Source organism: Physcomitrium patens, chromosome 19, assembly GCF_059467195.1.
Source record: "Physcomitrium patens ecotype Gransden chromosome 19, ASM5946719v1, whole genome shotgun sequence".
In the NCBI taxonomy this organism is placed as follows: domain Eukaryota; kingdom Viridiplantae; phylum Streptophyta; class Bryopsida; order Funariales; family Funariaceae; genus Physcomitrium; species Physcomitrium patens.
This window is the reverse complement of record NC_143428.1, coordinates 3,385,806-3,457,746: the sequence shown is the minus strand read 5'-3', so window position 1 is coordinate 3,457,746 and position 71,941 is coordinate 3,385,806. Positions and strand designations below refer to the sequence as shown.

Below are 71,941 nucleotides of genomic sequence, written 5' to 3'. Positions count from 1 at the left end.
CATACAATTGAAGAAGAGTCGAGAAGGTTCTAGGAGATTTAGAAGGTTCTAAGAAGATTCTTGTAGATCCTAAAAGATTCCAAAAGATTCTAAAAGTTTCCAATAGGCTCTAAGAAGGTTCCAAAAGTTTCTAGTAGATGCTAAGAAAGTTCTAGAAGGTCGTAGGAGAACCTAAAAGGTTCTAGGAGGCTTTAGATGATTTAGGAAGTTCCCAAAGAAGGATCTTAGGCTTGCTTTGTTTCCAAGCCTCATCAAAACTTCTTAAGAAGCTTCTTAGGATCTACTATATATAAGAATCAAGGTTGAGGGGATCTTTAATCTCAACAACTCACTTCTTGTAGTCTAGTTAGGATCTTCTTGCCTTGTATCTTATTATTATTCTAATATTGAGCTAAATTCATTTCTTGGTCTTAAATCCTTATCTTATATATATTTTCTAATAATTTATTGAGATTGCCTTAAAAAAATATTAAAAGCTTAGACTTTCTCGACAAAGAGTGGATTATCTTTCTTTTTGAAAATACTATAGCATTCTAGAGATTACGGATTATCCTCCTTTAGACTAATATTGTTCTTTTCTTAATATTCTTTTGGTTTTTTTTCTTTCTATCATAGATCAGTTTTTTTTTTTTTTTTTTTTTTTTTTTTTTTCCTTTAAATACGTATATTTCTCTGATTTTCTATAGCAAAAGGTAGAAAAGTCAATATGACAAATTCTTAAGACATCAAGCTAGATTCTATTATTAATACTCTTGAAGCATTGAAGATTAGGATAGAGACTTTATCAAAGTAGAATAAAGAACTATATATGACCACACATAATGGTCAAGGAGCCATAGTGCCTCAACTACTATATCAAATGGCAATAAAGGTTCCAAATTTTTAAATAATTATATTTTTTTCAACAAAAATGGGAGGTCCATCTACTTAAAGCAATGATCTGACAACAATAATAGCAAAAGAACTAAGGATTAGCCTTCTGAAAAATTTTGATGGCACCCGCTTAAAATTTTATCGCTTTATAAATCAAGTACGACTAATCACCTTACTTCAACTTCAATAATATTCCACTAAAGCATCTTGTGTTGATTTGGTTGGAACCTTGCTTTCAAATGAAGCTTTATCTTAGTTCACTCCATTACTTGAAAAGAATTCCTTTATATTGCACAATTTTGAAGCATTTTTGACAATATTTGTGGAAGCATTTGGTGAACATGATAAGGTTTTTTCTTCAACAAATAAAATTCAAAGCCTTCAATAAAGAATGTGTTCTACATTAACATATGCCTCAAATTTTTTACAATTAGCATTTGATATAAATTGGAGAGAAGATGCATTGATGAGCCAATTTTATTGGGAATTAAGAGAGAATATTAAGTACTTATTTTTGTCTATGCCAAATCCTCAAATATTCAATGAAGCCATTAATCAAGTTATAAAGTATAATAACCATTTATTTTAATGATAACAACATAAATATTCTTTAATTATGCTATATATATATATATATATCAATTATTCTCTATCTTCTTCACTATCAAATTTTAATGAATATTTGGAAGCAAAAGATATAAAGATTGATGTAGTTTGCTTTAAACTTCTTTTTTTTAAAAAAAAAAACATCAAAGAAAACTTGGCCTATGCGTATATTGTGGAAAATCTGGCCACAAGATTAATAATTGTTCAGAGAAATGCTAGCATACATAATGAATAAGGAATGCAATCACATCATCAAAAGCTTTGCAGGAAAATAAGAGCATCTAGTCATAGTAGGGATTGTGCAGCTGGATTCTTTACTATCACAAAGCAAAAAAGATCATGTACTCTTTGCTAGCCTTTTCCATTTTTCTACTATACATGTATAGTAAAGAGAGACAAAACTATATAGTCATACATTACTTGACTTGGGAGCCTCTACATGTTTTATTGATGAAGAATTTTTTTAGATCACACAAAAGCTGTACAATCAAAAAATCCAAAGTTGTACATGTAGAAGTAATAGATGGTTGATCTTTATTCTCAAGAGATATCATTCATGAAATGATTCTATTAGAAATAACCTTTGACAATGATAGCAAGTAAGTAGTATTCAATGTCATTAGATCACTATTAAGTCCAATCATTTTAGAACTCTCATGGCTTAAAAAATACAATCCATAGATAGATTGGATGTCTTAAAAGTTATAATTTCTTCTTATAGATCATAGAACTTTCAAATCTATAAAAAAGCTTCTAATACCTAACAAGCCAAAATTTAAATAATATTTATTTATTGAAACTAGAATATTTGTGAAGGCGGCCAAATATGATACTACATTTGTTGTCTACGTAAATCCATAATTAGAGCATGTGGTTGCTACAATAACAATTTCAAAGGCATATAAGGATTTTACAAATATATTTGAAAAGAAAAATGTGGACAACTTGCCAAAGCATTGCCTTTATGATTGTGCAATTGACCTTCAAGAAGGTGCTCAATGCCCATTTAGATCCATCTATAATTTATTCCACAATGAGCTTACGACTTTAAAGGAGTATTTTGAAAGAAATTTGGCTAAGAATTTTATTCGACATTCCAAGTCACCAACTGATGCTTCGATATTATTTGTGAAGACGAAAGATGGATCTTTACAGATGTGTGTCAATTATCACGATCTTAATAAAATCACAATAAAGAATCAATATCCATTGCCGTTAATATCCAGACTTCTTGATTAATTTAGCCAAGTAAAGATCTTTATGAAGATTGAGCTATGAGGCGTGTATAATTTGGTATGCATTAAGGAGGGAGATGAATGGAAGACAACATTTTGCACCAAGTATGGACATTTTGAATATAATGTCATGCCTTTTGGACTTACCAATGCATCAGCCATATTCCAATATTTAATGAATGATATATTTTGTAAGTATTTCAATAACTTTGTTGTCATATATTTGGATGATATTCTAATCTTTTCTAAGAATCTGAAAGACCACAAAAAACATGTCAGCCTTGTGTTGAAAAAGCTACAAAATATTGGGCTATATGTAAAATTAAAAAAATATATATTTCATATATTTCAAGTTGAATTTTTGTGATATATTATTTCTAACAAGAGCCTTTTATAGATCCAAAGAAGGTACAAGCAATCATCAATTGGACAAAGCCAAAAACTATACGTGATGTTCAATACTTTCTTATATTTACAAACTTCTACAAGATTTTTGTTAGAAATTACTCCAAAGTCGCTACTCTACTTACGTGGTTGATATGCAAGGACAAGCTAGACTAAGGTCCCAAAGTAAAAAAAGCTTTTTAAAGCTTAAAAGATGCTTTCACAATAGCTCCAATTTTGATACATCCAGATTTCAACAAGCCATATTTTATGGAGCTTGATGCCTCAAAATGTGTATTGGAAGACTTGTCATAATATGGAGAAGATGGAAAATTTCATCTAATTTCATTCCATTCTAAAAAATTCTTAGCGACAAAAATCAACTACAAAATTCACAATGAAGAATTTCTTGCCATTGTAGATTCTTTCCAAAAATGGTGCCATTTTCTTGAAAGTACCTCTCATCATGTAATTGTATATATAGATCACAAGAATCTTAAATACTTCATATCAGCTCAAGTCTTGAATCGTTACCAAGTACATTGGAATATATCTTTATCATGATTTGGCTTTTATATCATATATTGATCTGGGAGCTAATAAGGGTTATCAGATGTATTATCAAGACATTCTTACTTTAAAACAAAAGTAGATGAGGCAACATATGATCAATAATAGGCAACCTTATTAAAGCCTAAGCAATTTTATCTTTGAGCAACCAATGTATCAATGCCTATGGATTTGTCATTTCTTGATTAGATTTAAAAAGCCTCAAACATAGACCTTCTTGTTCTTAATATCAAGTGTCTTGCCAAAAATCTTTTTGAAGAATCTTCTAAATTCAAGTATGAAGACAAATTTTTATTTTTTAAAGAATATTTGTTTATTTCTAAAAAGCCAACTTGCCTACGAGTCCTTCAAACATGCCATGACTTCCCTACAACTAGATATTTTGGATTCAATAAGTCTTAGGAACTTCTATCTAGAAACTTTTTGTGGCCTAAAATGTGGAAGGAGGTTAAAAAATTTATACTATCATGTGATACTTATTTAAGGCCAAAGAATCCTTGACATCAATTATGTGGACTTCTTCAATCCCTTCCTATTTCAAGACAACCATGGTCATTTATTTCTATGAATTTCATTACAGATCTTCTACCATCAAGCTCATTTGACACTATCTTTGTAGTTGTTGATCTATTGAGCAAGATGATATATATTATACCTTGCAAGAAGTCAATTATTGGTAAAGAGATAGCAAGACTCTTTATTGACAATGTCTATCATTACAATGGATTGTTAAATGACATTAAATCGGATTGTGGGCCACAATTTGTATCAAGGTTTTAGAAGGCATTCTTCAAGATTCTTAAGATTGACATCAACCTTTCTTCTACCTTCTACTCTCAAATTGATGGCCAAACAAAACAGAGTAACTATATTCTTGAGCAATATTTGAGGTGCACTATCGATTATCAACAAGACGATTAGACTTCCTACTTGTCATTGGCAAAATTTGTATATAACAAAATAATCTATGTATCTATGTAATAAATGCCATTCTACTCAAATTAAAATCATCATCCAAAGTTGGATATGCTAGAGCCTTCAAAGTCAACAAATCTAGCAATAGAAGAGCTTGCTACGAAGATGGCCGAACTTCAAGCAACCACAAAGACTCACCTAGAAAGGGCTCAACAATGTTGTTGTGTTGTAACATGACTATATAGTGAAAGATGATAATATGGATCTTATTATAGAAGAGCCAAGTTAAAAGAAAAAGTAGAAAAATATGGATAAAAGATAAGAAGGTAGTAAAACTATTAGTAGCAATACTACCTTTTTAGAAAGGTGACTTCTACTTACTTTGTAGGGCCATAAATAAGGCAAAACAAGGTAGATTGGAAAAATAAATAATATAGACATCTTTAGGAAGAAGTTAAGAGTAAATTCCAGTAAAAATTACTTAGAAAAACTAGATATTGATACCCAGAGAGGGCTGGTTATGAACTAGGGTCGAAATCAGATCCTGGGGCACAAAACCGAGTCTCAACAACGACTCCAGGACTCTTTGGAAGATCGGAGAGTGGGATTTGATAGAAGATTAGATAAGGTTTTTATAGGCATTGATTTTGGGTGATTTAGAGTTGTTATGACTTTGTAAGAGCTTTGGAAAGTCAAGATTTTTTTTGGATGACTTGGATTTTATGAAATAAAATAGGGTTTATATTTTAGGTGATTTCGAGAGTTTTGTAGCAAATCTATGGATGAAATTTTGTAGGTTTATGGTTATAGATGTGTTCAATATGTGTTGTAAATTTGAGCTTGATCTAATAGTTGAATTGAAGAATATTGAGGTTTAAGTGGGTCAAGGTCTCAAAAAGTAGAATTTTAGGTCTAGTGAGGATTTTTAAGATTTCTTGCAATCTACTACTTGGATTGAAGTGAAACTTATGTGAGAGGATATAAGACTTATTTTCCTATGTGCATGAAAATTTTGAAATCACTCAAACGGTGTAAAAAAGAGATATCAGCTCTGGAAGATTGGCATCAAGATTGGAGAAGGAGGCCAGCCAATAACTGAGCACATTTTTGAAGTTATCATCAATTTGGTAACTTTGATTCTTTTCAATTTTTTTTGTGCTTGTTTTTAATTTAATTTTTAAGTAGTGTGAAAATTTTGAGTTAAGATCAATGATTTATTTATTAGTTATTAAGGTTTAAATCTATTGTAGGAATTACTAGGATTTGATTTAGGATTTGATTAGAGTTTGATTTAGGATTTAGGATTTGGATTAGGGTTTGATTTTGGGTATAAGATTTGGTTAGGATTTGATTCAGGATTTAGGATTTGGTTAGGATTTAGTTTAGGGTTTAGGATTTGTATCAAGATTTGGTTAGGATTTAGTTAGGGTTTGATTTAAGATTTGGTTGGAGTTTGGTTTAAGATTTGTTTAGGATTTGATTTAGGATTTAATTTAGGGTTTGATTAGGGTTTTATTTAGGATTTGGTTTAAGGTTTAGGATTTGGATTAGGATTTGGTTAAGGTTTGATTTAAAGTTAGGATTTGGATTAGGATTTGGTTAAGGTTTGATTTAAAGTTAGGATTTGATTTAGGCTTTAGGGTTTGGATTAGGATTTGATTTAGGATTTAGTTAGGATTTAATTTAGGATTCAGGATTTGGATTACAATTTGATTTAGGATTTAGGATTTGGATTAGGATTTGGTTTAAGATTTGGTTTAGGGTTTGATTAGGATTTTATTTAGGATTTGGATTATGATTTGATTTAGGGTTTAGGATTTGGATTAGGATTTGATTAGGATTTGATTAGGATTTTGTTTAAGATTTGTTTAGGGTTTGATTTAGGATTTAGGATTTTATTAGGATTTAAGATTTAATTAGGTTTGGCCTAAAGTTTTAATGAAGTTCAATAGAATTTTAACTAGAATTAAATTAAGATTGAATTGAGATGTATTTGAGTGATATTTGTGATCCTTCTAATATTTCTTTAAGAATTTTTATTATTTGTTTGAAATTTCTTGAGTTTTTTTTGAATTTGATTAAGCTTGTTTAACATTATTATGGTCTAATTAGAGCATTATTAGTATTCTATTAGAATTAGGACTTTATTATTGTAATTTCTATTCTTTTTTCCACAGTCAGGTACCCGAAGCATTTTCAAGCAAGACTTCATGTATTACGACAACATTATAATCTACTCATGAATGAATTGAGAAAGGAACATCTCCATTCTAAATTTGTATCAAAGTGTGGCTTCTTTGGCGCAATATTAAAACCAACAGGCTATATGATAAGTTAGACTACTGAAAGTTGGCACCATTTGTGATTTAGAAATAAATCAATAACATAACTTATCACTTGGAGTTATCTTCATTCATGAAGATTCATCTAATCTTTCATGTTTTACTTTTGGAAAGGTATAAAGAACTGAATATACTAGGATAAAGACAACCACCACCTCTTATGGTTGAAATCAATGATCATATTGAATTTGAGGTAGAAGAGATATTACATACAAGGATACGATATAGAAGGCTTGAATATCTAGTCTATGGGTGTACATATAATATCAACAATCATACGTAGGAACTAGCTAGCAACCTTATAAATGTACAAATAAAGATTCAAAAGTTCCATCAATGACATCCATCCAGATCAAAAGCACCAAAATGAAGAACAATAGCTTAGTAAGATTGCTTCAGCATGAAGATTCTTAATTCTTGGCCTCATAAAAAAAAGGAGGGAGCAACCTCTGAAGAGACAATTTTTTCAAACATTTAGAATAATATAAGTCAATAGTTCGAGTTCACAATCATAGCTTGTTTATATTCTTTTGGTCTTGTCTATTTTATATGATATGAATAGGCCAGAGATAGATGCCCTGCATGTCATACTATCTCAACCAAGTAGCTTGCGAAGACAATTCTGAGATGAAGAGTGGCTTGAATTATGAAGACATTGAAAGATACCAAGTAATAGATCATTGGTAATTGTATTTGAGGTAGAACCTGCCTATGAAGGACATCCAAAAAGAGTGTTTGTAGAATAATTCCATAACAAAAATACCAAAGTTCATGCTTGATCACAAATAAAAGACTTGAGGTACTATCAATGGCTACAGGGGCCTAAAAATCATTTGCATTGCGAAAAACAACTAGAATATATAGCAGACACCATGCAACAAATCTTTAACTTCTTGTGCATATACTGACTTGTAGCAACATTACTTCTTAGAGACCTCAAAATTAGATGAGGAGGTGATGTCACAGACATACAACTGAGGAAGAGTCGAGAAGATTCTAAGAGGTTCCAATAGGCTCTAAGAATGTTCTAAAAGATTTCGAAAGGTTCCAATAGGCTCTAAGAAGGTTCAAGAAGATTCCAATAGATTTTAAGAAAGTTCTAAAAGATCATAAAAGAACCTAGAAGGTTCTTGGAGGCTTTAGATAATTTAGGAAGTTGCCAAAGAAGGATCTTAAGCTTGTTTTGTTTCCAAGCCTCATGAAAACTTCTTAAGAAGCTTCCTAGGATCTAATATACATAAGAGTTGATATTGAGGGGATCCTTAGTCTCGACAACTCACTTCTTGTCGTTTAGCTAGGACCTTCTTGTCTTATGTCCTATTATTATTCTAATGTTGAGCTAATTCTATTTTTTGATCTTGAATCCTTATCTTGTATATGGTCCCTAACGTAGATTAGTGATGAGATCTATTGATATTGAAGACTATAGTTGATTTGAGATTGGTAGTGGCTGTAGAAGTCTATAAGAATTATGTTAAGAATTTTTGGATCATGAACAAATTTCACTTAAGAAAACAAAGTCTTTTATATTCTTCTATATTTGAAGCCACCATAAATCTTGAGAAATAAGCTCAAATATTTTATTAAACCAAAATATCGTATCATTGAAAAATCTTCATGAAATTGAAGAACACAAAGTCACATTGGTCTTTTTAGAATATATAAACAATCTTCATAATATAAAATATCTTCTACAAACTTAAACTTTTTATTATCAAGGCATTGCATAATATTACAAATTAATAAATCTTTATCTAATACTACATAAATTTGTTCAAAAAAACTTAAATCAATAGGTATAACTATAGAAGTAGCATAAAGATGAAATTATTTTGGCTTCAAGAGAGTCGTATATTGGTGATCAAATGTTGTTTTTGTAATCTTTGGAGCAAGATATGATTTCTTTGATAAAGCTTTTGATAGTCTTTGTTGCTTTCTTGGTTGATATATAATCACAAAATTAAAATGAAATAATGATATATTTAAAAAAGTTTGGTATTGATTCAAAATTTGAGGTAACATGAAATATTCTAATTTTTTTTTATCTATGTATATAGTCACAAGATATATAGCATCTTCTAATAAATAATGCCATCATTATAAAAAATCTATAATCATAAGAAGCACTTTATTGTGAATGTTGTAATTGATCTCTACAATTGAATTTTTTTTTAGAATAGAATACAATTAGGTGGAGCTTTCTATCTTTTCTATTTATGATAATGTAGCTCCTAATGCAAAGTCAAAAGCATCGATTTCCAAATAAAAAGTCTTATTAAAATTTAGATGCAATAATAATGGAGTTGTAATAAAAGATATCTTCAAATCTTGAAAAGTCTTTTGTGCTTGACATCCCCATTTCAATTTGTCTTTGAACATCAATTGAGTGAGAAGAGCAGCAACTTGGGAATTGTTCTTGATAAATATTCAATAGAAATTTACAAAACTAAAGAAAAATTATACATCCCATGTTGCGTTTGGAGTTTTCCTCTCTATTATAACTTAAATTTCCTTTGGATCCATCAACAAGCCTTCAATGGATATAATACAATGAAGAAATTTTACTTTTAATTGATGGAATACACATTTCTTTAATTTGGTATATAATCTTGTATTTTGTAATTTTTGTAAGACTAATCTTACATATTCTTCATATTCTTCAGGACTCTTGGAGTAGATTAAGATATCATCAAAATAATAGATAATAAATTTATCTAAGAATTCTTAAAAAACATCATTTATCAAATGTTGGAATATAGTTGGAGCATTTGTCAATCCAAAAGGCATGACATTATATTCATAGTTTTTGTACTTTGTTATGAGTTGTTTAAATTATATTGCATCAATTTACATATCCTTAGCTTAAAAGTGTAGAAATAATGTATTTATTAAAAGAACAAAGTATAAATTTCTAATATATTTTTTTATCAAAGTTTATGAATGTTGATCTTGATGGCATTGAAATAATCAATTATTGCACTTCATAGCTTGGTTGATAATTTCATTGAATATTTAAGGATTAAATAATGATAGTAATAGATCTTTTATCTTATTCTTTAGTTTCCAATAGAATTGAGTTATAAGAGCTTCTTCATCTCAATTGATGTCACAAGCCAATTACACAAAATCAAATGCATAAACTAATGCACATCATGATTCTTAATGTAATAAGCAAGTCTTTGTTGTTGCTCATTGAGTCTTATCATGTTTTTCAAGTTCCTCTACAAATACTTCTAAAAAAGCTTTAAAGTTGCTCAAGATTAGAGATCTCTTTTCAAATAAAAGAGCAAACTAAAATAAGGCTTGAGTTGTGAACAAGATTCCAACTAAATCAACTTATAATTTTTTTGTTGGATAGTGCTCACATTGTAGAAAAGTTACCAAGTGAATTTGGTTAACAAATCCTTGAAACTTCAAGCGTCTACTATTAAATTTTTCTAAAAGAATAATCTAAGGTTCTTTATGTTATTGAATAGGTGAATTTTCTTCTTGAAGTATAAGTGCCACTGCCTCCTTGGATGTAGAAGCTTAAGATAGTGGTTGAATCACAAGTTGATCTACTTCAAGTCTTGCATCACCATAAAAACTTGCAAAAAATCCCTAAATTTTAGTAGTTCTACAAACTAAAGCATTCAATGTAATTATAATAACATCGAACTTGGACTTAGGAGACTCAACCATACTAACATCTTTACGTCTACCTATCTTGGGAAAAATAATAATAATAATAATAATAATAATAATAATAATCTAAAATAATATCAGTTTAGAAGAAGGTATTTCATAAATTTTAAAAGACTTAAATGCCTTCAAGAAGAGAGGTAATCCACTCTCTATGAAGAAGGATCAAGCTTTAGTATTGATAAGATAGAAGTCTTGAAAAACTATTATAGATATATTATATAAGAGACTAAACAAGAAGTTAAATGGAAGAGTTTCAACTAGAAAACTAATAGGAACTTAATCAAATGAGTATAAGATCAATACCAAGAAAAGTGAGCTAGAGCGCCAAAAAATATGTTGTTGAGACTAAGTATCTCCATTGCTTTGATTCCAATATATACTAGGTATTACGAAGCTTCTCAAGAAATTTTCATGTTGCTTGAAGATGAAGCAACCTTAGGAAGCTTCTCAAAAAAATTCCATGTTACGTGAAGATGAAGTAAGTCTAGGAAGCTTTTTAAACAACTTCCTTAATCTTTTTAGAACTTTTTAGAATCCACTAGAATATTTTAAGAACCTTCTAAAATCTAATATAATATTCTAAAAATATTTCTATAATCTTTTTATTGGATATCTATAATTTATATGATCTTATTCAAATATTCTTCTTTAGATTTTGTTTTTAATTTCAAATTAAATTTTTAGATATTATTTAATTTAAATTTGTAAATATTTATAAAAAAATGTATATACAACCAAATCTACAAACAATCATTAGATTATTGAATTTAATTCTATCAAATGCTTTGAGACTTTATTCACTATATTAGATCTAATTAAAAAAAAATTAAAACAAATACTTTATGAAATATAAATATAATTTTATAATTTATTTTTAAAATAATATCATAATATTATTACTATTTTCATAGTCTTTGTATATAATGAATTTCAATTATTTAATATTTTTCTTATTATATATCTTTTTAAATCTTTCAATATATTTTATAAAAAATATATCATGCATAAATTTAAACATTGTATTACTAGCTATTATTTCAAGTCACTAGAATCTTACACAAGTAACTTTTATCTTTATAGAACTTAAAATGAGATGCAAAAATAACTTTGTCCTTACATTTGTTAAACATTCTTTTAGATCTTTTGTTTCTTGTGGCTTCTCAATCTTTATAAATTTAATATAATTATATGATTAGTTAATTTTTATTTTAATGTATTTTTAAGTATATTTTAAAAATAACTATACATGTATAAATATATGTGTATATAGACATACATATATACATATAAAAAAAAAGTTTTAAAATCAACTTCTATATTATAAACTAGTGTCTTCTTATTATAAAAAAATGTTATAATGAGATGATAAATAAAAATATGTAAATATTTAATAATGGTTTTGTTATAAAATATGGATTATGTTCATTGCATTAAAAATTACAAGGTTATCTATGTGTTAATCAATATTTACTTTTACATGTTTAAAATAATATAATTGAATTAAGTTAAGCACACAATTTTTTAGTCCTCTTGATATTTTACTAAGTCATTTTACTTTTTAGCTCTAAAAATGTGGGGAATATATTTATTTATATATATATACCAACAATGGTTTTATTACCAACATTCATGCCTTTCATCATGTTGGGATGAAAAAAAAAATCTTAAGCTTTAAGTAATGTGCAGCAAGTATGAATAAATACAGCATTAGGTGGCCACGCAAGAGGGTCAATAAAAGCCAGAAAATCGAAACAATAAGCCTAGCGGGAACCACAACTGCCTACGTGGACACGAGCAACATATCATACACAAACACAATGCACAATATGCAAATACGACATACCTAGTATAAAGTACAAGATACTATATGGATACAAAGCCAACCGCGAGCGATCATTTCCGGTAAGTCCCACAAACTCCGTTGCAGCGAAGCGCAGTGACTCTGAACTTGCGCTCGCGCTCAGACACAGCATCACGCAGACACACGTATTTGCGAAGAGCGAGGGACGGGGAGGGGGTTTGCAGAGATTGAAGGAAGAGGGTGCTGGGGTCATGGAGACCTAGGGCATCGGAGCTTGGCGTGTCGGAGCGGCTTGGCTGGGTGCATCACTTGGAGAGCCGCTCGCTCGAATGCAATACCTCTTCAGATTTTCTTCCTTTACAAATTTAGAGGCTTGATTGGCGTGGTTGTCGAGGTGGGAAGATGGTGCAGGAGGTGAGTGACTATTTTGATTTTTTAAATGCCTTCTGTGTGTGTGTGTGTGTGTGTGTTTTTTTTTTTTTTTTGGGTTCTCTGGTGTCGTGAGCTCATGGTGGGGTTGTTACTTGGGTGAGTGTTGAGTGGTTTACGGTATGCTGGAGCGGAGAGGGTTAGGAGGATTGGAGGTTGTGTGTGGGTTTGGATGGAGAAAGTGGGGTTGTGATGTGATCAGGGATGTTTTGTCCGTAATTTTTTGGGAAAAAAATTGCAAGGAACTTAGTGACACGATTTGGTGAATTTGGTGTGTGTTTGAGAAGGAGGAGATTAGGGCACCAGCCAACGTGGGTCAGACGGGGCCGACTAGTGCGGCGGGCGCGACGTTGAATCGTTCTTTGTCGGGGCAGAGACTGCCGCAGTACCCGCAAACGCCTGGGATGCCAATGGGTGCACGTCCACCTTCTGCAGGGGTGACAACTCCTCATTACAATCCTCAGTTTCTGCCCACTAATGCAGCTGCGGCATCACCAGGGACTAACACGTCCCCAATGATGATGCAGCAGAGGCCAGGCCAGATGCAACAACAGCGACCCACCACAGCAACACAAGCAAGTCAAATCCGGGCAGGGGGTTACTTGCAGCAAACGCAGCAGTTTCCACACCCTCAATATGTGCATCATATGACTTCTCTTCCCATGAATGCTGCCAGACCTGGGGTACAAGGAGCTATTTCGCCAGCTGCAGGCACGCAGCAATATGGAAATATGCAAAACATGGCTTCGGTGCAACAACATAACACACAGGCATGTTCCCTCTTCGTTTTAGGGTTTAGGGTTTTGAAGTATTTTTAATTTATGTTGCGCCAGAGTTTGGGTTATACGCGACAAGTTTCAGCTTCGGTGTGCTGGGAGGTCAAGCTACATTTCTGTTTAGTGTGTATTGCTCGGAATGCGGGTTTTACAAACACAATTTTGAGTCCTGTTGCAATCATGCCTACAAGTATTATTTTCATGCTAATTATTAGTCGTTGAATTTCAACATTTGAATTATACGTGACTTGGGCGACTCATTTTTTTTGACTTGGATGCTGAAGGTCCTCAAGTATGTTGATGAGAGGATCATGTGTATTGCTGAGTCTCTTTGTCCGACGCCCCGGAGATATGTTCAGTGTGCCCAGTGTGTGCGTGCTAGGCAGTTTCCCTAACAGCGTTGGCTGCTTTGAAGATATGTTTCTAAGATGTGTCATGCTGACCTGAGTTTCGTTCGCAGGTTAGACAGCAGCAGCAGAAGCAGGGGCAAACACCTGGAACCCAATATATAGGCGCTGCTACAGCTGGTCAGCAACAAACGCCTGGTTCTGCTGGGCTTGCCTCGCTCCAGCAGCAGCAGCAGCAGCGGCAACAACAGCAAACAAATCAGCAACTAAGTGCTCAACGGCTAGGGTCACAACAGCAGCAGGCAATGGCTCGACAGGCTCAAGGCGCGCCGATGATGCAGAATCAAGGAAACACCATGCTGGGAAGGGGGGCTACAACAGGCGCTCAAGTGCAAGGTCTTGCAGCTGGAGGCCAGCAGCAACAGTTATGGCAGGGGAAACCTGCTCAGTATCAACAACAGCAGCAGCAACAACAACAACAACAACAACAACAACAGGCACAGCAACAGGCACAACGGTCACAGCTGGCCGGCTCATCCTTGGTCGCTAACCAAGCGAGGCCTTCCACACCTGGGGCAGCTCAGGCAAACAACGCACTTCCTTCTCCTGCTGCTGCAACGAACCCTCATACCGAGCCACTTAATACGTCGGGAAGTATTCTCAGAAAGCGCAGTATCCAAGATTTAGTTGCACAGATTGACCCTAAAGAACGGCTTGATCCTGATGTGGAAGACGTGCTTCTTGAGATTGCAGATGATTTTATTGAGAGTGTGGCTTCATTCGCTTGTAAACTAGCAAAGCACCGCAAATCAGCTGTACTTGAAGCAAAAGATGTGTTGCTCCACCTCGACAAGCAATGGAACATAACCGTTCCGGGTTTTGGTGGAGAGGAGATTCGTTCTTACAAACGTCCCCAGATCAGTGAGTCACACAAACAGCGTCTTGCTGTGGTGAGGAAATCTGCAGCAGCTGGACAGGCTGCAGCAGAGACGAAAGTTGCTACTTTACCTGCTGCAGCGCCCGCTACGAACCTCTCCACGCCTGTCAAAGCTGGGGTTTCAGGTCCAGCAACCTCTCCTACGCCGTCTCCAGGCATGCCAAGAATACCACGGGTGTAGCAGTTCACACTTTTTCTTTGGTACGACTCTTTTGCATTTTGTGTATGGAGAATATACCTCAACAATTTCAGCTATTAAGTAATATTCATATCTCGTACAGCAGTTTAGACTCTGTTGCATTTGATTATGTTGGACTTAGTTGTGCTGTTAACTTGTTTGATTCTATTTCTGGGTGCCTAATTGAAAGCATATCGATCAAGGTTTCTGACGAGATAACTGAACAAAAGTGAAACTCAGATGGTAATCTGGGTGTTTCATTGCTAGCAACATAATCAATTCATACTTGTGAATGGGACAGATACTTTTACATTCATCAACCTAGTTGAGATTTCTTACACATGTGATAACTATGATCGCTGAATTCAATCCTTAGTTCAGTTCTTTCTTCGTGTTCAATTGTAACCAGTGTCGTGGAAATTGCAGCTGGAGATGTCACGCTTGTTTTTATTGGCTGGTCTTCCAACGAGTTGGATTCATTTCGAATGTTCCGGGTGCACCGAAGTTCCCCCCCTCAGCCAGCCTCTTTTAATACGCTCACTGAAGATACTTCCACGCCACCTTTGGACCTGAGTCTGTTGAGAGCCACCTCAACCTTCTCAAACCATCAGCTGCACAGCATGCATCAACTTCTGTGGCTCTTCGCATCATCTGGGATGGACCCTAAGTTCCAGCCATACATTTTTTTTCCCCTTGTATTTATATTCACCAATGTCCACTTGCTTGCACCAGGGCAGTTTTACAGACCCAGAATTACCCACTGCCTGTGAGGGGAAGTACCTCGCAGGACACCGGGTTATCTACCTATCGTTTTGATATTGTTGGCAGCGGCGACCAGGAGTAATAGTTGAACTAACCTTACTATGGTTTCGAACAAGTCAGAGGTACACGTTGCCCCTAAGGTAACCGTGATTCTTTCTTAGCCTTCAGTGCACATACTTCGCAACATGTCGATATGCCACCCACCCCTTTGATGCCAAAATGTGTCTATCATTTGGTCAAAATGAGTCACTATGTGTAGGAAGTGTGTACGTTTTGGGAATAATTTGCTTTGACAATGATGGTGTTGTGCATGCTGTGCTCATTGTTAAAATGTTTAGAAACGTCTCCTGATTAAATTCGAGTGTTATTGGTGCAATAAATCTAATTCATTTTATTTACGGTGTGAAGCAAAACTGAGTCAAACTCTTTTATTTCCTAATTCAATCAACAATGTAGGATATTGACAATAGATCATTACAAACTATAAACTGTGCATTACATTTTAGTACAGTTTGAGTACATTACATTTTGATGGGAAGTAATGTTTCTTTTACAATAATATGAATAAGAAAATACATTTAATGCAAACTATGTTTCTTGACTTCACTTTGGCATGTTCTTATACAACCTTTTTATACTTCAGTGGAATGGAGGTTCAATATTCTTCAATAAGTTCCTACAACTTTGAAATTCCTAATGGAGCACTTTATTGGTTGAGATGACATTTTAGTCCTATTCAAAGATGTTCAATTAAATCTAGACTAAGAGACTATGCATGCTACTTAAAAGTATTCAACTTCATGTAATTGTCAAGGACAAAGACTCGATGAGGGAAAATATACACAAAAAGGCTATCTCGATATAATAAGTCAAAATATAAACAAGTAGGTATATTAAAAGGAAACTGGAATGGCTATTGCTACAAGACAAGAAACTAAAGACTCTTGAACCTGGACTAGAAGCAAGAAAGGAGTTGACAAGAGTGAAGAAGCCTTCACTCTTGTCTCTATATATACTATCTAACTAGGGGCTACGTGGCGACGTTCTATAGGACCTCCAATATGTGTTGACTTTGTAGGACACATGCCTTGACTTACAAGGCAAGTTTTTCTACGTGTGGACCACATAGTTAGCTTGATCTTCAAGCTAACAACATGTGTGGCACATGGCCAACTTGTTGACCACGTTTCTAATCCAAAAAGTCAATTAAAGACACCTATGAAGTCAAAGCAGCGTCTAGGAAGTTTCTATGAAGCTTCTATATTAAATATTATAGAATTAACTTACTTTTATCTACTTTTACTTACTTCTACCTATTTCTATATGTAATTATTAGCTTACATGATTATGGCCGTGACAGTAATCCTACACCATTATCAAACCACCACCAAAATTTATTATCTATTGAAATTGTCTTTAGTTGTAAGATTATTTATTATAAATCCATCACCAACAACAACTATATGAGCAAAATTGGTTTACTTTTGTTTTATTATAGAAGATAACTCACTCTTAGTCACAAATAGTCCAATGTTCATGGCATTTAGTAAATTCAAGTCACTCCTTCATGTAAATTTGGTTCAATTTTTGCTTCTTATGTTTCACTTTTGATATGAGCCGTGCAATATATAAAATTCCTCTCATTATATCATTATTTATAGTAACTTGGCATTCTTTATAATTATGTTGAATAACCTTTGTCAAAACATCAATATCTCCTAATATAGTAACTTAGACATATACTTTCATTTGTGTATTTGTGAGCACTTGTGATCTACCATCACTATAAACTCAAAGATTAATCAATTTCTTTTTTCTAATTTGTATAACATAGCTTTGAGTCTCATATAACTAATTTGCTACATCCCTTATAGAACTATTAACTTGTAACTTCATAAAAATAGAGTTATTAAGATCTATTCTAGCACTAGCAGAAAGCTCATTTAGATATACCATGATTATTGAATAAGATCTATAGAAAACATTTAGAGAGCTTTGAGCTAAAGTATAGTCCAAATGTATATGTGCATATGAGTTTTGCAATGTTCAATTCCTCTTCTTCAACTTCATTGTGTTAGATAAGAAGATGCATCTAAAACTAAGTCATGACATGTATTAAAGCTGAAATAGCAATTTCTGATCACAACTTATGTATCTATCAATATTGGTTGAGTACTAGGTAGAAGACATAGAATAATATCTTTTGACAATGGAAATATAAAAACTCATTCATTGAATTTTCAATAAGTGAAGGTTTAATTTTTGTTTCTATATGGTTGACTCAATGTCATTGTACATTGTATCTATTTGGTAGAATATTAGAAATAGGGTAGTTAAAGTAATAAGATGTTAAACAATTGATATGTGTCATGGACATACATTGGAAGATTCTTCGAATATTCTTTTAGAATATTCTCTAAAGATTCTCTAAAGATTCCTTTAGAAGGTTCTAGAAGATTCTTAGAATATTCCCTAAAGATTCTCTTAGAAGGTTCTAGAATATTCTTAGAAGGTTCTAGAATATTCTGATAGATTCTAGGAAGTTGCTCGAGAAGTTTCCTAATTAGTAGAAGTTGTTGGAGAAGCGTCCTAGTTAGCGGAAGTAGCTCGAGAAGCTTCCTATTCAGTAGTATATATAGGAGTCGAGGCTGAAGAGTTCTTCAGTCTCGACAACACATCTCTTGGAGTTCTAGCTCACCTTTCTGGTGTTGTTCTTGTACTCATCTGTTTAATCTAGTTCTGCCACTTCTTCTTGAACTTCTTGTTAGATTTCAAGTCTGTATTTTGTGTCCGTGACAGTTTGTTGAGACTCCATTTTCACTGGTATCAGAGCTAGTTCCTTCTTGTTAGAGAGTGGATTACCCCTCTTCTTGAACGTGTGCTAGTGTTTTAGAGGTTGCGGATTACCCTCCTCTAAACTGATATCTCTTCTTTCTCAATATTGGAGCCTTATTCTTCTTGGAGAGAGTGGATTACCCCTCATCTTGGAGTCTTAAGGCATTTTAGAGGTTGCGGAGTAATCTCCTCTGAACCAATATTGTCCTCTTGTCAAAACTCTTTTTTCTTCTTTCTGAAGCTTAGCCGAAGGTTAAGACGTTAAAATGGCTGAAAGTTTGGAATCCAAACTAGACGCCATCATAAATGCTCTTGCCTCGTTGTCACATAGGACAACAGAGATCGAAGGAGTCATGGTAGGACTCCATAACAATGGAGCATCTGGAATAGCGCCATCTAAAGCATATCAGCCTCAAACTTCTGCGCCAGAAGAAGCAGTTCTACCTCCATTTCAACAAGATCGAGTAGTCCTACAACGAAAGGAGCCTCGAGTTAGTCTTCCGGATAAGTTTGATGGAACTCGTTCCAAGTTTCGAGGTTTTGTCAACCAAATCAGGTTGATAACAATTTTACAGCCCGAACGTTATCCGACGGAGGAAGCGCGTGTTGGGCTTGTTGGAACCTTGCTTACAGCACAAGCTCTGTCTTGGTTTACTCCCTTGTTTGAGAAGCGATCGCCAATCCTGAGCAACTTTGAAACGTTCTTGGAGGCGTTTGCAGAAGCATTTGGCGAGCATGATAAAGTTCGATGGGCTACAACAAAGATCCGATCGCTACGACAAGGAACACGCTCTGCATCAGTCTATGCCTCGGATTTCAGACAATTGGCAAGTGACATTAATTGGGGTGAAGAGGCGTTGGTGAGTCAGTTTTATTGGGGCTTGAAGGATGATGTGAAGGACTTGCTGTTATCTCTTCCTGATCCTCAAACGCTCAACGAAGCTATTAGTCAAGCTGTAAAGTGTGACAACCGCCTATTCCAGCGTCGCCAAGACCAACGTCCAAGACACCAAATGACTCGTTACGACGTGACTATGTCTGCAAATAGCTTAAACTCACATTCGGAGGCAACAGACATGCAAATCGACACGGCGCGTGTCCGATCTCTTACTCCAACAGAGAAGAAACGGCGTATGGAGGAAGGGTTATGTTTGTACTGTGGAGAAGAAGGTCACAAGGTTGGAAATTATCCAAAGAAGCAAAATTGGCACCCTGTCAAGACTAGAAGTGCGATGATTCCGGAAAACGACGACGCCCAGCGACAGTAGGAATTGTGCGACTGGACAATCTAATATCACGACAACAATCAGGTTCCTCCTTCTCTGTCCAACCTGCCCGTTGTTTTACAATTCCTTTGTTTTTAGGCCCTCAAAAACAAAAAACTTTAGCTTTATTGGATTCGGGGGCATCTACTTGTTTTTTAGATGAAGAGTTTGCTAAACGCCACAAGATCCGTTTAGTACAGAAGTCCAAACCTGTTCACGTAGAGGTGATAGATGGACGACCCTTATTGTCAGGCAACGTTACCCACGAATCAGAACCTATAGAAGTGGTGTTTAAGGACCATAGTAGTCACGTTATTTTTAATATTATTAGAACCCCATCAAGCCCTGTTATCCTTGGTCTTTCTTGGTTAGAAGATCATAATCCGTCCATTGATTGGAGGCTACGAAGGATAACATTTCCTGAAAAAAATAATAATAAACCTGTTGGTAGAACCTACATGAAGAAATCCATGTTTATTGGAGCGAGAGCGTTCCTAAGATCGTCCAAGGAAAGCGCACCATTTGTCATTTATGCAGCTCCAACTAGCGGCGAGAATATCTCAACATCGAATATACCAGAGCAATATAGGGATTTTGAAGACGTGTTTCAGAAGAAGAACGTCGATATACTGCCGGAACATCGACCATATGATTGCGCCATAGACTTAGAGGAAGGAGCGCAACCACCTTTTGGTCCAATATACAACCTATCGCAGACAGAGTTGGCAGAATTGCGGAAGTACATCGATGAGAATCTAGCCAAGAATTTTATTCGACATTCAAAGTCGCCAGCTGGAGCACCAATCCTATTCGTGAAGAAAAAGGATGGCTCACTGCGGATGTGCGTGGACTACCGAGGACTCAACAAGGTGACCAAGAAAAATCGCTATCCCTTACCTTTGATCTCCGGCCTCTTAGATCAACTTGGACGTGCAAGGATTTTTACAAAGATTGATTTAAGAGGAGCCTACAACCTTGTGCGAATCAAAGAAGGAGATGAATGGAAGACAGCCTTTCGTACAAGGTATGGCCATTTTGAGTACAATGTCATGCCTTTTGGTCTTACCAATGCTCCAGCGGTCTTTCAGCATATGATGAACGACATCTTTTGGGAGTACCTCGATGACTTTGTTGTCATCTATCTGGATGATATTTTGATATTTTCCAAGAATGAAGAAGAACATGAGAAGCACGTTTGTTTGGTTCTTGAAAAACTACGCGAACGAGGACTCTACGCCAAGTTGGAGAAGTGTCAATTTCACCAGAATGAGATGGAATTTTTGGGCTTCATTGCGACTACAGAGGGCTTGAAGATGGATCCAAAAAAGGTAGAAGCAATTATATCTTGGGAAGTTCCGAAGACGGTTAGAGATGTTCAGTGTTTTCTTGGATTTGCTAACTTCTATCGGATCTTCATCAAGAATTATTCTCAAGTTGCTGCACCACTCACGCGTCTAACAAGCAAAGACAAGCTCGAATGGGGATCACAAGCAGCAAAAGCATTTCAAGATCTCAAGACGGCATTCACTACGGCTCCAATCTTGGTACACCCTGACTTTGCAAAGGCTTTCTATTTAGAGACCGATGCTTCAGATTTTGCTTTGGGAGCTGTGCTTTCACAGATGGGCATAGACAAGAAGCTTCACCCAGTTGCGTTCTATTCACGAAAGTTCTCTGCTGCTGAGATCAACTACGAGATCCACGACAAAGAGCTGCTTGCTATAGTGGATGCCTTCCAAGAGTGGCGTCACTTCCTCGAAGGAGCTGCACATCTAGTGACTGTTTATACGGACCACAAGAATTTGGAGTACTTCATGACAGCTCGAATTTTGAATCGTCGTCAAGCTCGATGGAATATGTCTCTATCACGATTTGACTTTATTATCACCTACCGCCCTGGAAAACAGCAAGGATTATCTGACGCATTATCGAGGAGATCGTATCTTGCGCCAAAGGCTGGAGAAGCAGCGTTTGATCAACAATGTACAACATTGTTGAAACCAGAAAAATTCAGGATTTTTGCTACTGTTGCAACTATCGAAGACGGCTTCCTCAACGAGATACGTACTGCGACCATTGAGGATTCTATAGCTCTTGACATCAAACAACGTGTCGATAATGACAAGTTTAAGGTGGAGGGAGATCTTCTGTATTTTGAGGAGCGGTTGTATATCCCGAAAGGACCAACTCGACTCCGAGTACTTCAATCTCGCCACGACTTTCCAGCTGCGGGACATTTTGGATTCAACAAGACTTTGGAGCTCATTTCACGAGATTTTTGGTGGCCCCAAATGTGGAAGGATGTGAAGGAATTTGTCCTTTCTTGTGATGTTTGTTCAAGATCCAAGATCCCTCGACATCGTCCATATGGACTTCTCCAGCTATTGCCTATTCCGCACCGACCATGGTCTTCAATTTCTATGGACTTCATTACGGACCTACCACCATCGAATTCATTTGACAGCATCTTTGTTGTGGTGGATCGATTTACAAAGATGGCGCATTTCGTGCCTTGCAAGAAAACATCGTCAAGTGAAGACACCGCAAGACTCTTTCTTGATAACATATATCGTTATCATGGCCTACCAGATGATATCGTGTCGGATCGAGGTACTCAGTTTGTATCCAAGTTTTGGAGGTCCCTCTTTGACATATTGAAGGTGGATATTAAGCTCTCTTCGGCTTTTCATCCTCAAACTGACGGTCAAACGGAGCGGGTGAATCAAGTTTTGGAGCAATATTTACGATGCACCATCAACTATCAACAAGATGATTGGACTGCATATCTACCGCTTGCTGAGTTCGCATACAACAACACTCTTCATGCGTCAACTCAACAAACACCATTCTTCTCCAAATACGGATACCACCCCAAGCTCGATTTATTGAGTTCTTCAACAAATAACAACCTAGCAGCTGAAGGATTTGTGAAGCAACTATCGGAGCTTCAAGCGACGTTGAAGCTTCAATTGCAATCTGCCCAAGAGAGTTACAAGGCATCTGCAGATAAATATCGAAATGAGGCGCCTACTTTTAAAGTTGGAAGTAAAGTATGGCTTCTTCGACGGAATATCAAGACCAAGCGACCATGTGACAAATTGGACTATCGGAGATTAGGGCCATTTGTTATCGGGAAGCAGATCAATCCGGTGGCATATCGTCTGGAGTTACCAGCTACTATGAAGGTACATCCAGTCTTTCACGTGTCTTTGTTGGAACCTTATCGAGAGTCAGCTTTTCCCCAAAGAGTACAAAGTCCGCCACCAAGTATCGAAATTGAAAACCATGAGGAATACGAGGTGGAAAAGGTACTAGATTCACGGCGTAATAGAAGAAAATTGGAGTATTTAGTGCATTGGAGTGGATACGACATCAATGAACGAACGTGGGAGCGTGCCGAAAATCTTGCCAATGCACCAAAAAAGGTACAAGAATTTCATCAACGATATCCTCATAAACCTAAGCCGATTCAACGATAGCTTCTTGCTGAAGCTTGCTCATCAAGTAGCATAAAAAGGGAGGAGGGCACCTCCAAAACCCATAGTTCGATAGTGTAGAACTTTGTTAGCAACTATAGTTTGCTCTCATCATTTTAGCCTTTAGACATGGATAGTCAAGATACTACACTTGTTATGTCATCTCAAGCGACTAGCTCACGAAGACGACCGCGAGATGAAGAACCGCCTGCACCACGACGACGTCGGAGGATACCGAGCAACAGATCGCTAGTAATTGTATTTGAGGTCGAGCCTGCCTACGACGGTCAGCCAGAAGGTGTGTTTGGAGGACAGTTTCACAATGAAGACACAGAAGTCCACGCTTGGTCAGAGGTTGAAGGTGTTGGTCACTATCGTTGGCTCCAAGAGCCGATGAATCATTTGCCTCGTGAACAACAATTGGAATTCATAGCGGATGTGATGCGACAGATTTTCATTTTCTTGCGTTGGTATTGACTGATAACAACATTGCTTCTCGGAGACCTCGAAGCTAGAAGAGGAGGTGATGTCATGGACATACATTGGAAGATTTTTCGAATATTCTTCTAGAATATTCTCTAAAGATTCTCTAAAGATTCCTTTAGAAGGTTCTAGAAGATTCTTAGAATATTCTCTAAAGATTCTCTTAGAAGGTTCTAGAATATTCTGATAGATTCTAGGAAGTTGCTCGAGAAGTTTCCTAATTAGTAGAAGTTGTTGGAGAAGCGTCCTAGTTAGCGGAAGTAGCTCGAGAAGCTTCCTATTCAGTAGTATATATAGGAGTCGAGGCTGAAGAGTTCTTCAGTCTCGACAACACATCTCTTGGAGTTCTAGCTCACCTTTCTAGTGTTGTTCTTGTACTCATCTGTTTAATCTAGTTCTGCCACTTCTTCTTGAACTTCTTGTTAGATTTCAAGTCTGTATTTTGTGTCCGTGACAATATGGGGATAAAAGAATTTTTTGTAGAGTAGCAATTTTAAAAACTAAATTAGTCTTGCATACACCTATACCTGTTTTATTGGATTTTTAATCTTATTATTTTAGTTTTTTTGATTTAAAAATTAATTGTAATATCTAAATGCTTTTTGGATATTAAATTAATTACTTAATTGACATATATGAAGCATTTGTACCATTAATAAAGTTTGGTTTTGAAAAAAAAATCACCAAATAATTAATTGGAACAATCTTTTATATTTATATTATAATTTTTAAAATTAACATTATTATCATCTAAAATTTTATTAATTTTTAACATGATTTATTGCATTAAAAACATGAAATCGATTCATCTATAGTAAAGATGTTATTTTTATTCTTCTTATAAAGTTGCCAATTTTGTATATGTGTGTATAAATATATATATATATATATATATATATACATATATATGATTCTTCAAAATATACAATATACATATATATATATATATATATATATATATATATATATATATATATATATACACATATATAAAATTTAAATGATATTTTGTTATAATATGATGTATTAAATTTAAGGCAAAGTATGTTTTGGAGTTTGCAACCATTTAACTAGATTATGAAATATTTTAAAGATAATTATTATTTTTAAAATATTTCTATTATATAAAAATTTAAAATTTTGTAATAGCTTCTTAAAACTTTATAATTAAAATTCCATCAATAAGTTTAATAAGAAATATTTTTTTAAAATTCTTTGTAGTAGCTAATATGATAAGTCATTGTAAACTTAGACAAATAACTTTTGCTTAGAGAAGTAATATAAATATTTAAAGATATATTAAAATTATTACTACAATCATGAATTCTATCATTTATTATTTTCTACTTTATAGCATGCAAACCATCTTCCACTTCTCTTGCCATAACAAATCTTGTCCCTTGATATATTTTTACATATTTAATCCTTGTTACCACTCTTCATTCTTTTAGATGAAGTTATCCATTCATGTCAATTTATTCAACTACATCCCTTTTAACAATTGATTCAATAATCTATTCAGTAAAAAAACAAAGAAAATTAATGTCATATTTCAATTGTAGTTTTATATTTAAAAGCCATGTAAGAAAGGGGTTGTAGTATGCTAATCTTTGACTTAAGTATGCACTGTATTAAATATGTACTTAGTTTAAGTATGAAAAATAAACGTCTAGAAGTATAGTTCAAATTGATATTACTTTATTAATAAAATATTATTTCTACCTTGAAATATGTTGAAATATCAAGAATATCCTTGTATTTTTTATAACAGTAAATCTAACCCATTTTTTCGATAATATCAAACTTACCCTTCAATCCAATGAGCTATTACAATTCTTCTTTATTTAAGTGCAATTGGGACCCAACTTGTGTGCTACAGGGCCTCTTCCGCACTTTTTGGGGAACTTTTTGGGGCATAGTACAAGGATGTTAAGTTCTTGGTGTTCATAATTGGTGAGTGAAGGGAAAATATACACCCAATTTTGAGATCTTGTGTGTTTAATGAATGCTTTGAAATCTGGCTCGTGTGCACTTATTTTTATGGTAAGATCTTTTGATGTGATGTTTTTTGAGTGCCTCTTGCAAGTGCTTAAAGGAGTGTTGCTTCGTGCGGCCTTGTTTTTGTATGTGGTCTATCATTGCTTTCGTCTACAGTATGGCTTTGAGGGAGATAGTATGTTTGCTAATTGCATGTTTTCCCTGTCTCTTCTCCGTGAGTTGTCCAATTTTCTAGAGAGAATCTGCTCATGCTCATCTTTGATTGAATAGTAGTATCGGAAGTGAAGGAGTCGCAGCGAGCATCCATGACAGTGGATATGGACTTGGCGTCTTGGAAGCAGCTGCCCTCAGATGTGCAGGTGTTCACATTGGCTATGCTGCCTCTGCGGCAGTTAGTTAGCTCCCGCTGCGTGAGTAAAGAGTTGCGAGCTTCGCGAACGATGAAGACACCCTGGCTTTCTCGCGGTCATTGGTAACGCCTCTCATGGAAAAACCGATGCTAGCTATGGGTTACGATGGTAAAGAATTAGAGGTGAGTCGCGGCTAACAAAGCCCTGGTGGGGCTGGATCGAAGCAGGAGCAATGGCTGAATTGATTGACCACGTAGGTGATGGAAGAATCGAAGCAGGCGCAATGTTGCGGGGATCTCCTTCTAGAAAACTCCTCTACTACTGAACCCAGATATCTATAATGTGGAAAATTGCTGCGTATGTGATTGCGCTACCTGATTTTATTTTGACATATTCATTTGCATCGAACAAATTGATGATGTTGCCAATCGAGGGGTTGACCACGGATTCAAATTCCCTGGTCCTCATCGTGTAGCGACAAGTCGGTGTAGACTTCCTGTCTAATAAGATTAAGTGTGTCTACTAAGGCTGAGTGGGAGGCCCTCTCCGGCCTGAAATCCATGCACCGAGCTCATTCTTTGCCACACTGATCCCCAAGAACAGAGAAGTCCACATAATTGCAACCATGAGGATTCGGCACAATAATTTTGTCCTCTGAACAGACTCAGTCCATAATTCTGCAGCTCCCAAACCAGGCACCACAAGTAGAAGGAAAATTCACGAAGATGAGTCACAAACCACGCAATCTCAGTTAGTGCTTATGAATATGGTGCACTGCACATAGATCTCAAGAGAGTCTGAACAGATTGCTCTGGCCCCTCAGCTCGCGGAAATTTATTTATTTGTCAAAAATGGCTGCACAGTAGTGTATGTGGCACTAGAGGCAAATTGTGTCTCCAAACGTGCAGAAGAGGCCCAGCGGCACACAGGTTGGGCTCGAATTGCACTTAAAAAAAAAAAAAAAAAAAAAAAAAGTGCTTATTGGGTTGAAGGATAAGTTTGATATTATCAAAAAAGTGAGGGGTAGATTTGCTATTATCAAGGATACATGGATATTTTTGATATTTCAACATATTTCAGGGGTAGAAATGATATTTTCCCTACTTTATTTTGTTTTAAATGTGTCAAACACTGTTAGTTGTATATGATTTTTGTTTCTTTATATGTCTTTTGACAATCTTGTCAAGTATCATTAAAAATCTCTAATGCTTGAGAAAAAATTATCAACTAAAGCTACTTCAACAACTTCAATGAACTCATCAAATCTCAATTGTGGCTCTATCTCAATAAGACATTTTTGTAATTTGCTAATACCCATAAATTCATATTTTTGTTGATATTGTTGAACTATATTGTTTCTTAAAGCATCTAACTTGTTTTGTTTAATTGTCTCATTTTTTTGGATTATATTAATATTTTTTAAATTTTTCTCAAAGAAAACATTATTAAATAGATTATCTTGATACTTCTTGCTAGTTTTATCATCTATTGCAAAATACTTATTTATCTCTTCATTTTGGAATTGTCACATTTGTTTTTTTTTAAATTAATTTATTATTTTGTCAATTATTACAAACTTTAGAATCTACTAGTTTCTTTGACAAACTAACATTAGATACTTCTTACTATTTGATGATATCCACTTTTCATTTGCAACTTAGAATACTTTTTAATGATACTTTGTTCTAGATTCTTATAACATATTTTGCAACAATTAAAAAATTAGCATGTTATACTTGTAGCATTTTTTTTAGTATTGCAATGATTTCTAAATGCATTGGTTATTTCCACATTATTAGAATTTGAAAGAAAAAAAAAAAAAAACTACACTACTTTCATATTTTTCAAATGCTTTATTGTGCCTAGAACCATTACCAAATAATAAGAAGACTTTCCTACTTAAAAAAAAAAAACAAAAAAACAAAAAAATATTAAACTATGAATTAAATATAATTATATTATTTAGTTATTGATTTTTAAAATAAGAAATTGGCCAAAAATGTCCCACAATGCATGCTAGTGTGACTATCTTCTCAATCATTATGCATGGCAACTTGTGATTACTAATTGCAAAAGTGTAAAAGGCTAAAGTCATTCTCTCTTCAAATTTCTTTTTACCGCAAGTAGTTGATTTATCTTTTGTAAGAAGTAGAACCAAGTACTTAGAAAAAAAAATCTAAAACACAATTTAATCTTACCCATATTATAAATGTTCTTTAATTTTTTATTATAATAATGGCTTAAAGATTGTCCAAAGAATCTAGTAAATATAAATTGTCTTTGTCAACTTCGGCATCTATACCATGAAGAAGCATTAAGTCAAGTCCTTACAATTCTTAAATGTTGAAAACCACCTCTAATCTCACAAAATCATGCAACCTTAGTTCAATCGCAAAATTCATTGTTTTGGGAATTACATGGGAAAGTGGCAAATTTATTTTTGATCATTGAATTGCTTCAATTTACAAATTAAGTTGTTTCTTAAGAACTTCATATGAGGGCTTAGAAATTCTTCATTGCATACTTTAATTTTTTGGAAAATCAAACAAAATATGTAGTTTTATCTCATCTTTCTTCTTCCAAATAGTCTTTTTCTTACTCCATTTAGCCTTGGAAGTGAATACATTAAGGGAGGCTTTCGATTTTCTTAGGCACTAATAATCTCCATTCAATGGATATATGTCAATTGCTACAACCACTTCTTGTTGTGAAATTAACAACTACATCTTGTTATTATTAGAGAGAGCTAAATTAATTGAATGAATTTACAACAAGAAGTGGTTGTGCCCCGCCTTTAGGGAACCCTATGCATCACATTCAAGCCCTTCTACAAAATATTGCTACAGGACAACTACAACACTTTCCACCACCACTATTACATACAATCACAAATCACAAAACTTTCTTCCAATTGATTTGCACGTTATGAAAACCTGTAAAATATTCAAAAAAAAACCAAGTTCAAAATAAATACGCATAGGATTGAGTACTCAATTTTTGGCCCAGTTCAGTCAGCTGGGACTACCATATAATTGCTTGTGGATGACACTGGGCCGGAGATCATTGCCTTGGCAATGGACAGGCTGGGCCCTGTTGGTTCCCAGTAAAGTGAGTGCTTCTGTTACAAATAACGTTGTCTTTGCGAAGTTTCTAAGCATGGCGAGTTTCCAATCTGTGGGAAGCAGTAGAGATTATTGTGCGTGTCTGCATGTGTAGATGTTAGCTTCCAATTTGCGGAGATGCTGGTGTGTGGATCACAACAGACGAGCTTGGAAGTCCTCTACCCTGAAGATGCATTGAACGCATGCCAACAATCAGATTCCATTCGTGAGTGCGTCATTTAAACTTGTTTTTGGTAACATACCCTTCCCATTGCACCTGAAATGTAACCCTATTTTCAATTTAGATGTCTTGTCACCATGCAGTATCATGAATTTCACACATGAAGCGTTGTTTCTTTTGATTAATGAAGGATCCCTGTGCAGATACAAGTGGGATAACAACTTGTATCACATGAAACCTGAGACCGGGTTGTCAGCGCTTCGTATTCTGCTCTGGGTGTTTTTGCCTACTTGCGACTCGCTGTCGTGATCTCACAGGTAAGATTTTCCATATTCCCTTCTTTTACATTGATTTCACCTGATATTCCCAAGAATATGGCAGATTATTTCAACCCCATGCATGCTGTTGTGAGTCAAACGGGCTTGTTCAATATCGAGTAGTTGTTGAAATCCGTGGTGCGTGAATGCTAAAAGTTAGATATGTGATGTAGGAATTTGTGATCACGCTCAGTTGGTAGCCTCATCAACACTGCAACATAAGGTCGCTGTGGGTGGTTGACATTTTGGTCGTGCACGAACTCACTGGAGGTCAGTATCAAGCACAATGGTGCCAGGTTTTCCTTATTTCTATCATCTCGAGAATTTCCCACGAACGGTGTCTTCTTGGGGTGCACTATTCCGGTTACTCTGTAAAGTTGGGCTCTGCCAGCGTGAAGATCGTCAAAGTATCCCTGTGACGTTCGTTAGTTATAATATAACCTTCCACTGAGGCCTTAATTGTCGTTTTTGAGTGTAGAAATCCAATTGCGATGCAGAAATACAGAGTTGCTGTTTTCTTGTTTTCTAAGCAGGGCTTTATTTTGGAAAGCCGAGGGGCTTCAATGAGACCAATGGCAAAAGTGCTGGTTACAACGCAATCGCTTACTCGGCACCAGAGGTATTTTACATTTACTGTGCTATTTCTCGGCCTTTTTTGCAGATTTCTTCGATGGCGTAGGCAGATCCATCAGAGTGTACAGAGGCGATTATTCGTTTGTTTCGTGAAAACATAGAGTTGGTAAGTTTTGAACTATCTCTAATGATGAGCAGAACTTAAGGTTTGTAGTTCAAAATCCTCATTGGTGGAATGACTTTGTTGCATATTTTAGTGTGCCTTTCCTACGAAGATATTTCAGAATCTTAATTTTGAGTTTGTTTCCTCTGCACGTTGCTAGATTGCTCGAGTTGGATATGAACTGCAAGGAATAGGAGTGGAAAACTTTATACTGTTGACATGGCTAACATTCCGAGTTAGCAATGTCTATCATACCCATCGTGTTCCAATGGCTTGCCAATGTTCAAGGGTCGGTTCCTAAATCATCGGGTCATCCCACACTACATGCAGTTGTAGAAGACGAGTCAACAGTGTCATACCTTGATTGTATAAGATTTCTCAGTTGTGGAGGAAAAGAGACAGCCATGAGCTCTGAGTACCCAGATGTGGAGTTGTCTGACATACATGTTGACAATGCAGCCACAGTTCGTTGCATGGCTGCATGAGTTGCGTTCCAATCTGACGGTCACTCCTTCGTTTATAACAGTTTGACACCATCGTCACAGGCAATATCTTTGGTGGCGTCACACTAGACAAAGCTTCAATGTTGACTCGAAGCATAGCTATGTTGCCGTCAGCTAGCACTGGAGAATCTGTAAATACCACTACCACTCAAACGACTCCTACGATTGTTATGGATTTCTTTCTGAGTTGAGTAAGCTTTTTCCAGTACAGGGTTTCTTCTACTTCGTGGAAGTTCCCAATTCCCTGACTCAAACTGTGTTGATATGTAGAGTCTTGGTGTGGACGAACCAATTCATGGATTAGCTCTTAGTATTGCTGGTCAGGTATAAATATTTGTTCTATAAATGTGTGTTACATCTTCTCTGGAAGCTTTTAGCCAAGAGAGTCAGTACAAGTTATTTGGATGGTGCGACCTATCCAACAATTTTCAGAGGCGTATGCCCCAAAATTTCTTAGTATAACCTCAAAAGACCTGTTTCCGATTGTATACCTCTTAGGGGTTTGGTCCTGCTTCTTCCAGGACAAAGCAAATATTCTTTATCAACTTCTAAGCGCAAAAGCGCTCCTACGTTAAGCTTCGGGAGAAGAAAGTGCTGCTCATATGAATAATCATGTAAATTTTGCAAGTTCTCTATTTTTGGAGCTTTGGCTGTTCAGAATTGTCAGTCGAAGGCAATGAGGGATAATTGCATGTTTAGCAAGTTTAATTTAAAACCGGCTGGTGAGAGTTCACGAGGGATTCCTTCGTGTGCGTGTTCGTTCCAGGAATACGTGGGCTGCGCGAAAGTGGCAGTTGATTTGTGGACGTTTTCGTCTCCAAGCTAGTCTATGGAACAGGTAGCGAAGCAGAGAGTTTCATAGTAATTTTCTTTTGTTGTAAAGAAGTAAAGGACTTTTGGATAACTCTTTCATGAGGCGTCTCTTTACATTTTTAAAGTAACCTGGTCAACATGGCTAGGCACCAATTTTTGATCTGCTTGATAAATGGCATACTAAGTATTTGCTGTTTCCGTGCTGTAGAAGATGATTCGTGGAAAAAGCATGAGAAACTGATGCACCTATTCAACCAACCTATTCTCCAACTCTTATTTAGTGTACTTGACAGCAAAGTAGCAAGATCATTTTAACCAAGTGTTTGCCCAGCTCTTTAGGCTTAGCTTAGTTATTCCAGTATACTAGTTTTCATTTAGGAGTGTGAAAGAGTTCCCAGCTAAGCATTCTCCAGAAAATGACTATTGTCGTACCCCACAAGAGACGCATGAAACTTCAATTGAGGCTTTACCTCAGAATGTTAATCCTACTCTCGTGCTAGTTACGTGATGTCCCTACTGATGAGGAAAGTTAGTGTACTCGCTCACGGTTTCAGCATGAAAGCAGCCTCGTTTCCAGAGGCAATCCAGCAGACGCACAAACTAACACGTGTGAATGGCACAAACATATTTTGCATTGTTTTGTATAAAATGCACAGATGGTAGAATGAAGGTCCCTCTGAAGCCTCCAAATCCAAACAAGTACAGAGACCTACGGCCTGATGGCAATTCAATCTTACAAGAACGCCCTCCTTTAGTCGCAGATTCTTAAAGAAAAAACCCCGGTTGCTGCGAAAAAGGAGGTAGTGTTTTCTTTGGATTCCAACATTAAGTTCCAGAGGGCTTTTGATTTCAATTTTGAAAATGTGCTATAGAAAACTATCTAAAATGAACTACCGAGTTCACCTTGCTTCACGCCCTTACTATGTTCGAATTGCAAGCAAGTCTTGACACAGATAATGATAAACAGTGTAAAATTTTGCGCTTTTCAAGCTGCATGATATGTTTTTGAAGCCTTGCAACCTTGATCACAGTGACGTAAAATATTGCTTCAAAGGATTAGCCATGACTACTAGAGTACAACCTTTTAGACTAAATTCAATAGGACAACCAATATCAAATGATAAAGCCAACTGTTATTGACTTTGACTACTTCCGTAATGAAAACCTCTAAAAACCGAGACTTACAGTTTAAGGATCCTCAGCTTTGCTCTGAGTAAATCCTACTAAAAGAGGATCAAAGTTGAATGACAGTATTTTGCTTAATTGATTCGTTTTATTTTCTTCTTTTTTTATTGTTGCTGTAAAAGAAAAAGAAATAGAAAAGTCCTACTTTTGTTGTCTTCAACACTCTTCCCTTTTCCCATCTTCGACTTCTTCTTTTTCAGCTTTCCTTTCTATCTACTTTTTCTGTTTAAAGTTGAGTTTATCGTTCCCCCTTCCCCTCGTTTTCTTCCTCTCTAAAACCTACCCAAACCCATTTTTTACAGATAGCTCTTCACCAAGACCCCACAAGTAGTGACAGTCATTTGTGGGCTAAAATCCGGAAGAATTACGCACAAGTATCCAACGCTGTTACCGTTAAGCAGCACGGGGAGAGAGAGAGAGAGAGAGAGAGAGAGAGAGACTTAATTTAGCAGATCAAATAACTTCCAGAATCAAAATTGCTGAAAAAGCCATTAGGTGCACCTGAGCGTTGGCCAACGAAGGTCACAGCAACACAGAGAGAGAGGTGATGGTTCAAACCCACCTTGCACAGTGGAGAGATCAGCTCAGGCGGGTCTTCATGCGGCTGTGACCAGTTACATGTGTCGGGTTTCAGCACAGTTCTCAAGGGCAGAGATCTCACAAACTCCAGGCCTACACACATATGGCTCACAGCACAGCTTCCCTTCTGACAGCACAGTGAAGGACAGGATGTGGTCCAGGTCAGGGCAAGCTCCGACGATGCCGTTATTTTCTGTAGATCAGGCAAAATCAAAAGAGAACATACAGAGGGTGTAAGTTTACTGCTAATGGAAAAAAGAAAAGCGAAGCAAAATTAAAAACTGCCAAAGAAGCTGACACTGAGAACAGATGCCAGCTTATCTTTACAGAAGAGGGGACATGAGAGCGTGAAGAAAATGTCCACGCACATGTCTGTCCTGCTCCCATGGGCTGCGAATCAGCACTCAAATCTACTGCAACACTGGTTGTGTCCTTTCCAGGTGGCTCACTCAAGCCTTCCTCTCTCTGCATCTCTTTACAAAAGGCCGTCAGCATCAAGTGCTGGATGTGGACTTTTCCAGGTAGCACATCACCCACAATCTTCCTCCTCCTTCACCATGCTTCATCTGGTTCGATTTTCAACCCACAAACACAAGCCCTAAAACCCACTTGTAAACAACTAAAATACCTAAAAACAACAAATGTAAAGAGGAGGTATTGCTGCTCTTAGCATCAGAACCTCTGCTGTTACAGAGTACCCTGATATAGTCAGCAAGGCTTCACATCTGGCCATGAAGCACCCACCTCTGCATCTGTCCAAGGTCAGAAACTCCAGGTCTGACTTTAGGGTTTGAAAGATGGAGACTGAGCCTCTGGGTCAAGCTTGGTTTCTCCCTTTTCGTGCTGCATGTCTTGGTTGTATTACATATATTCCATCCACCATATACTGTGCTTTTGTAGGCTTGTTTTTGTTCCATCTGGTAGGAGTTTTGTTTCTCTTGATTTCTGTCCTTTGTGTCCCAAAAAGAAGCATGGTGAATACTGAGGTTTGCAATTGGGAAAAGAAGAGTATGTGATCAAAACACAAAAACAAAAAAGCATAAGAATTAGAAAGCTAGTAATGGAGTGTTTTACACATTTGTTTTGGACAAGGAGTGAGCATTCTAATAAAGGAAGGAAAAATAAAATAAAACAATCTAAAATTAAATAAAATGTTTGTTGTTGCAAGAGGCTAATTCATGGGGCACATTAGACCCACCCCAATGAGCTTCTCATCAAGCTTGTCCTTTATACTAACCACAATCCCACAATGATCTACACATGATCTACAGTTGGATACCTACTCAATCTAAAAACCATACAGTACAAGCTTGAAAGAGAATCAATAGTGACTTGATTTTATGTCCTCAATATTGGAATATCCAAAACAAAAAAATATATAATAAAAATAAAACGAGCAGGATTGCAACAATATCAAATACAAAATAATGAATACTCGTATTTTCATGCTATTAATAGGTTCTAAATTATTGGTGTTGTATGCAAAGCATGTATATATTCCTTGTGATAAAGAGAACAGGTAATTACTTGGAAAGTGATGCAAAATCCTCATATCGTTCTGCATTTTTATCTTTTACATATTCTATGATTATCATCTGTTCGTAAAATATAATATGGACAATGAATATTTTATTGTTATACGTGTCACGAATAGATATATATATATATATATATATACATATATACACATGTATAACCTACTTACAAACATTGATTTTTTAATACCATGTGTGAGTGTTTTGCACAAAAAAGTTTCCAATTTTCTTATTAAAGTAGGACATTAATTCTAAATGGTTCAACATATAAATTTTCTATATTATATTTTTTGTAATTTTGATTACATTATTTTGTAACTGCTTGTAACTTCTTGTAATTTCTTATACATAATATTTGTTATTAATCACCTTTTTACCATCTTTATTTTAAATTACACACTCATCATTTCTCAACATTTTCCATACTACTTACATGTATATGCATATATGTACACACACACACACATTCTTAATATTTGAAAAATAAATAAATTAGAACTACCACATCAAATACCAAATCTCGACACATAATGAGAAAATCAGAACAAGCCATTGTAGGCACGATTTATAATTTCATCCATTATTTACACAGACACAACAAAAACACATGCAATTATGCACAATAAGAATTAAAATCCTAACGAACTTATCATAAACAGATCTCTTATACTAAGAAAACCATATATCTCTCTACATATAAATATTTCCATAACTTGCGCATGCAGTTCATTCCTTTTTATACCTATCCCATTATATAGACACCAGGCCAGCTAGTTTCAAGGAACAAAACACGTTTTCATCCAACTGAAGTTTCATTCATCCACCAATCGTTCATCCAAAGCGTTGGCATTCAAGTGTCGCGCCACGCAAAATTCCCTTCGTAGTCAGTATCCGATGTATTCCCCCACGATGTGAATTTCGAGGAAGGATCGAGCGGCGTCAGGATCCGATGCCTCCGCGGATCTATAACCGCACTTTCGGGACACATGACCGTGTCTAGACGAAGGCGTAGGAGAATGCGGCGCCTGCGAATCATCAATTTGATTATTATTAATTTTCTAGTAGGACTAGACCTCAGATCGTTCACGGTCACGTTGGAAATGTAGATTGTTGGCGGAGAGGGGCCCTATGGATAGGAAGCCAGTGTTGTTGCTTGATTGATTGCGGAGCCTGGTGGTGAATGGCTTTATTTGGCTTCGGTAACAATCTCAGCTTTTGGCTACTGTTACGGTTTTAGTTGTTGCTGTTTTTGTTGGGTTGTCGTGATAATCTTCGACTTGGGAGGTTTGCAGAATATGACGCTTGTCTCGCTGTCTGTGCCCCTAGGGTTTCTGTGGCGCAGCCAGCTCTGAGGCTGCCCTTGAAACTCTCCCCGGAGGCCACAACGGTACCTTTCCGCTTTTTCCTAGCCGTCCTAGACATCTCTCCTCTCTGCCCCTGATTCCAGTCTTGGGTAGGGCCTGGTTATTCAATTCATAAATCATCCGAGCTGCATGCTGCTCTACTAGTCATCTAGAATAGTATCGTAGCTTCCCTTGTGCGGAGTGTAGCACGGCATAATTCAAGCTGGGTTTTTGGTTGTTGGTACTGGTTAGTCCTTGGATATTGAAGCTTTGGCCCTTGAGTGTCAGTTGTATTCTGTCATTCAGTAGCCTCGTTGGGCGAGACAGATTTTCCGGTTTTGGGTGAGTTAACTGTTTTGGCGTACCCGATTCGGAATGTTGGGTTGTACTTCTGTGTCCTCTAGTCTGTGACGATTGGTTTTGGGTCAATCAACTTAAGCAGTGTGTGATTGCGGTAGCGTAAGCGAGATGGTGATGTGTCGAATGAAACGGGGTGTGTAGGAGGACGAGAGGAGGGCCAATTTTTGATTGAGATCATCGATTGCTGCTGGTGATCTTGGCAGGGCCTTGATTATGGGCAGTTGTTGAAATTGGCGGTTAGCCTCGCCCTAGTATCCAGTTTTTCAAGTCGAGGTGGTGTGTTGAATTTGTAAATCAGTCGGTAGCTATCCAGAGTGTGAAACGAATGCGACAATCTAGCACGGATACACGTGTTTCATGAATCTTCACAGGTTGCCGATCGAAGTTACCAGGAGGAGCGAGAGTTAGATGCAGCGGTGTGCAGGTGGTGAATCGCGGTGAACAGACTCGTTGAATTGTAACGCGGAGGTACCTTGGTATGGAATCCAAAGCTGGAGCCCAGGTTTGCAGAGGTGACTACACTCGATGGCTGATTTAGGGTTTAGGATAGCGTAGGAGTGCTTGAAACCGGCCATGGCGTATTACAACGACTTCGGCCCTCGCCCGTTCGACCGCCACGATGATCCTGTGAGTCTCCTTCTCGTGTGTGCAGGTTTTAGACATTTGCTTTACATTTGTCAATTTTAGAATCGGATACTGCCTCTCGATTCATTCCTGCTTGAATCCACGGAACTAAGCTGGGTTGCTGTCTGCGAACTCCGGAATGTGTATTTTGTTGCGGATAAGTTTCTCTTTGTGCTGCCTCGGTTACTCAACTTCCGTGGTCTTGAGTATCGAGATTTTAATGCACTGGGGCTCCTCGTGTGGCATGACCCTTGTTTTGTGTCACATGTACCCTCTTTCATGCTTGGCATCGTAATTTTTGATGTCACTCATCTTTGCCTGAAAGGTGCTTCAATATTTTGTCTGGAATACTCAGAGACACTTGGTCTTGCTATCAAGTGCTTATGAAGAGGCAAAGTGGACAATCTATTTCGCTTCGCCTGTCTCGATAGGGCTTCACCCTACATATAGAATCCTTCATTGAATTTTGGTTGAAGCGAGGGCTTGAAATTTTAAAAAGATCTGTATCGAATTTTAGAAAAACTATTTTTGAGCAAGAATTCCACAATAGCCAATTTTTACAGAAGCCTACACTAAAACAATGGCTTTGATTTACTCACAAGAAGCTTCCACCCAGATAGGTAGAACTGGTTCACATCCTGATCATTACTATTAAGATCATTTGTGGGCTCAAACGCTCCCGTTTGAGGACTGCAGTGAGGACTGAAGAAGTTTGGTCCAACACCCTTTCGGGAGGCTGAGATCATCGAGCTCTCTGTGTCACGTGTTGTATTGCTGAGTTTAGCTTGTCATAGCTCGCCAGAGTATAGTGCTGATGCATCAACGCTGACAGTGAATTCTATTCCCCAGCCACATGGGGCTTAGCATCTTAGACATTCCTGCGTTGCTCACTTTGACAGCAACTGGTTTGCTGCATTGCTTGCCTGCGCTAACGTGATTTCTTCCGTTTACATTATGCAGTACATCCCGCCAGACATTGATGGCCCCCCTCCTTCGAATTTCCCTTTCCGCTCCGAGTATCCTGATGACCATCAGATGTGGGATCGGCCGTCACCACCAAGTTTTAGAGGAGCACCGGATTACGAGAGAGGGCCGTACTCCTCTACCCCTGGTGACTACCATATGTACCCTCCCGGTAGTATGGGAGGAGGAATGCGCGCGGAGGACTACATCCCGCAGGTATTCCCGAGGATGGGGTCTCCTGAAGGATACCCGTCCGACTATCCTCCAGTGAGGGCCCCTCCCTTTGCCCCGGATTACGAGAGAGGGCCACCGCCAGGGGGCTATGCAGATGATTACGGTCGGCGGCCTCCGCCGGGTTATCCTGGAGGAGATTACGACAGACCTCTTCCTTACGAGTATGAAATGGTGCAAACTGATTTTGGGGGATATGAACGAAGACCCATTCTTCCAGGGTACCAGAGGGAGCGTCCTTTGGGCGGCTATCCTCCAGCAGAGCATGGCAGATGGCACGACCCACACCAAAGACACGGCCCTCCTGTCCATCTCCGAGATGGTGGCAGATATGACGCAGGTGCGGGGCATCCTCCTCGTTCTTACGAGCCTGAGGTGCGTTTCAACCGTCCGGAGTCACCCAGACGGCCCCAACCGCCAATTGTTGCATATCCTCCCGAACAAGTCAAGTCTCCTCCACGTCCCTCTGGTGGAGGCGATGGAGGTGGCCAGTTCCCTCCAATGCCATATGAGCCTGCTGTTGCCGCTGCGGATCCTCCGCCCCCGCCAATGAAACAAGACAGGGCTCCAGAGGGCGAGCCTCAATTCCCTCCCATGCCATATGAGCCCGTTCACAGATCTCCGCACCATCACCACGAGGGTCCTCCACCGCAACGTTCTCCGCGGATGAACCCTAGGGACGATGATGTTGCTGTACCATATCACGCACAAATGGGAATTCCCCCGGACCAGCCATTTCAACAAGCTCATTATGGTCATGCCACGGTCAGTCATTCCTCACAGTGTTCAAATCTAGCATTTTTGCGTGGATGTCCTGTAGCTGATCACTAGATCTCACATGGGATGGATTCACCTGATTTCAGGAACACGGGCATATTAAGAGGAAGCATTTGCAAGGCTGCAAGGATTATTGGGCTGCATTCATCTTTTTTTTCCACTTCTGGGCTGTGGTTGGTGTCTGCATATATTTGGGAGTGCGAGGTGTGATCAAAACGAATGAAAACGAAGACCTGACGCGCCATTCTATTTTTGCTCCTTCACCACCAGTTTCGGATCGGTTGTACAGCATAAAGCACTGGGCTCCCCAGCTCGCCGCTGCAGCAGGCTCAGGGTGGCTGTTTGCAATGGTGTGGCAGCATGTCGTGCGGAGTGCAACTATGATAAAGGCCTGCCTGGCTCTGGGTGCGGTGGCTACTGGTATGCGTTAATGAACAAGCGCCTTGCTTCTTATTCGTTAGTTTTGCGTAACAACTCTACACATCTGTCAATAGCTGTTCTTGAAAAGAAATTTGAGCTCCTTTACTAACTTTAAAAGTGAATGAGCTGGTTTGGGCTATTTTAGCGCTAATTGGCCAGCTGCAGAAAATGTCGAAGCTCCTCTAATGAAACAAGCCTGGAATGTTTGAGAGGTCATCGTACTTCTGCATCCTCGTCTGATTTTTATTTTCTTATCTTATTCTTGTTGGTACTTGTCCTCTCCCCTAATGGTATGTCGTGCAACAGGGCTGCTGGGCATTATACTGATCTCTACTGGAACTACCATAGGCATTGTTGGCCTTATTTTTCTGGTTTCGGCGCTTTTCCAGGGCCTCTATGTACACCTCGTCCGGGAACGGTAACCAAGCTACCAGACCTAATTTGTGTATTCCCGACCTTAAGTTTTAGGGGCTTGAAACGTGTTGATTTTCATGTTGTAAACCTTGTGGTTCAAATATACTTGGAATGTGCCTCTAAGCTTGAGTTCTAACCCTCCGTGTTCTTATGGTGTTCGATTTGCCGTCAGGATCCCGTTTGCTGCGTGCATGTATAAGAAGACACGGGATGTTTTGAGGCATTACAAGGGTCTATATATCATCTCCGCGTGGCATGTGCTGCTGGCATTGGCATGGCTTGCATTATGGATCTTCGGTGTGTCAGGAGCAGTGAGCCTGCCCCACGGCGGATGGTATGCTGCGTTGCTAGTGCTTAGCCTGGCGTGGTCCATTGAGGTCCTTCGTAATATCGTCTATGTCACTGTCGCAGGTCTTGTGGGCACATACTACTACGAGGTTCGTTCTCATCATTTACATCTTGGGTTTGTGTTTGAACTTTGTGAAACTCAGTTAAACCTGCTTTCGTTTATTCAGCAAGTAGCGAACTCGAGGTCCCCTCTCACTACTGGAGGGTCACTATTGGAAATGCCGGATGTCTGCAGGCGCGCCACATGCCACATGTGCCAACGTTAAGGGCACTCCAACGTGCTTGGACGATTTCATTTGGAAGTATATGCCTGGGATCGCTATTTGTGGCTCCAGTGCAGACACTGCACTGCCTCGTAAGATTTTAACTTAGCCTGCAGTATTTCTTCTTGCTCTACGCGTTAGGTTCCTCTTCAGTACGTTATTATTATTACGAATTCTGAAAGTCGTGGGCGTCCCTGTAGGCCAAACGTTTGGCTAATGAACAAGGCGAGAACGAGTTCATGTTCTCGTGTGTAAACTGCTTCCTTGGAGTGCTCAACTTTTTCATGAGACACTTCAACAAATGGGCTTTTGTAAATGTACGTAATCCTCTTTTCATTCTCCCAGATGTTGATTCACAGTTCATCTCAGATATTGCAAAAAAAACGAATTCATCTGGTCCGTGGTACTACTTTCGTGAGTACCTAGTCATGAACTGATCTTTAAAGTGGGTACACACTGGATTCAGGTTGGCTTGCATGGAAATAGTTTTGTGAAGTCGGCAAGGCGTACATGGGACATGTTTGAGAATCAAGGGGCTATGCTGCTGATCAACGATGATCTAACTGGGGCAATTCTCTTGTCAAGTTGCTTGATCGGAGGAGTGTTGACAGCTCTAGTTGGTGGTTGCTGGACTTTTGCTACACACTCACACCTCACTGTTGGTGTCTCCATCATCTCATTCTTCATCGGTTTCTTTGTGGTGAGTTCTCTTCATTACTATCACAATTGTGTTTATTTTGTGTCTTCATAATTAAATAAACTCTAAATGTTCATAGCGAACTTTATTTAAGTTGAATGAGAATAGTAACAAGGTGGTTTTTCTTGTTGGTACAGACATACCTAACAATGGTTGTACGGGAGAGTGCGGTGGCTGCTTATTATGTGTGCTTTGCTGAAGACCCAGCCACACTTAAAAAAATCGATGAAGCTCATTATCAATACATGGTAGAGCGCAAGCGACAACTCGACCAACAAATCGCGTAACTGTAAAACCATCCACCAGACATTGTCAAAAGAAGTCTGATCTAGATACGTCACAGTATTGACATTAGTCTCACTAGTCCAAGGAGATGATAACGTGACTGAATGAAAGAATACCCTCACAGGCGTTATTGCGAGGCAATTGAGCGAGTTTGCTGTAGTTGTAGCCTAAGGGCATTGTTTACGCGTTCATGCGTGCGCAGTCTGTAAATTGCATGAGTGTGAATACCACAAAATGTTTTAGGTCATTTCTGTATTATTGAGACCTGAGATTCTTGTTACTTTTTAGCAGGGAACCCGCAGAAGGGTATAATCGGCAGTAAGAGAAAGTCTTAGAACCAGTGAGCCTTTTTTCTTTTCACTCTGACCGAGTGCATTGTCACATTACTCAGATTCTCATAAATCCAATCAATGTTCATCCAATCCATTCTAGTAACATCTTCAGATCCACACTTGACCAACACATAGTAAGAAGTATCGCATTAAATGGATGACTTTATTGTGGTTATGTACATGAGGAAGGATAACAGTAACTGGCACAAACACTAAACGTAACAATACGATGTGTATCACCCAGGCGTATTCAGCGATGTGATTTCTGCTTTCTGCCCTCTACAGTGCAGCGTTGTCCCTGATGCATTGTGGCCGAAATGATCGAATCACACCCAGCCTCCTGATATCCACAATTCTAATTTTCACAAACTCTATCAAGCCAGTAACCAAGAATACGAATCAGAAATCATTTTTAGACTTCTATCAATCCCACGTGTTAAGGACACCAATTTCTCACACAACCCTCAGTTAACGCACCTTCCCACATGCATACCAGGGGAGTGCATGCAAAGCCCTAAACTGACGCTCGCCAGCGTCACCCATCTTCTCTTGAACCCTGGCGCAAGGTGGACAACAGATCCATCAACGTCTTTGCCTCTAACCTGTGAAAACCAGCCTTCTAGAGCAACTGCCGCAGCAACAATTTCTCCGCGAGATAACAAAATGAAATATGAGGGGTTGATACAAAAGACGCACTGTCGTCAGAGCCAAAATAACATTGTCACCAAGGGCAAAAGATTCAGGGCCCAATTGGGTGACAACCAACCGGTAAGACCCATCGTTAACCAAGACGAGCATGAACCTGATGCCCAGCGACCATCGAAACCTCGATGGAAACGGGCATAGCTGTAAAATCATAATCCAAGAAAGTCACGACATCCGTGAAATTCCACCCCCGATCCACCGCACACAATCGTTTCCAAATTGCACGAAGCGTACCATGCTCCAGAGGCAACACACCGATCTTGCTTGCGGTAAAATCTACATCCATCCGTCAAATTAAAATCTGATCTAGAAACCAACACTGGAACCAGCAGTATCATTCTCTAAGCTTCGTTGCATGAGTCAGGTCGGTGTCTGTCATCCACGCGTGATAGTGTGAAAGTGAGGAAATAACCAAGCCGTGTTCATCTTCATCAGACTTGTCCAATTGCCATGCGAATCAGTAGACTCAGATCGCTCTGGACATAGTTAGCTAGCCATGTTGGTGAGTTAGTTAGCGGGGCTACGATCCTGGTTTCGGATAATCGGAGACTACGGCAACAGCAGCGGCGTTACGTCTATTGAGGTGTCTTGACAACGTAGTGAAGCGTGCTTCGTGTACCTGCACGCCTATCCTCGATGGATCTGATCGCCGATAATCTATGTCGGTAGCACAGCTGCGGCGCAGACAGACACAACGATCGGCATCCCTCTCGACGATCTGAAATCACGTCCAACGAAAGACACTCTTCCTATAATCTCGTCCATCATCAGATCGACGACCATTGACGTTCGGCGAAGCCACTTAGAATTGTTTCGGTGTGAAACCATGCTATCACGTTATACCACAATCCTTAACTTACAAATAAAGTGTTTTAAGTTTGGATATTTAAGTATTCTTAATTTTTTTTAGTTATTTAAAAAAAAAATCGATTCAAAAATATTGCATCATGAGGGCCATTGTTTTTTTGAATGTGTAATAAAAACATATTGCTAAAATGCTGGTTCCCCACTATATTATTAATGTTTAAAGAATTAAATTTGTAAAATATGCAAATATATATATGATTTTTATTTGGTGATTTTTTATGATCTTTCTTTTATTAAGCATAAAAAATAAAATAAAAATAAAAAATAAAAATCACGACTTAAAGGAATTATTAAAAGCATATTATTTTAAAAAAACAAAAAATATAAAAAGAACAAGAAAATAATAATAATAATAATAACTCAAAAATAATAAGGTTAATATTTTGGTATTTTAATTTTTATGATATTATTCAAGTTAATATATTGAAAATGACCCCTTCAATTGAAGAGATGTTGTGACAGTTTGATATATGTATGTATGTATGTATGTATGTATGTATTTAATATATAATACGTATGGTTGAACTCCAAAAAATATGTTTATTTAAGTTCTTAATTTTTGATATTTAATAAATAAATAAATAAATATGCAAAGAAAATTATTTTGATAAAAAAGTATTAAAAAATGTTATATTTTATTTTAAAATATAACACACTATATGTTCCAAAATAAGTAGGTAAAAATAGTTCTAATCCTAACATGTATTGCAGATACAAAATATCAAAAAAGAATTTAAGAAATTATAAAGAATTAGTATTAATAAGATTATTGATTGAACATATTTTAGAAATAAAAATAGATTATTTATTTTCCTTTTTGAAATAGTGATGCATAATCTAAATAATAAATTTTACAATATATATTCTAATCAAGATGAAATTTTTATTTCAATACTAAAATTAATAAATGATTTATTTTTAGAATTCATTTTCAAAATTACATTTTAAGTTATACAAAACAAAGAAACTAAATTCTACAAAAAAAAAAATTAAGAACAAAAAAAAGATAAAAAATGAAAATTACACCAATTTAAATTTGGTTTGGAAGATTAAATTTGCATTAATCCTAACTCATATTCACTATTTAATTATAGACTTTTATATATGATTGTTTTAAATAATTTTAAATATTAAATATAATAATTTTTACAAAACTTGATGATGCATGTTTTAAAATAAGATAATATGTGCAATGCCTTACAAGAGCATTACAAATTGTAATTGATAAATAATCAAGATAATTACTAGTATATCATCAATTGGTGATATATCAATTGGTGATATAATATGTATGTCTACTATCAAAGTGAGCTATTCTATCACATTGTGAAGAATTAATGTTTTACATTAAGATCTTTGCATTAGTGCTTACTTGACTGTAATAAGAATTTAAATTTGTGTCATAAACCTCAGCTATTTATATGACACCACATAAGATAATTATCTTTTATAAGAATATCATTACTATTTTATTTACACAACTTCAAAAAAATCTCAATAGCAATAACTACTAGTAAAATTGAAATAAGCTTCAATAAATCCAAAAGCCATTTGTTCTAAAATGTAGTAATAGATCTCTAAATATTAATATTTAATCATAGCCAATTACACAAAGCACTTATTTGATGAACCTCTCTAACATGTATCAAAGTAATTTATCCAAATATTTTAATAAAACAATATTTATATACTTCCTCCAAGCAAACATACCCGGCAAAAGCCTTAAATAGTTCCCTCTCTTGAAGAGTAGGACAATCTTTATTACTGAACAAAGTTTTTGGGGTACTCCCCCATCAGCAAATGCAGAATGTTAAATTTTAGGACCAAATCATTAAACATTGTCCAGGGTTGCATCCAAAGTGTGGGCCCCTAATGGAGCCCACGTTGTTAGGAAAATCCTAATCTCAAGAGCATTTCTGACACTTGGATTTTAGGGTCTAGGATGGCCATGACCCACCCAACAAAGTGAGCTATAAAAAGGAATTTCTGCTGTTGTTTTACAAATGAGATCTTTGCTTCAAAGACCAAAGCACCCATTATATGTGTCTGTGAATGAGAGACAAAGGAGAGTGTTACTGTAGTATTACTCCACTCACGGTTTCATAATATCAAGTACTTGTTGAGTTTGGAGTCATGTTTTTTATGGCCCATTTTATAATTGATGTACTGTCCTGAGAACATATTTGACTGTTATTGTTGACAAGTTCTAAACAATGAATACATGTTGATAAATGTTTAAAACAATATATTAGCATCATTAAGAGTTGAACAAATTTTGGCCTCCAAGGAGTGTGTATGTGCTTCACTGTTTTATAGTTACTGAGTTACACAAATTGGTATTGTCATTACTTAGAGCAATAAAGATTTCTTGCAAGTCTTTGTAAATGAATGAGTGACTTTGTAGAATACTATAGTTTTGAAGTTTGTGTTTAATTTAATTAAATAGTTTGAAAACATCATTTCTGTAAGAAAAACAACTTGGGCCAGTTGTGTGATTATGGGAATTTCCCAATACAAAGTACAATGAAAAAAATTCATGCTAAAATTTCCAAAAAATTATATCTATATATATATATAATATAATTTTTGGAAATTATATATATTATAGAATTATATTTGCTTTAATAAATGGGCATTATAATAATAATAATAATAATAATAGGGGAAAAAAAGATAATTTGGAGACTCTCTGTCCTTCAACGACTGGAAATATCCCGGAATGAATGATTGTAGGTGAAATCATCGGACGTGACGAACGAATGTATCTATAGCACATTTATCCATAAAACTTACATTCGTCCATGCATTCATCCATCCAGCATTCACATCAGTATTCACTCCAGGGGAAGAATCCGACCGGCGCTGGTTGTGCTTTCACGATGCTGCTGCCTCCAAGACTGGAACGCATCGGAAAGAGCAGAGAGAGAGACTGTGCTGGAGGAACAAAGTGGGGGGCGTCGTCGCAATCGTGGCTGGAGTTGGCAATTTTGAAGGCTCCCACCCCCATCTCTTCGGCCAGCGTGCCGACGCCTCTGTCCCCCAATAAACAGGGGATAACTAAGTCCCTGTGATGGTGAAGGCTACAGCTGGCGGAAACGGCGGGGAACGAATGTCGATACGTGTCAGTTCGCAACCAATGCTCGCCTCTCCAACCCCTGTGAGCGAAAGAACCGCAGTGGGGTCGGCAGCAAGCAAGTCGCTGCAATGTCGTTCACGCAAAAGAGGACTGAAGGGCAGAGCAGTGGAATTCCCCCAAGAGCCAACCTGCTAGCCAGCCAGCCATCCAGCTCCACCAAGGGATCTATCTACCTCGGAATGGGAGAAAAAAAGAATGCATGGGGAGCACAGAGACCGAGGATGTATTTGTGCGCACGTCGATCGAAGTGCTTGCACCGGAACCCCTTCGCACAGTGTCTTTCTGGCAAGCTCATTTTAGTTCCGACCTCTAGATCCTAGCGCACCCGTTTCTCTCACGACGCCGACACCACACCCAGCGGACCACGTCCAGCACCTTTTCCACCTCCTGAGCCTACTCTTGCAGATTGTCGATGAATTCCATCTTGCGAAATTGGTTTCAGATCCCTCGCGTCCATTCCACGAAACACGAGGACTTCCACAAATCCTAATTGCTAACGAGGCCATGCGCTTCATGTCTCCTCTAAAATTGGGCCTCATTAAGAGCAGGTCCCCCTAGATTTGGCACGCCTCTACCCCTAGAGTGTCGACTGAAGACAAGGATGAACGGGTTAATTCGTTATAAAATTTTACATCCGTCATCCCTGGTTTTGGCTTCCTCATGCACGCTATGCGGAGTGGATGACATTTATTCGTGTTGAAATTATCGTCACTCGAGTGGATGAAAAAATATTAAGCGTGTTTGGTGTTGATATGGCACTTAATGCTAGAAAAATGCTTTGTGAACAAACATTTTTTTCGTTTATATATATATATATATATATATACATGATTTCTCTTCAATTATTATTGATATTTTAAGCGAACAATCCTTTTCTTTGAAACAAAAAAGAAGAAGAGAAAAAAAAGAAAAGAAAAGATAAATCAAATCATTTTAACATGATGGGTAATGTGCAAAATGGGAGACTGGTGGGTCGGAATTTGTATAACATGATTTGGTTAGTGATGGAAAAAGTATCTAGTAAATTGATACCTCTTTGTATTCACACTATATTAGCAAACACCATATTATATCAAATCTATACATAGCACACTCATGTGTTTGTGTAGAGCACTTGGAAATGCATGTTGGCTTTGTATCCAATTAAACCTGTCGTGCTCAAGGAGGAAATACCATGCTGGATAAATATATTTTTATGTCAGTTCATAACTTAACTTTGAAAATTATATTGTTTTCTGTTACTCTGAGTGTTTAATAACATACTCCAGAGATTTGAGGTGAATTTCCTTCATTTGTTTCAATATGTTGGAAAGTTGTTTTGTTCAAAGTGAATTGATGAAGATAAAGTATTTTATCTTTTAAAAAGCCATTGGAAAGTAAATTAGGTTTGTATTGCCAAAGTTTGTGAAAAAGGCACATACTTGTCCAAATTTAGAAAATATGAAAGACAAATACAAAAGGAAATGTTGGATTTCAAGTGCTAATTTTGTACAAAAGTATTGTTTTTCCCTCTACAATATCATGCCACTTGAAAAGGATTCGCATGATGTAAAATAGGAGGGAAAAATAAAGACATACATGAGTAAATATATAAATATACATACTCATACACATATAGTCATGGTTTTAGCTATAAAAGAGTGCCATTTTCATGCAAAATCGTGGACATGGAAAATAGTTGATTAGGTGCAACCATTTTTGGTAGAAATGTAGAACATAGACAATACCTGGACTTTATTTACATGCATGTGTCATCATGGTGTCATGGGTTTTTGATAACTTGGATCCTAATTGTGCAAAAAAGTCTTGCTAGAGCTAAGCAGATTGTTGCATATATATCATCTGAATGTACAATAAATTTTAGAATGGGTGATGCATGATTGCAATGTTTTAGGTAGAATAAGATACATGAAATGTTTATGCTTACCTTGAATGAAGTTTTCATATTTCAAAATATGAATCCAATTTTAATACTAATACTTTTCTTACATTTTAAAATGACTGGATGGTGAAATTATACAACATTTCATTTCAGTATGTTTCCAAATTTTATTTAAAATATAGATGTATATATTCTTAATTAATGTACATATTTCAAAGTCTTTTATAAATAAACTAAAATCCTTATTAATATAATTTTAATAGTGTCCCTTTCATGTGTATGACAAGCTCTATTCAATTAAATCAAGTATATAAACTGTGTTGTTTATGAATATAGAAGTAAAAGATTTTTCTTTTTGTAATACTGTGTATGTTTTTAATCAATTTATTGAGATTTTGAACATTGAATTTTTTATTTTTTATTTTTTATAACGTACTCAAATTATATCAAATAAAATATTTACTACATGTTACATATAAATAGAAACATAATTATGGAACATACTTTATGCTTGATATATATATATATATATATATATATCTGTGTGTGTGCGTGTATGTGTGTATATATATGCACATACATCAAACATTATGTATGCCATATTTATATATCAAAATGTTTATTTCTTCATTTATTTTTATTTGTATATATACTTGAATGTCCATTTTAAGTAATTGATATTTTGGTTTCTATTATTCTTACTACCTTATATTTATTTTCTGACATATTCTAACTACTTTCACAATTGTGGTATTCTTGTGTGTTTAACAAAGTAACTAAATAAACTCGTGTCATTATCATGGATAGTTTTTGTTTTGGTTGACAATACTTGGAAAATTCCAATAAATTTACATTGTTTAATATTTTTTTTTGTAAAATGATATCATATGAAATATACTAGAGCTGATTTCCTATGAGCTCAAACACAACACTATCCAATTTTTCACCAGTGACTATATTCTTCATCTACCATGTATCCTTTAGAACAAAATTGTAACTAATTTTAAGAAGAAAATATTAAAATCTTTGTGTAGAATTATGATTATTTGCAAGGATCCAACACTACCAAAATTAAATAAAATATGGTCTTTCAACACAAATCTCTTTGTCTCAATAGACCCTTTTCAACTTTCTTTTAAAAATTGATTTCCCTTCAATCATACTCCACTCAAGAAGTTGCAATTAAAAAGCTCATTCCTTCTATTTGGAACAATCATTACATAATAGCAGGGCACTTCTGCTATTTCAAGTGTTGCTATATATAATAGTAATTATACATTTCAAAAATTACATAGATTTTTTAAAAAATTATTCAAAAAAATTCTTATGTAATTTTCTATGTAATACTTTACAATACAAAGCACAATAATTTTTTTGAAATGCAATGCAATGCAAATACACATAAATTTTTGAGATTTTTGAAATACCTAGAAATACTCTCTTTCTGCAATACAAAGTTTGATAACATGATTTAAAAATAATAGAGAATATGATTTTTGAAATCTTGAAGTTCTATTAAGTATTTATCTCGATTCAGATCATAAACTTACCCTTGTTCTATACTCTTACTCACAAATTCTTTGATAGAAGCTCAAACATAATGCACAAACATTTGTGGTGTAAAGAATAAAAACTTTCACTAGATGCTTGTTGCAAGTGCAGAGTGCAACTTTAAGAAAGCACAAAAAAATTGCAATTATGTCTTCTTTTCCATCAAGGATCAAACTTCATCTTTAAACACATTGCTTGAATGCAACAAATAACACATTGCTAAATCTGCCCACATTTAATTATATTCCAACATGACATATTTCATTAATTACATTTACTTCATTATAATGGTCACACCATGTTATATCCCTTGATCATTGTAATATGCTTGCCTTATCTTCAAGATTTCATTCATGAATTGATAATCCACAATTTCAAAATTCTTCTTCTCCAAAACGCAACATTTTGCAGCAAGAACCACCAACACTAATATTCTAAATCCTAAATTCTAAACCACTTATGCTCTAAGTCAAAATCTACAATATTAATCCTAATAAGTAATGCTCCAATTGATGTAATTGCACTAAAATTAAATTGTGTACAAAAACATGGTCATTAGCATCAAACAATAATTTGAAGGATTCTGAGACTTCAAACATCCAAACCATAAGAGAGAGAGGAGGAAGAAGAGAGAGAGAAAGAGAGAGATAGAAGGGGGGAGAGAGAGATTTAGGATCCAATGCTAAAGAAAGACTTGGCCGTTTAAATTAAGGCCGAATAATTAAAAAAAATATCAACTCACCACAATGCATGTCTTTCATGCCTCTCTGATTTAAAACACCATGTGAATTCTATGAACCTCCTGTAATCACCTTATGATCAACTGTAAGATGCCTTGTAGACTCAAAACTTACAAATCAAATGTTGGCATAGAAATTTGCTAGCTATAGTGGTTTAGTCTAAAATTCATGAACTTTGTCTTGATGATTATATTTGATTAGTTAGTATTCAAGATCACCGCATGAAGATAACATGCAAGCACATGATGCCTTAAAATGCCTTTCTAACTTTGCACTTTCCATGTAAGTCAATTAATACAAAAATTTATATAACTTGATTCTCACTCTACCTATATTGAAGTGGAACCATGTGCTTTGAGACTTGAGGGAGTTAATACCTCTTAAACTATTTGATTTCTAGTAAATACATTTGATTACAAAAAAAAAAAAAAAAAAAAAAAAAACATCACAAACATCAAGGAAAAGAAAAAAAATCAAATGTAGATGCAACTTATCGTGAATAGTGTGGTCTAGATTTCTACCATGGGAGCAAAAATGAGTAGGATGGCATTCATGGGATAACACACTATGGTTTCTCCTCTACACCTATGGTTATATGTTAGTAGAAAGCTACCCATTTACTTTGAAATATCTCAACTAGGAAATAAAACAAAAACGATGCATATCAACAACAGTATTTGTCTGCACTAATCCAACAATAGAATACTCGACATTCTCTTATGAATTTTGCCTTCAACATATCAACAAAACTTTGCCATCTACATCACTTTGCTTTTCTTCATTCACCGCAACTCAATTACTAAACCAAAGATTTGATCAATATATAACAAAGCTAAGGAATGTGAGTAGTATGGCTTTGCCATCAATGCAAAAGAGGGTAGAAAAACTTCCTATAAAATGCCTCATAGAATTCTCCAGTCAACTTTAAAACAGATTGTGAACTCCACAAAATATGAATATTTTTGATGAAAATGAAGACCCATCCATGCGGTGAACCAAATACACTACTTTTCTCCTTGAGGAATCTTAATATACAGATTGTGCTCATAGTCTTAATGTTGTTATCCAAACTCAAAAAGAACTTAGACAATTTTACAAGACCAAAAAGGTAAACCAAAACAATTACATTGTACAAAAGGGCTTCTGCCTGACATATTATTGCAAAATAATTAGCAATACAACTAGAGTACCTCAACTACTTGTTATGTTAATAACAATATTAAACTAAAATCACATACAGCCAAAAGAAAACTGCTAAAAAACGTGAGGTAGTAGCACCTCCAATTCTTATGTTTTGCTCTTCCTTAGTCCAGCCAATGATCATTAAAAAATCCATCTGTGCAGGTAATGTTCCCTTTTTTTACAAAAGTATAGTTTTTTGCAGTTCCACCAATAGCTGAATAAATATAAATTAAAAAAATACAACAAAGTTGACATTCAAAGCATTACTTCTATATTGGACTTTTATTTCATTTTTTTTACAGCGTGAGAAAAAAAGAAAAAAGAAAAAAAGAACACATATGTGATAATTTGTTGCTAATTTGAGCCCCACCCACATGAATCAAAATCATATTGAAAGTGCATGCAATCCAGGTAGTCCAAATACATGTACATCTGTAAGTGAGGTGCTGATCAAAAATACACAATTCAGATCAAGTGTGCAATGCATAAAAATTAGTCTATGGAATTATAAAATGACATTAAGTGATAAGTTAACAAGATGGGTTTTGTTTATTGTGGAAGTTCCAATATTACACTTCTATCCATCTTATAATATTTTATGTATAATTAGTTGTCATAATGGTTCTCTTCAATTAGTAGACCTTTATCCCTAGTTCAAAATACTAATCGAAAAAGTAAAAAATAAAGTAGGTTGGCAATGTTCCAATAGGGAGACTGGGACTACAGAATTAATACTCACACGAATATTTGGAAGCAAGAGGGAGACATAAAGCGAGAAGGGCAATTGGTCAGCCGTCCTAGGCCTCGTCAATCAATGCTTTTATGAACTCTAAACCCCTTGGAAACCCTAAAACCGTCAGATTGTAGGCCCCCTCTGCAACATCATCCAATATAGGGGCGATTTCATTGTTTACATTCATCCTTCCATTCATCCCCTCATGTAGGTTCGGTCTTGGGATGTCGGACAGGACCTGGTTTTGCCAGGTCGATGACTCTTGGGACCTCCATCCATGTTTGCGTGCCTACGTGGACTAGGCTACTCTTATGTGTACCTCATTTGCTGAAGTGGAAACAGTCCACTTGGACCCAATGTCAGCTTGAGACATTCTCTATGGAGGAGGTTATATTGCAATATATATATATATATATATATATACATTTTCTAGTGGAAACCTATTCTATTGGCCATGAATAATATTTGTTGAAAATTACAATTGGGAGCTTATTGAGCTCTAAGCTTAGTGATATTGCAGTGCTACACTTGGCAATCTTTAGCAACATCATCCAGACTTTGATCTCTAATTGATCAATAGTTGAGTTATTACTTCACTTTTGATAAAAACAATGAAATATCCAACCAATCAAAGATGGTTTTTGTCTCCTTTGATTTATCCCCTGAGTTATATTATATTCTATATATATATAAAATGGCACCATTTCCAACCCTCCAATTGTTTACCACCCAAACATCAATTCTGAATACATATGTTTACATTCTTTATAAGGAGTAAATGAGTATTACTTATTTTAACTATCTACATTATAACATTTTTATGGGCCTCATGAAGGTGATGGAACATGCATTAGAGTGTTTTTAGTACTCATCAGCAATTGAAATGCTAACCTGAAGACAAGAGCATGAGCATGGAATGAATTTACACATACATAAATGCTTGTGTATGTGTGAGTTTATGACATCAACCATTGCACAATTATGTCTTGGGATGCAATGAATGTAGTATCTTACTAAATTTCATGGTAACTGTACTCAAAGACACCACACCATGTGTGTTAGTGTAATAGGTTCTAATTTTATCATCTGTGTATTAAGGAACAATGTGGTGGGAATTATCTACAAATCAGTTGCATGTTGAATAAAATAACATTCTTTAGTAAATCTCAAACAATGCTTCAATGATTGTTTTACAAATTTCGTTTCTAGTTGTATCAATAAATATAAATATATCTACATATACTGTTGCTTTTACTCTTTGTAGCTATAATCGTTCTATTCCAACACATAGTTTTAAATCATCATTCATATACTATTGTATACACTGTTCAGGCTATGACACACACGAACAACAATATATGTAAACATGTACAAATGAATGAGTGGTTTTGTGAGATATGTTCAAAATCTGAAACGCACGAGTTAAATTAACATCAATATCACCACACACACAGAAAAATACGAGAAAACTACAAAAGAAAAAACAACCATTTGTTATATTCATACCTTGTTGTGCAAGTAGAATCACAAACTTACTGCAGTTAAAAAAACATTTATGTTAATTAATTCTTAGAAGCATCTACTAATAAAAGTGAGAAGTGCGAGTTTAAACAAGCAACAGCGATTACTAATGCACGAGAGAATCCGACTGTAGGAGTAGCGTCTGATTAGCGAACACTAATCAGACACGAGATGGTCTGTTCAGGCAGCGATGGTTTGTGGGGTTTGCGACGACCCGTGAAGCAAACGAGATGGTCCTATTGGGCAGCGTAAGACGTGGTGAAATTGGTAGGTAATTAGCGACGACTAATCAGGCATAATGTCATGGGACAAGGCTGGGCGAAGATAGTGGATGGGATGAGCGAGAGCTCAGGCACGGGGAAGAATGGCCAGCAGGCCTCGGAGATCCAAATTAAGGCCTGAATGGGCCTCGTATGAGGAAATGGTACAAGCCGCTTGCGTTATTTTCGGCACCCTTTGCAGTGGAGTCTATAAAGCGAACCCCAGTGCTCAGCATGATTTCTAGTTGACGTGAAATAACCCCCATCCCTTGCAAAATTTAAGCTTTGCTTATATTAGGCCTTGCGCAAGTGGCACTTCCCAGGCATTTTGAAAAGGAAATTCTCGCGTTGATGCCACGCCTTGTGCTATGGACACGGAGCTAGGTGCCGTGGATCTGCCATCACCTTTGTCGCAATGAGGTTCGATCGATCTCATCGCCGTTTAGCCATGTGAACTGTACAGAGTTGCTGCAGATGCGGAAGCTCTTCTAACACTGTAACTCAATGCACGAGTAAGCTGACATGCTTAACTTCTTTTTGCAAAAATGTCGGTTGCGAAAACTTTTGCGAGGATGACGTTTTAGGGTGGGTTGATTATTTTTGTCTAGATCGGTGAAATCTCATGTGCTCGATTCGAAGTGGAACTGACACACATGCGGGAAGGGTGTTCTGTGACGTGAGGGTCCAGATTCTTGACAGAATATTCCAGGGCAAGTCGATGGACGTGACGGATGTGTGCACTGGTGTTCTAGAACTACTCAGCTGTCGAAAATAAAATCCGTAAAATAATCTGATCTGAACCGGATCACAATGTCGTCCCCCACGGTAGTGCGGACAAACGTTCTGTTCCATCCTCTGGGATACAACATTGTGTTAACATCCCCCCGTCCCAATTGCGACGATGAAGGACGAAAAGATTCAGCCAGGCTGCTGCATGGACATAAAAAGACTGTCCAGCTGGGATAAGTGCATCTCGAACACTTCTTTCACCCATCCGTCTTGTAGTTTTCGAGTCTTGTCCTGTGCTTGTCCTGGACTTCGACCACACGGAGTTTGCCAGTGTTGAAGGTCAACGGGTTTAGTGTTGGTTTCATTCTTGATAAGCCCTGAAAATCGCAGCATTATATCGCATTCTATCGGCTGCAGTCGGGAGATCGCTGTTTGGTGCTGCCTGCCTCTCCCTTTCCCCCGAAAGTTTCTGGCTGCATTGGATCAGAGTTTCCTGTCAGCTTGCCTGGTCGAATCGGGTTCGAGTAGAACTCCGACTTGATCTACATTGCCTTGGACACAATCTTGGGAAACTCTGGTAGTGTTCCCGCTTCTTACCAGAGTCAAATCCGCAGTGTGTGAGATCATATCTTCCTCAACACACTTTCTCTACGGAGGAACCTTGGTGTGCTGATTCAGTTGGATCTGGAGCATTACAGGATCTTGGAGTCCAGATAGTGCAGTCACTCACAAGCGGATGTTTGTTGGTTTTGATCCAATGAGTCCAGAGGGGAGCACTTCGGCGAACGCGAATCCGCATTAGTTTAAGGTTGGGACTTGTGTACGGAATCGCAATCTGTCGAACTCACTTGGACGCAGATTGAACCAGATGATGGATTTCTAGTCTCGTCTCGGCTATACGGCGATCTAAAATCACACCTGATCTGTATTAAGATATCAGCTAGGTCTCACAAGTTCTAGACGTGCAGCAGTGAACTGGTATCACTCTTGGTTACGTGTGGTTTTTATCACATTGTTCCTTTCGTAGTATCTGGTTGTTTGAATTCTTTGAATCCTTTTTGCATGGAAGTAGTTTAATATGGCCTGTTGCCGCTCTCCATGATTCTATTACGTTTAAAGACCCAAGCGAGTTATTCTGTTCCTGCTGTTGGTTTGGCACCACATTAGTCCCGGATCTCAATAACTAATGGCCGAGAAAGAAAGGTGGGTAACGTTATAGACGTCTCTGGTTGGGGCTTCCCACTGGCACTCCAGCTGTGGACTTTTCTATTTCACAGCAGCTCAGTTCAGTGAAGATTGTCCTACAGGAATAAAGACTTTGTAGATCTCCTGGACGTGGAGGAAACGAATTCCATGTCTGCGTGAAGGTCTCGACAAGGACAAACTTCACTTATTCGATCGACTTGTAAGCTGGGAAGGACTGTCAAGATGACGGCGGCTGCTCCTCCAGCTCTACCTAATCCCTATAACGCCGATGTCTCAGGAAGCTTTCAAGCGCCCAGCTTCTCCATAAATCCGGGTTTCATAATGAACGATGCTCTGGCCTCTGCACTGGGCATGGGAGGTGGGCCATTTTATCACTTCGCTGACAATCCACATCTTGGCATTCCGTGGCCAGAGTACGTGTATGGGAGTACTCCAACTAGCATCCTCGGCATTGCCAATAGTTTGTCTCCAACGCTGTCTTTCAGCGACTCATCCGTGTACTCCACGGATGAATCCGACCTGCTTTCGGACGAGTTCCTGAAGCAGATGAATGGGTGCACTCCCGTTCCAAGTTCGATGTCAAGCCCAGTGCTGAGCCCGGTGCCAAGTCCAGTCACTATGCATCCCAACCTCGTCAGTACATTGAAGAACATGGTGGCGCCAGGGGTGACTACATACAATGCGCAACCCAGTGTGATTGCTTACTTAGAGCAACTGACCAGGGGAGAGGTGCAAGACCGGATGGAAAAGCATCGTCAACAGGACCATCAAAAACAGATGTTTGATCACACTGACGCTCGAAGCGCGTACCTACGACACACTCCCCAACTGGTGGTGGCACCTAAAGTGGAGGTTCAGGACTTGCCAGAGAATGTTGGAGGTTTGTATTCAAGCCCCTCGGTCGCCGACGATCCCGCTAAGGTAACAAACCTTTGAGTTTTCAATACCTGAGCATTATCGACTTGTCTGTGAACGCTTGTGTATTTGTATCGTTGAAATGTTTCTGAGTGTTGTCTCACTTGTCTGGGGCTTAGGTGAAGGCTGTTGAGAAGTCAGAGACTGATGACAACATTGAAGCAGCCGTGGTCTCCGTGGACTTGATAAAGAACAGGCGCCCATTCAGATGTCAGTACGATGGATGCAATAAAACTTTCAAGAACCCGCAGACAATGAAGATGCACCATAAGACGCATTGGAGCGAGGGAGGCGCCGGAGGCAAAGGCTGCTCGTTACCGACCTTGACGAGTTCCTTGAAGGCGGGACATAATAAGAAGATCCCCTCAAGGTGTCCCAAGTGTAAGAAGACTTTCGTGGGTCTCTACGAGCTCAGGCGTCATTACGGTCGGAAGCACTCGGAAGGGGAGAAGCCATTCGGATGTCGCAAGTGCGGGAAGAAATTCTACATAGAGGTACGCGTTTCGTTGATGGCATGCTTCATCCTTACTACCCAGTTACTCTCCATGTGTATGTTTCCACAATGGCTTCAACTTATGAGTGCAGCTCTAACCCGAACTCAAAAACATTGTTCAGGTGGATGTGCGTGACCACGAGAAGCTTTGCGGTGAGCCGATTGAATGCAAATGTGGACTAAAATTCGCCTTCAAGTGCAATCTTGTAGCGCACAAGAAGGCCCATCCAGCTTGCCAAGATAATCCACCGAGCAACTCCCACTCCACCGCCACCACTTACCAATCATCAACGACCTCTGACGACACGGAACGGAGCCTCGCCAACCCAGGGCAAGCGAGGACAGGTTACAAACGAGCACGAGAGGATTTCGTGGGCCCGATGCAGTCAAGCATGCACATTCCACTGCCGGAGTTTAAAGAGATTCTTGAAGCCCCAGATTTCAAAATGGCACGCCATGAATATCGAGGGCTATCGTTTCTGACTGAAACTGGTTCGCCATGGGCTGCCGACATTAACTATCCCGCTGTTTCTTTCAATTCTATATCAGGGGTGGGTTTACACTCTGGCCTGTCAAATCTTGGCTCTCAAGAGTTTCAGCAAAACCACCAACAATTCTCTAGCAAACTATATCGACAACCAATTCCAGCAACTTTCAACAAAGCTGTGAATTGTGAGATGGGTATGGCACTCAACCAGCATCAATTCAAGACATGGTCTGGCTGATCCATCACCTCAAACACTCTACACACCATTAGACATATTTTTTTTCTTCTATTTTTCCAATTTTCCGGCGGCCGTACTCCGTCGAGGAGTTCTCATAGGCTTTGACCATCCCTCCCATCATGTGTGGTCAAGGTCTATGAGGACAAATAATAAGTGGCGAAGCGAGCACGAACCACTTTCATAGACTGCTTTGGGGAAGAGCATATCATACCATAGGTTTCCAAGTTCCGGAAGGTGGTCGCGGATTGTATCTGTAAGATCCTTCTCGTTTAGCTCGCTTCTGCGGACCATAATTGGTTTTTGATGCTTAGTTCCTATTACCATACTTGTGCCTCAAACCCCATGTTATTAGACTCTGATGGGTTACAAATTGCAATAAAACAGTGGCGACACAACAATGTTCACTCTCGCTTCAGCACTCATGCTCTGAATTAATTCTGCAATGCTCTCAGTGTATGCAACAGTATTTTCATACGGTAAAAAGTACAGGCAGCATTTATTCTTTAACACCGAAAATTCCCAGCATGCATCATGCATTTGAAGCAATTCTATCTCAATGCAGACAATGGATGAAAGTTGACAGAACCTCCTCGAAATGTCTTCATTGGTGCGTCAACTTGCAGCCGTAAATATCGCGAATTCGATGCGTCCGCCACGAAATTGCAGCAACCATTCGTATCTTGGATGTGAGAGCTGACGCTGAAGGGGAACCGAGGTGCGAACCCACGAAATTGACTACAAATTCTAAAAATCATAAATGCTGCTGCTGCTTGCGTGATGGTGTTGGAAGAAGAAATTATTGCAGGCTGAGAAGGTACCAAGGGTTTTAGAACTGGAGCAGTGGGAGAAACGTTGTGGAATGTTCTCGCATGGGAGTAGCGAGAGTGTCGATAACCTAATTCTGTCAGAATTGTATTTTACTTGGTGGGTTTGAGGTGAGAGGAGTGAGTAAGCTATGGCACCCGCTGAGGTGGAGATGCTGGGGAGGGGTAGCGCGCTAGCGCAGCTAATTGCTCTGCTGTGTGATATCGCCTCCACGTTCTGTTCTACGGTCGCTCGTTCGCTCCTTCTCGCCTTCCGGATTCTTTCGCAGGGGACGACGGAATCGCGGGGTAGTGAAGGTGGGTTTAAGGGAGCAGGGGGCGTGGAATTCTACGAAGGCAAGGTCTGGCACGAACGCCGAAAGCCGGTGGTGCACCGTTTTGAGTACAATGTGCGGTATGCGTTTATTGATTTGGACGCGCCACCGCGTTGGTTCGTTGCGTCCCATCATATGTCCGCTTCTGAAGCTCGGTCGATCGCAGGAACCTCCGGACCTGTGTAAATTTCTCCTCGCGTCTCATTTTATCCCCTACATCTTTACCCATTTTTCGGTCTGTCAGTGGCCTTTTGTTCTTATGAAATTAGGTTCACAATTTTTATTCAAGTTCAGTCTACAATTAGAAGTGACTGTTCTTTGTGTACAAGATGATTCAATTCCTAATTGAAAGAAATGTTGTTTCCAAAATCTGCAGGTGGTTGTTGACAATGCCGTTGAGTGTAGGATACGAGCAAAATCCTTTGAGTGTTTACTACTGTTACGATGAGCAAGGTGGAGTTGCTCAATGCATCGCTGAGGTGCTAGTATTTCTGTACTTCTGTGTGTGGCTTTCTGTTTTGTTTCAAGTTTTGAAACATGAATTGCTCACGATGTTGAATATGTCGTGCCCGTACCCGTACCCGTACGAGGATATGAATTGGTAATATAAACGCATTTAGGCTGTTTCGAGCAAATTTTGTGGACTATTTCTAAATTCTTAGGTTTTGCTAGTATTGGGAAAATACTTACAAAGCTAACTGCCTGTCATCACTTTTCTTCTGTGCTAGAAAGCCCTCTGTGCGGAGGCTGGTTAAATTGTTATAGTTGTATGAAGAAATATAATGGTCCATGAATGTTGAGCCTGGTCTAATTCTGCAGTGATCTGGTCGACAAACAGGTTACAAACACGCCTTGGGCAGAAAGGGTTACCTTTCTGTTTAACCCCGAATCAGATCTTGTGGCCAAGCCTCTGCACGTCAGTCCTTTCATGGTGAGCCTTCAGCAGTAAGAATTTTAAGATGTGCCATGTTTGATTGTTTTCGTTTAGATGGACGAAGTTGACATGCTGTAGAAGTTGCTACACGATAAAATTGTGGACACCTTATGCTGTCAAATTGGAGGTACTGCGCAGGATATGAAGGCAGTATGGCAGATGCAGGCTCCCACTCCTGGGAAAGAGCTGTTGTTGTGCATCGGGGTCCAGCACCCTGAACTTGGAAATTACTTTCAAGCAATTCTGAAAGCCAAAAGGGTTACACGAGCAGTGGACCCCGAGGCCTTTACATGGATCATGCCGCAGAAAGTCGCGTTCTGGATTTACTGGCAGGTACTGAAAAGTGGTGCATTTCTACTGACAAACCTCGCAGCTTTCTTAGTAACATGTGCCTTGAAGGTTTGCTGCTTTTCATTTTTAGAATATAGAGTACGATTCCACTATGTATTTTATAGATGTCCCACGATCGCACTAGTCGTCCAAACCTTAGGTGTTCTATGGTCACTGTCCTGTCGCACAAAAGAACAACATTCGCGAAGAATGCTAATAGCCATTGACGTGAATGCATGGTTACGGTGACCTCAGGCACTGCAGCTCATGTGGAAGGGCGTGTCGTTCATCCCTCACCCGAAGTATATTGACGAGAATGATTACCGGGAGCGTGCACAAAAGCACCCTACCCATGCCTGCCCTGCATTTGTGAAGGTAGACAATACAAGCAGCAGTTCCAGCTCTGGTTGCCCCGCAGCAGGGGATGGTAGTGGGTGCCCAACAAGTCAGCGGTTTTGCACATGGAGAGAAGCACCTGGCTATCCCTGGAGATGATATTTCCTTGATCATCTTCACCAAGTTATAAGGCCATGTACCATAGAGGCTAACACTTTTGGTTAGAGTAGACCTCTTTATGCATAGGGCTAGGAGTTTGACTCCTACTAGCATTATTCAAGTATGGCCCTCGAGTATTATGAACTGTATTTTAATCACCTTGTCTGGAACTCTTTTGAGGAGACTTCTTTTCCTTGGGCTACCAACTTCTACGGAAATTGCATCCAAAGACTTTTACCTTAGGCCCCCATCTTATATACACGCATTAAATCTTTTTGGAATTTGTGCACACGGCTGATGTGGATGAATATTAGTATCAAAAAGCTCATCTCCCCCACATACTGGTTCTTTCTCAATTGTCTATATATTGAAGGTCCACCTCAACTACAAATCCCCACCATGTTGGACATTGTTCTCATCTCCATTACTGTTACATTAGCATTCATTCATCAGCTCTTCTGGAGACTTCTTTAGGTTATGGAGTATCCTCAAGAAGTTGGAAACATTTGTTCCCATTTCAGTGTTTAAGTCCCTTCTTTACATCTCCTTAATGGACTTTTAGTTTCTCACTTTGACTGTAATGTTGTAAGATAGACAATCCATTTCTAATAACTTGCATTTCAGCATATATCCACTAGGTATAAAAATGGGAAAAAATACCTCCATAGGGAAATAGAAATCAAGAAGATTCCAAATGTTTTTTTATACAATTTGGTCTAAAAATAAAATTTATAAATATGTTTTAGTTAAAGATTCTCTTTGATCCATTTTTGACATGTAAATCAACCTAATTCCGTTTGGTGGCAAGTTAAAAGCCTAAGAATCCGACTTTAATAAATTTATGATGTGTGGAACCTAATCATGCTATCAAACTTTATCTAATCCTATGCTACATATGTATAGATGAGATAACAAAAATTTGAACATTTGACAATATGTAATCTACTATGTTTGAGTGGGATTTTGCCACCATTCTTCTTTGTTTCTACTCAATTTTAAAGAATATTTTACACATCTTCCATCTTTTGATTTCGCTCCAATGGCTCCCTTAAAATCTCTCTTTACATGGAGTTATATATGCCACAAGTAAGGTATCAAAATGTGTTACAAATTTATAGAGTTTGGATGGATAGATAATTATTGCATTTGTAATATGGATTGTATAGTTCTAAAATAGGCTTTCAAATAGAAAATGAGAGCCACTTATGAGTTGCAACCCATGTGCTAGAAGAAGTAATAAAATACAAATCAACCTATATGCTAGACATTGCAATGAAGTATTTAGTTGCAATGGTAAGGATGAATGTTGCAGATTAATTTCAAGTAAGCTTGTACCTAGTTCTGGATTCAAATCTATGGATTCATGTGTACTAATTAACAGGCCCTAAATTATATTATTCTACTATATTCTATGTTGGAGTCTTTGCATCAACAAACCCCCCACACTTTTGCAATTTTTTTTTTACAATTTGAATTAAAGTATTGGACAACAACCTCCTATTCCTTCATGGCATTGGATTTGGCCAAGGACCTCTCTGTAGTGCTAACTAAGGTCGACAACATCTTTGTGGTATTAAATTAGGCTAAAGATTCTCTCATAGTACCGACCTAGGCTAGCAACATCTTTGTAATGCCATATTGGGCAAACAATCTCTTGTAGCACCGACTTAATTTGAAAAGCTCCATATATTCTATGCAAAAATGTTGACGCTAGATTATATTGACAATCTTTGCAAGCTTCCTGTAAGCTAAAGCACATAAGATTCAGCCTATAAGATTAGACATTGCAAGTGCATTGATTCTTGTTGTGCTTGTAAATCTTGATGTTATAGCTTGTTTGCATGTGTAGTTGCTTTGCACATGGCTTTTTGCTCAAATGCCTTGCAAGGACACTCTATTGCAACAATCTTCCTTTTAACAGCTTTGTAGGATCGTTCTCCTATGACTATAATTTGGTGAACTTCTTTTTAAATTTTCTTTTCTTTTAGATCTATCAATCTTCTATATTTTGACTCTTCTTGTCAAATTCATGCTCTTTATTTCTCCCTTTTGTATTCAAGGTTTTGATCTTAGATTTGCTATACAATCTTCATACAAGCTTCTAAGATTAATATTAATGATATAAAAAAAATCCTTTATATGATCCACATTGTATCTCTTTAGATTAATCATATGTATAATAGAAGTAAGTTATAGATTTTAGATAAGAACATGCAAGGTTTATTCTATTAACTTCTTTTGTCAACTCCAAATTTGACATATTTGCATTAATAAAAATATGTTTAGTGGAAGAATTTAAAGCCAATTCCAAATCTGCTGTAATATTATGAATCAACAAGGCAAGTATGTCTTCACTAATTGATTCTATGCTATCGCTTTCATTCTCTATGGAAATCCCAATTACATTGTTTTTTCCTCATCTAACTTCTTTTAAAAATTTTAAGTATATTTTACTTTGGCCAATATGATAGTCTATTGTCATTTTATTAAACAAAAAGATTCCAATTGAGATAAAATCTTTGGTAATATTGTTGAATATAAAAGCAAGTTTTAAGCTCAAACATTTCATAATATTTCTTAAATGGACTAAATACACCTATATCTAAAGGCTGCATGGCATGCAATATATAAAATATTAGGATTAGAATCTCTAATCTTATGTCTTGTCTTAATCTTGCCACTTTAATAATAACATGGCTTGCATGTCCATCAAGGATTATTATATGATTCTAAATAGGAATAATACTATCAAGTTGTTTTACATTCTTAATAAAATAAAAAACCACTATTAAGTACAAATAACTTGTAATTTAAGTCTTAGGTTGCATTGCCATGGTTGCACTTGCCTTGTAATACTTTATGTAGTTTTGTCAAAAATATTTCCTTCTAAAAATGTAGAATGATAATATGCCTAACCCAGTTGCGTTGACATAGACCAACACTAATAGTCATTTTCTTTGATCTAGAATGGTGAGATGTATGTAGTAAACATCTCTTTGAACTACAAATACACCATTATTTTTTTCTACTTGCATACTACACTCATCACAATTCTACACCATGTTTAGAAAATATCCATATAATGTATATAACATACTTAAATTATTATAGAAGATGTGCATATTTTTTTTGCATAGTGCTTTTACTCTAAAAGACACAAGGAGTTATACTATCTTGACCATAAATTCTAGGTGACAATTTTTAAACCACCTCAAGCATATGTCACTATGAATCTCATTTTTGAATGGAATGCATTGAGTCATAGTTATTTTAAAAACCTTTAATTTCAAAGCTATAGGCGTTAAATCTAGACCCTTATTACACATGGATAAAATGTACTTCATAATCTTCCTTTCTTTTTTCTTAGTTAGTATTTCTTGATTTTTTTTTTTTTTTTTAATGATCAAATTCTATAACAACACTTTGTAAAAATTATATATAGAATATCATGGTTTATTACTACTTTTTTGATACTTCTATGCTCTTCATACTTTGCTAATGCAGCTCTTATTTGCTCATTATTTCATAAAAAATTCTTGCTTACAATAACAATGATACTCAAGCATTTTTTTTTAATGGTGGTGGTTGCAAATGTTGATTTCTGACATGTCATAAAATTGTTCAAATGCTTATGATATTCTCTATATTGAAGTTATTGAAGAACAATACATTGTTGTCCATCTTCATCCTTATTTTGTTCACAACTTCACCTAAATTACATCTCTCCTTGCCTCAATAGTGTCTTTCATATTTCCTATTAGTTACATTTCCTTAGCTTCTTTTGCCAACTTTGTAATCCTTAAAAATTCTATTGGTTTGCAAATATAAAATTTCAAGAGCTTCATAATTATCAACTTGAGTTTCAATAGGAGAGTTTGGCTTACTTTATCATATTGATCATGTTTGCTAGTATTGAAATTGATTTCTAGTGGCTTATTCTAACTTGATAATTCATTATTCATTCCAGCTATACGGTTGATTTCAATCTATGTACACCATATACCTTGGATTACAATTATCTTTATAATGCTTAAGCTTTTAAGCATATATTAAAAAAAAGAAATTATGCATTAAAAAAATTACATATCAAATAAATAAAATAAAAAATATAATAATATAATATTATGTATTCAAAAAAATTAAAATTAAAATTAAAATAAATAATAAAATAAATTAAAAATTAAAATAATATTTTTTATAGTATTTAAAAAAATTAAAATTGATGTTAAAATTAAAATTAATATTGATAATAAAATTTCAACAAAATTTAAAATATTTTTTTGAATAATATTCAAAATTAATTGATATATTTGTTAATTTAGACCTCAAAAATTACTTGAAGTTATTACAATATTTTATTGGCTTTACTAATGCTTATTGAAACTACTAAGATTCATTGTTAAATTTTGATGAAAAATTCTCAAAAATAATAAAAAAAAATCAATTCTAATGGAACTAAAGTATGTTAGGTTTTGATCTCTCTCATTTATGCCAAAGTTATGTGAATATTGACAAGAAGATTTACAAGCACTAATACAAGCCTTAGTTTGGAATTTGAACATTTGTATTACTTTTGATTCTTATTGATGCGAACTTTTTACTTTTGGAGTTTTGAAAATATATTACTCTAGCTAAGTTACCTTTTAACCTATAATTTTCCAATACATAAATATTTAGGTGAAATCAAGATTTGCAAAGAATGCATCAATATTTTAAATGTTATGAAGTAATTTTTAAGTTAATATTTTAATAATTACTCAATATTATTTTTTTCTTTGATAGGATTAAACATGAAGTATGGAGTGATGTTAGGTGCACCAATCTAATATAAATAAATTAATTGGAATTAATCAAGTATATACAACCTATTAAAAAAGTAACTTTTTATTCCATTGTTCAATCTCACAATACACCATTAGCTTTTGGTTTGAATCAAATTAAAAAATTCTAACAAGCTCCTCACTATACTTTCATAGTACAAAAAAATCTCCAAAATTGAGATGGAATTAAATATCCTATCAACGTCCTTGCAACCTAAGAAACAAAATATGACAGTTGAAATTTATTATAATATATTGATTACCAAATGCCAACTTACTAGTCAACTTAATTTTTTTTAAATCCATGTTTTCTTAATTGCCATGCCTACAATACCTTGTAATTTTTCTACAAGAATGCAGCTCAATAATCATCTAATACAAAGAAGCAAATCAGCATCTAAAATTTAGAATTCTCCTCTCTTGCTTTACAATCAACTTGATTGCAACTACAAATGTAAAGAAGCACTTTTGCTATTTTGATTTTATTACAATCAATGCTTTTTGGAATTTTGCCATGTTATCTATGCAATATCAAATATTAAAAGTATACATTCCAATCACAAGATGAGTATAAAGAAATTAATCGTCAATACATAAATAGTCATTACATATGTACAACTCTATTGATACAAAAAATTATCTTTCAATAGTTCATGCATATCCATTTTGAATATATTGAATTTTATATATTGTTCACAATTTAGCATTATTTTTGTTAAACTATCAATCTATTTTCAACCACAAAATATCAAAATTGCTTTATAATAAGTCACCAATTTAGTAGAAATATTACATCTTATAGGTTAAAAATAGAAAATAGATAATAATATATTGACTATTTTATATGATATTAGAGCTTAGAAACAAAACTTTTTGCATCAATTAGTAGTATTTCTTATTATTATGTGTCACTATGACAAAGAATTCAATGATAGCAAATTATTGAATTTTCATAGCAATTTTATTTATTATTGGTCATTGTCATGTCCTCTAATTCAGAGACTACCAATTATATATAAGAAAGTATAAATAAGAATTATAGAAGATATATTAGTCAAACTAAGATAGACACGTTAGTAGTATTATGTCAATTTAGTATAAAAACATATACAATTAACAAATTCATAACTTATATTTAACATTTAATAAGAATAGAAAACTATAACATTTAGGCATAGAAAATGAATAGTGTATTGAAGAGAGATGAGTAGTTTGTCTATTATATTACATTGTCTAGAGATCACATAGTAGATACTAAGATTTAAAGAAGAATATAAGATTTGAACGTATTAACTAGCAATGAAAAGAATATAATATATAAGTTGATGAAGCAATATTGAGACCTTCACATATGTTGGATGTAGTTGAAGTTGCAATACAAAGCCATAAAAAAATCCTAAAAAAATTCTAAAAAAATCACACTGCTAGAAAGATTCTTCAACATCAAAAAAATTAGTAATATGGACAAACATCTTATAGATATGAAAGATATAATATATATGTTAGAAGAGATGAATTATTAAGAATATAAATCTCAAAAAAAAAAAACTCAATATACTCTTGTATCACTAAACAAATATTAGAAATCAATCAAAGATGGTAATATATTGAATTAGAATGGTTATTACAAAAGACAATAAAAGTAGAAAGTCTTGAAACAAGACTAAAGATTAAAAGGGCATTGATAAGAGTGAATAAGGCTTTATTCTTGCCTCCATATATACTACCTAATTAAATTTATAACCTACCAATCAACTACAAACACATGTAAAGTCAAAATTACATTTATGAAGCTTTTAAGAAACTTTTGTAGGAGATGTTATAAAATTAATCTACTTTTATCTACTTCTACTTAATTATATAGATAATTATTAGAATAAATATGTATTTTTGTGACATTAATTTCTTTTTTAGAGATAAATTCTATAAGGAGCAATCATCATTTATTATGGATTTTTTTTTTTTTTTTTTTTTTTTTTTTTTTTTTGTTTATCTTGGTTTTTATGATTTTTTTAATCAAAAGCTTCAACCTTCTTTGCTACATTTATAAGATTTTTTTTGGCTCCTATGTGTATTTATTAATGTCATATCCATACCAATATATAAGATATTTTAAACTATTTTGGCACCGCCTTAAATCTATGACTTTTTTACCTTGAATTCTTGATTATTATCTACGTCTATAGAATTAGGTGGCATTTGTCTTTTTTTTGAAGATATTCATCATCATATATGAATGAAGAAGAGAGACGTGGAATTCATGATGGATCTTCATAGACTCTGATAAATATAATCAATAATCAATAAAATTGATTTGTTTACAAATAGAAAAAAGTCAAGCCTATAATAGTCTAACTTGTCTTAAAAATGAATAGTCTTGATATTGCAACAAAGTAATCATACCTTGTCACTGATATTAAATTGTGGTTGTTCCTTACAATAGGCATCTATATTGATTTTTTGTTGTTCTTGAGCTCTTTCTAATTGTGCCTTTATTGTTGCATGTAGCTTTGACAAATAATTTAAGAAATATTTTGCTACAAAATTGTCAACTTTTGAGAAGTCAAAAATATTAAGTTGTGGATGATAACTATAATTAATAAAGAAAGATGTGTGTTGAATAGAAGAATGTATTGAAGTATTGTAGATAAACTTTGTAAATAGCAAAAAAGTTGTCAAATCACCTTGATGATAGTTAATGATACACTTCAAATACTACTCCAAAACTTGATTTATTTGTTTCGTTTGCTCATCAATTTGAAGATGAAAAACCAAAGAAAATTTTATATCAATTTTTAGAATCTTAAAAAATATTTTATAAAATCTTGATACAAATTGAATCCTTCTATCTAATATAATATCTTTAAGTAGTCTATAATAGCAATAAATATTGTCAAGAAAAAACTAAGCTATTTTTTTTATTTACAATAGATTTTATAGATGATATATAATATGTCATCATGATAAAAAAATATACTATCACAAATATATAATCATATGAACTTAAGATTAAAAGATCTATAATAAAATCCATAGAAACAAAAGACCATGGTTGTTCCAAAATAAATAATATCTAAAGAAATTCATAAGGTTAATAATGAAGAGTTTTGAATCTTAAAAAAATATCACATATTTGTAAATTTTTTTTGACTATGTTTCACATTTGAAGCCACCAAAAATATTTTGATATTAGCTCCAAAATCTTATTGTATCCAAAATGTCCAACTGTTGGAAAGTCATGATAAGCTTAAAAAATATGTAATTATACGTCATCTTTTAGAATGTTTAATTGTTTCTTGAAAGAGTAGATTATTCTTGAATACAAACTTAGAAGTATCATGATATTTTGAAGAATTATTTGTAATATCATCAATAAAAAAATTAGAGGACATACTTGATTAAACTTGCTTGACAAAGGTTAAATCAATAATTAAAGTTGATTTTATTCTTTAGAGATAAAAATGCTCTAATTTCAAGAGAATTATTATTTGTTGATTAAAAGATGCATCTTTTTTTGTAGTATAAGATAAAAATATCTAAAAAAAGAGTATAATAAATATTTTTTTTATTATTATTAAATTAATAAGTTATCTTAAAATAAAATCTTGATAAAAATATTTTTCAACAAGTTTTGTGATGATTCAAAATAATTACCAACATGAAGTACTTAAGATTCTTGTGATCTATATATACAGTGTCTAGACTCAAGGTGCCTTCTAAATAATGATGTCATTCTTAAAATGAATCTCTTATTGTAAAAAAAAATTTATCATAAATTTTATAATTAATCTTGACTATTAAAAATTTCTAAGAATAAAAAAAAACCAAATGGAACTTTTTCATTTGCTTTTATTTGTAACAAAATGATACCTATAGCAAAGTTTAATGCATTTGTTTCTATAAAAAATATCTTGATAAAATTAACACAATTTAAAATTGACATAGAAATAAATGCTATTTTTGAGGCTTCAAAAGATACTTCAACTTCTTTGCTCTACTTAAATTTAACTTTACATATCAAATGTATAAAAAGAGTTATAATTTAAAAAGAGTTCTTCATAAAGGTCTGGTTATAATTAGCAAATTTTAAAAAGCATCGCACACTTTTTATTGTTCCTAAAATCTTCTAATTTATGATAGTCTAAACCTTCTTTAGATCCATCATTAGACCTTTGTTGGAAATGATGTACCATAAGAAGTTAAATAGAATAGAACACTTTCTAAATTTGGTTCTAAGAGTGATCTACTTACTTCTTTCAATTATACAACTTTTTAGTGTAGACTTTGGACTACTTCCATATGTATAGGAATAGTACTTCTATAGTTGGCATCAATGATGCATAAAATTTCTACCACAAGAATATTGACAATTTCATGAAGATTTGTAATAGCTGTAAATCTATTCTCACTTTTGTCAAGTATAACATCTATAATTTTTCCTTCTATTTCAAAAAACTTAAAAAATCTATAAGTTAAATTAGAAGAGGGAAATTTATAACCTCTAATGTCAAATGGAAATCTCTATAAAAAAAGATAATCCATTTTTTTTAAAAAAAAAAATCAGTGTTAGAAAATTAAATTATTTGTTTAAAGATGAATAGACTGCAACCTTCAAAATACAAGAATAGAAGTAGAGTAATCTACTCACTTCTAAAATAAGATAAGAACAATGAGTTAGCACTCTTGTCAAACTATGAAGGACATAAATCTCAAAATAAAAAAACCTAAATATATTCATGTATCACTTGAAAAGACTAAAAAAATCACTCAAAGATAGTAATATACTCAATTAAAATGGCTATTACAAAAGACAAGAAGATTAGAAAGTCTTGAAATAAGACTTAGGATTAAAAAGGCATTGACAAGACTAAAAAGGGCTTTATTCTTCCTTCTATATATACTATCTAACTGAGAGCTATGTAACAATGTTCTATAAGATCTCTAATACATATTGACTTTGCAAGATACATATCTTAAATTGCAAGGTAATTTTTTTACATGTACACCCTATAGTTAGCTTATTCCACAAGATATCAATATGTGTGACATGTGAATAATTTATTGATTAAGTTTTTAATCCACTAATTAATTACAAACATGTGTAAAGTCAAAATTGCATCTATAAAGTTTGTAAGAAGTTTTTTTATTTTTTAAGATATTATGAAATTAATCTATATTTACTTACTTCTATCTAATGATATAGATAATTATTAGAATAAATACGTATGTCTATGATATGAATGTATCAATAGTTGAAGATATTATAATCTATTATGTAATTAAAAATATATTCAAAAAATATTATATCTAAATAAAATTGGTCTTA

The 71,941-nt window shown here is 35.9% G+C and overlaps 5 protein-coding genes and 1 long non-coding RNA gene across 24 annotated transcripts; 5 read left to right on the top strand and 1 right to left on the bottom strand.

Moving 5' to 3' along the window:
* Positions 1-12,503: 12,503 nt before the first annotated feature.
* Positions 12,504-16,252, top strand: LOC112272833 (uncharacterized). 2 transcript variants are annotated; one of them, XM_024500976.3, is made up of 4 exons: positions 12,504-12,824; positions 13,127-13,609; positions 14,076-15,100; positions 15,504-16,252. In XM_024500976.3, the coding sequence occupies exons 1-3, from the start codon at positions 12,813-12,815 to the stop codon at positions 15,078-15,080; spliced, it is 1,500 nt and encodes a 499-aa protein (XP_024356744.1). In that variant the 5' UTR covers positions 12,504-12,812; the 3' UTR covers positions 15,081-15,100; positions 15,504-16,252. The 2 variants fall into 2 exon arrangements, with proteins under 2 accessions (XP_024356744.1, XP_073385201.1); XM_073529100.2 differs by having other exon boundaries at positions 12,532-12,824; positions 13,124-13,609.
* Positions 16,253-28,631: 12,379 nt separating this feature from the next.
* Positions 28,632-33,942, top strand: LOC112295872 (uncharacterized). 18 transcript variants are annotated; one of them, XR_016498652.1, is made up of 10 exons: positions 29,361-29,577; positions 29,732-29,845; positions 30,019-30,115; positions 30,507-30,584; positions 30,742-30,870; positions 31,127-31,215; positions 31,355-31,408; positions 31,606-31,698; positions 31,851-31,922; positions 32,106-32,476. XR_016498652.1 is itself a non-coding variant. In XM_090244777.1 (9 exons), exons 5-8 carry the CDS (start codon positions 30,861-30,863, stop codon positions 31,908-31,910), a joined length of 213 nt encoding a protein of 70 aa, XP_090100903.1. In that variant the 5' UTR covers positions 29,361-29,577; positions 29,732-29,845; positions 30,019-30,115; positions 30,507-30,584; positions 30,742-30,860; the 3' UTR covers positions 31,911-31,922; positions 32,106-33,942. The 18 variants fall into 18 exon arrangements, 2 of the variants coding, with proteins under 2 accessions (XP_090100903.1, XP_090100904.1); XM_090244777.1 differs by lacking the exon at positions 31,606-31,698 and having other exon boundaries at positions 32,106-33,942; XM_090244778.1 differs by lacking the exon at positions 32,106-32,476 and having other exon boundaries at positions 31,851-31,994.
* LOC112295873 (uncharacterized) lies at positions 32,512-34,669 on the bottom strand. The gene is made up of 2 exons (XR_002973773.3): positions 34,030-34,669; positions 32,512-33,854 (listed from the first exon to the last, which is right to left on the bottom strand). It is a non-coding gene; the product is annotated as an uncharacterized LOC112295873 (long non-coding RNA).
* Positions 34,670-36,245: 1,576 nt separating this feature from the next.
* LOC112296125 (uncharacterized) lies at positions 36,246-42,343 on the top strand. Its single transcript, XM_024548323.3, has 9 exons — positions 36,246-37,526; positions 38,484-39,482; positions 39,581-39,914; positions 40,221-40,332; positions 40,501-40,765; positions 40,912-41,031; positions 41,140-41,256; positions 41,406-41,639; positions 41,774-42,343. The coding sequence occupies exons 1-9, from the start codon at positions 37,473-37,475 to the stop codon at positions 41,921-41,923; spliced, it is 2,385 nt and encodes a 794-aa protein (XP_024404091.1). The 5' UTR covers positions 36,246-37,472; the 3' UTR covers positions 41,924-42,343.
* A 13,468-nt stretch (positions 42,344-55,811) lies between these two features.
* On the top strand, positions 55,812-59,307 carry LOC112272662 (uncharacterized). The gene is made up of 3 exons (XM_024500643.3): positions 55,812-57,686; positions 57,800-58,174; positions 58,296-59,307. Exons 1-3 carry the CDS (start codon positions 56,988-56,990, stop codon positions 58,896-58,898), a joined length of 1,677 nt encoding a protein of 558 aa, XP_024356411.1. The 5' UTR covers positions 55,812-56,987; the 3' UTR covers positions 58,899-59,307.
* On the top strand, positions 59,061-62,076 carry LOC112272663 (uncharacterized). The gene is made up of 6 exons (XM_024500644.2): positions 59,061-59,151; positions 59,461-60,218; positions 60,413-60,515; positions 60,875-60,967; positions 61,109-61,303; positions 61,556-62,076. Exons 2-6 carry the CDS (start codon positions 59,854-59,856, stop codon positions 61,793-61,795), a joined length of 996 nt encoding a protein of 331 aa, XP_024356412.1. The 5' UTR covers positions 59,061-59,151; positions 59,461-59,853; the 3' UTR covers positions 61,796-62,076.
* Positions 62,077-71,941: the final 9,865 nt, after the last annotated feature.

Coding starts and splice junctions, on each gene's coding strand:
- LOC112272833 (XM_073529100.2), top strand. Junction 13,610..14,075: donor TGCAACAACATAACACACAG/GCATGTTCCCTC, acceptor TTTCGTTCGCAG/GTTAGACAGCAGCAGCAGAA.
- LOC112295872 (XM_090244777.1), top strand. Junction 31,216..31,354: donor CAGCTAGCACTGGAGAATCT/GTAAATACCACT, acceptor GTTGATATGTAG/AGTCTTGGTGTGGACGAACC. Junction 31,409..31,850: donor CTCTTAGTATTGCTGGTCAG/GTATAAATATTT, acceptor TGTTCGTTCCAG/GAATACGTGGGCTGCGCGAA.
- LOC112296125 (XM_024548323.3), top strand. CDS start 37,473: ATGGCGTATTACAACGACTTCGGCCCTCGCCCGTTCGACCGCCACGAT. Junction 40,333..40,500: donor GTACACCTCGTCCGGGAACG/GTAACCAAGCTA, acceptor ATTTGCCGTCAG/GATCCCGTTTGCTGCGTGCA. Junction 41,640..41,773: donor TCTTCATCGGTTTCTTTGTG/GTGAGTTCTCTT, acceptor TTGTTGGTACAG/ACATACCTAACAATGGTTGT.
- LOC112272662 (XM_024500643.3), top strand. CDS start 56,988: ATGACGGCGGCTGCTCCTCCAGCTCTACCTAATCCCTATAACGCCGAT. Junction 57,687..57,799: donor TCGCCGACGATCCCGCTAAG/GTAACAAACCTT, acceptor TCTGGGGCTTAG/GTGAAGGCTGTTGAGAAGTC. Junction 58,175..58,295: donor GGAAGAAATTCTACATAGAG/GTACGCGTTTCG, acceptor AACATTGTTCAG/GTGGATGTGCGTGACCACGA.
- LOC112272663 (XM_024500644.2), top strand. CDS start 59,854: ATGGCACCCGCTGAGGTGGAGATGCTGGGGAGGGGTAGCGCGCTAGCG. Junction 60,219..60,412: donor GCAGGAACCTCCGGACCTGT/GTAAATTTCTCC, acceptor CAAAATCTGCAG/GTGGTTGTTGACAATGCCGT. Junction 60,968..61,108: donor TGCACGTCAGTCCTTTCATG/GTGAGCCTTCAG, acceptor GGTACTGCGCAG/GATATGAAGGCAGTATGGCA.